The sequence below is a fragment of the Microcaecilia unicolor genome, chromosome 8, assembly GCF_901765095.1.
Source record: "Microcaecilia unicolor chromosome 8, aMicUni1.1, whole genome shotgun sequence".
Taxonomy (NCBI): Eukaryota; Metazoa; Chordata; class Amphibia; order Gymnophiona; family Siphonopidae; genus Microcaecilia; species Microcaecilia unicolor.
In genome coordinates, this window is record NC_044038.1 from 181,658,701 (window position 1) to 181,730,789 (window position 72,089).

General features: G+C 42.5%; 2 protein-coding genes and 1 long non-coding RNA gene across 4 annotated transcripts in view; all 3 read left to right on the forward strand.

The window, feature by feature from the left end:
- Positions 1 to 4,752: 4,752 nt before the first annotated feature.
- Positions 4,753 to 32,041, forward strand: SLC26A2 (solute carrier family 26 member 2). Of its 2 annotated transcripts, none has more exons than XM_030212658.1 (3): positions 4,753 to 4,920; positions 19,730 to 20,449; positions 30,233 to 32,041. In XM_030212658.1, the coding sequence occupies exons 2-3, from the start codon at positions 19,754 to 19,756 to the stop codon at positions 31,763 to 31,765; spliced, it is 2,229 nt and encodes a 742-aa protein (XP_030068518.1). In that variant the 5' UTR covers positions 4,753 to 4,920; positions 19,730 to 19,753; the 3' UTR covers positions 31,766 to 32,041. The 2 variants fall into 2 exon arrangements, with proteins under 2 accessions (XP_030068518.1, XP_030068516.1); XM_030212656.1 differs by lacking the exon at positions 4,753 to 4,920 and adding an exon at positions 14,637 to 14,700.
- A 12,010-nt stretch (positions 32,042 to 44,051) lies between these two features.
- On the forward strand, positions 44,052 to 51,985 carry LOC115476026 (sulfate transporter-like). The gene is made up of 3 exons (XM_030212135.1): positions 44,052 to 44,102; positions 46,132 to 46,760; positions 49,084 to 51,985. The coding sequence occupies exons 2-3, from the start codon at positions 46,137 to 46,139 to the stop codon at positions 50,698 to 50,700; spliced, it is 2,241 nt and encodes a 746-aa protein (XP_030067995.1). The 5' UTR covers positions 44,052 to 44,102; positions 46,132 to 46,136; the 3' UTR covers positions 50,701 to 51,985.
- A 3,347-nt stretch (positions 51,986 to 55,332) lies between these two features.
- The window catches only part of LOC115476927, a 17,393-nt gene continuing 636 nt past the window's right edge, over positions 55,333 to 72,089 (forward strand). The window contains exons 1-2 of the long non-coding RNA XR_003943236.1: positions 55,333 to 55,407; positions 71,541 to 71,544. This is a non-coding gene — a long non-coding RNA (uncharacterized LOC115476927). The remainder of the gene's footprint in view (positions 55,408 to 71,540; positions 71,545 to 72,089) is intronic.

The window sequence follows — 72,089 nt, forward strand, 5'->3', positions numbered from 1 at the left end:
CGTGGGTTAGAGCTGAGGGAATTAGTCAGTTGGGTGTAATAGTCCTGTTTAGCGAGGAATAGGGAGGATTTGAAGGAGGATAGCATGAATTTGAAGTGAATGAAGTCAGTATGGGCTCGAGATTTCCTCCAGAGGCGTTCAGCCGAGCGGGCGCAGGAGCGAAGGTAACGGGTGCAAGGGGTCAGCCAGGGCTGGGGATTGGTACGCCTTGTGGGACGGGAGATGGACGGTGCAAGGGTGTCTAGGGCAGAGTGGCATTGTAAGTGGAGACAGCTATGTCGACAGATTTGGAGGACCTGATGGAAGGGAGGAGATCAGAGATACTAAAGGATAAGGTGTGGGGGGGGGGGGGGGGGGGTCAACAGCCTGGAGATTTCTGGACGTAGTAGTTAGTGTTGGGCGAGATTGAGGGGGAGGGTGCTGAAGTGTGAATGTGATTAGGTGATGGTCAGAGATAGGAAGAGCTGAAACGTAGAAATTGGAGGGTGAGCAAGTAGAAGAGAGGACGAGATCAAGACAGTGGCCAGATTTGTGAGTAGGGGTGGTGGGGCTCAGTTGGAGGTTGGAGGAGGAGGTAAGAGTGAAGAACTGAGAAACATACGAGTCGGATGGGTTATCAGTGTGAATGTTGAAGTCACCAAGAATGAGGGATGGGGATGAGGGCTCAAGAAAAACGGAGAGCCAGGCATCGAAGTCGGTAAGGAAGGAAGGGAGGGATTTATCAGGGGGGTGGTAGATGACTGCAACTCTGAGTGGCAGTGGGTGGAATAGACGGATGGAGTGAACTTCAAAGGATGAGAAGCATTGAGACTGAGGTAGGTGGAGAGGTTGAAAAGCGTTAGGTTTGTATGTTTATATACAAAGAATGGAAAAATTGGTTCATGCAGTAAGACATAGAACTGAAGCCAGATAAAAGTAAGTTAATTTCTGATAAATATACATTGCCATGGAAGGAATCCTCATAGTTTTATATTTTGTGATGACTCATTAATACGAATTTTGCAAAGTCATGGCCATTCTTGTTCCATGGCGTTCTGTAGAAGGAGGCGGAATGGTGCTCTGTGCAGGCAAGGGGCTAAGGGGAAGTTGTCCTACAAGGCGGGTACAAGATATTAGGCACTTTGGGTGAATTTTAGCCATGTACCTCCTCAGTTAACTTTTAGACCTCTAGCTGACCCTCCCAAGAGTTTGATAATTGAACTTAACAATCATGATCACCCCGACATCACCCCTCCCGGAACAATCCTCTTCATATATATATGTTCAGTTATTGGGGGAAGTTATCTATGTTGACTACTGTTAAGACATGTTATTTTACTGTTAACCTCAATTATTAGTAACTAGGCCTCATTGCATAAAATGGGATCCGTATTAAAACGACATGAGTCTTAACAATAGCCCACGTTAATAACTTCCCTCCTATGTGCTTTTACAAGATTGTATTGGGAGGGGTGATGTTGGCATGGTCATGATTGTTGAGGGCAATTAGCCTCAGTAAATGGACTGTGTCAAAATTGTCCACTCTCCCTGTGGGTGAAAGTATGCACTGAAGGATCTTTCCATTTGTGTTCCAAGTTTTCAAATTTATTTTTGACTTGATATACTACTACACCTATTTAGCATTTCTATAGTGCTATAAGGCGTACGCAGCGCTGCACAAACATAGAAGAAAGACAGTCCCTGCTCAAAGAGCTTAGATATACTATCATCGACAGTGCCAACTGAGCAGTTTACAATCAGCCTTAGAAAGGGAGAAGAATTACATCATTTGAAAACGTGGTCATTAAAATATATTCACAGAAAGTCCTCTGCGGTCCAGGAAGCTTCGATGCACTGAAGGTTCTTTCAGTTGTGATACACAGATGATTCTTTGAGTTATTGTGGCTGTCAGGAGGCCCTATTGCTTAGCTTTGACAGAGGCTGCACCTCCCCCCCCCCCTCGAAAGCTGCTGCCCTAAGGTCAGAAGAGTTTACCTAATAACTGACCTTGTTCTCCTGGACGGAGAGTCAGGTTTGAAGAGAAGCAGCAGTGATAACCTGTGTGGTAACACCAGATGCACAACAGCCTTGAAACCAGCCCTGTACTCAGTTCAGAACATTGCATTTTGGGAGTTGGGGGGGGGGTCCCTCCAGGTTACAAAGGGACTGGTGTGGATCCCTTGGCCTAGGTGTTGTTTGTTTTACATCAGGGAGTTGGCTGGAGTAGTCTTGGCAGTAGTACTGAGGCATTTCAAAATGTCCTCTGTTAGCCAGCAGTACAGGAGGTCTGGCCAAGTGAGGTTGGGCACGAAGGTTTCTGTGCAAAATTCTGCAGTTGCTTGTCTCAAGCTGTATAAACACCGTTGTAAAGTGCACAGAGCACACAGGTAAGATGATCCTGTTCTCCTTGCTCTGATCCTGCAGAGGCCTCAGGCCTTCCCAGGCTCACTCTATCCTGTCCGTCTGACTGGTGTCCCTATTCTGCCTCTGCAGCTCCCTTGTGCTGCATTCCATTAGCAGTTTTACTTTTACTCTTATTCAATTTTTTATTGTAAAGATTATTATATACTGCTGTTTACACAGTTTCAAGCAGTTTCCAATAAAACATTGAATTCTCTCTGCCACACAGACTTTCTCTGGAGTTTTTTTTTTTTTTAAAAAACAAGAAGCTTTTTTTTTTCCCAACAGTGCTTTATAATCTGTTAATTAAGACGTACATTTCTTCACACAGACATTTATCAGGTTTATTTTCCAAAAATTATTAAAAGGGAAAATTTCAAGACAGACAAAATCATTGTCAGACATGTTAACTTTCTGGTTTCTCCAGATTTCAATATCATTAAGTGCTACAACGTCCTTCCAGGAAAACACATTTAAGAAAATATACTAATTATTTTCTTTGCCATTTTCCTCTAGAGACTCTCTGTGCATCCCTCATTCAAGCACAACATGGGTCCTGATGCTCAGAACTCTGGCGCTAAAGCAAACAGCACAAAAAAAAAAAACAACTTAGCAGCTCAGTGCTAATAACATGGAAATCATATGTACATAAGTACATAAGTAGTGCCATACTGGGAAAGACCAAAGGTCCATCTAGCCCAGCATCCTGTCACCGATCCAGGGCACCTGGCACGCTCCCCAAACGTAAAAACATTCCAGACAAGTTATACCTAAAAATGAGGAATTTTTCCAGTCCATTTAATAGCGGTCTATGGACTTGTCCTTTAGGAATCTATCTAACCCCTTTTTAAACTCCGTCAAGCTAACCGCCCGTACCACGTTCTCCGGCAATGAATTCCAGAGTCTAATTACACGTTGGGTGAAGAAAAATTTTCTCCGATTCGTTTTAAATTTACCACACTGTAGCTTCAACTCATGCCCTCTAGTCCTAGTATTTTGGATAGCGTGAACAGTCGCTTCACATCCACCCGATCCATTCCACTCATTATTTATACACTTCTATCATATCTCCCTCAGCCGTCTCTTCTCCAAGCTGAAAAGCCCTAGCCTTCTCAGCCTCTCTTCATAGGAAAGTCGTCCCATCCCCACTATCATTTTCGTCGCCCTTCGCTGTACCTTTTCCAATTCTACTATATCTTTTTTGAGATACGGAGACCAGTACTGAACACAATACTCACATGCTGTGAGACTGAAAGTAAGGGGAAGGAATGTGCCTGGCGCATGCGCACAAGAGTTTTACAGTAAACACAGCTCTTGTGCACATGCCCAGGCAAATCTGGAATTAAAACACACACCAGCGTGTTCTTCTGCACCTTTCAACATACGCTTTTCAATTTTTTCCACTTGAAAGGCTTATAATTAAGTGCAGAAAACAGGTGCCAATATGTGTTTTCACTTTGGCGTTTGATCAGACTCGTACACATTTGGATGAGTTCCTGGAGGACAAGTCCATAATCTGTTATTGAGAATAGGCATCTCTGCACTAATTGGATAGCGTGGTCGCATTACCATGCACTACCTGATTAATGCAGGAGTAGTACGGGAGCCCTTACTGTATAATGGCCATGTGGCCATTAAAAACAAAAAAAAGCTGTGGCCATTTTACTGCCACGCTAGAAGTGGCCACAGCACATCAGAAACCCATGCGCTGACAGTAGTGCCAGCCAGTTTAGCAAAATAAACCCTTAGATTGTTCCTGTTTTATTTTATTATTTTTGCACCAGTGCAATGGTTTTGGACTGATAATATATTATTTATTTATTTATTACATTTGTACCCCGCTCTTTCCCACACACAGCAGGTCCAGTGCGGCTTACATAGTAAAAGAAAGCATCTTACATGGTAAAGAATACAGTAAAAATAGGAAACGTAGGAACAGTATTATAAATTGTGATGATTATAACTACTACTTATCATTTCTGCAGCGCTACTGTAGACAAATAGGTAAGACAGTCCCTGCTCGACCAAACTTACAATCTACTCAAGACAGTCAAACAGGACTAATGAGGGATTCAGGAGTTTCATATATTATGGGGCTGAGTATTAAATCGGTGAATGAGTTAAAAGCAGCCTCAAAAGGGTGGGGGTTAAGGGGAGTTTGCCACATCAGCAGCATCCTGATCTCACTGCTCTGGCTAGGGATGTCTCAGCAGCCTGTTGGGTTCCCCTCCCAGTCCCTCCCCCTCCCAAGTTGCTTGTATTTGCCCTGCAGAATGTCACAGGGAGACCAGGAAGCAAGGAGAAACAGAGCATTGGCAGAAATACCAAGCAAGTCCCACGCATTAAATGTGAGACTGAGACATCAGACGCTGTCACGCTGCAGCTCCTCCTCTTCTGCATCCGGGAGGTGAAGAGAGAAAGAAATGAAAAGCAAAGCAGGACCCTGAATCTTGATCCCACCAGAGCCCGGAGGGAAGCAGCTGAGGACCCGAGAGCTCGACTCACCAAAAAGCCACAAGGAAACCCTGAAAGCTGCCGAGGGTGAGTGTGCTTCAGGCTTAAGGAAGGGGGCCCAACTCCCTCCCCTGCAAACAGGAAAGTTGTGAAACCTCAGCTCCTGCCAGATGTGGACGGCATTGGGAATACTCCACAGACTGTGCCCGCTTGCAGTGTTTCATGCTAGTTACGCCATGCCGTTTATGTGTGTGTTTGAGCAGAAGACCTCCAGTATTAGTATAGATAAGTTTCTCTGCTATTTGTTCCTTACCCATTTTCCCCTTAATTCTAAAAACTTGCGTGCACAAGTTGACGCTTAGCCGCAAAGTTGCATGTGCAACCCAACTGCACAGTGATGCACTTCGGTTGCGGAAAGCCAAAGGAGACGTACGAGATTGGAGGAAAGAGACTGATGAGCACAGCTTGGGAGCGAGACCTTGGAGTACAGGGTCACCAAAAGACAGAGCCAGGCCTGGGGCAGGGCTACTACTGCCGCCCCCTCAACTCAGTCTACCACCACCCTCCTCGCCCCCTTACCTTCCTGTGTCTGTTCCTCCCTCGGTCTGTCACTCTCCTTCTTTTGTTTTACAGGATCCAGGTTATCGCATTAACACAATTGCCCTGGTCCTGACACACAGGAGCAGAAGACAGACAGACTGAGGGAGCAGAAACTTCTGGCTGCGTCCGAAAGCCTTGCCTGTGCCAGGCTCCACTTGGAGGCCGGGCCCAGGGAATCTTCCCCTCCCCATCCCTCCCCTCTTGACAGCCCTGTTGGAGTGATTGTGTCTGAGGGTCTCAAGGCAGTGAAACAATGTGACAAGGCGGTGGCCGTAGCCAGATGGATGCTGGGTTGCATAGCGAGAGGCATAACCAGCAGAAGAAAGGAAGTGTTGGTGCTGCTAAAAAATCATTGGCGAGGCCCTACTTGGAGTATTGCGTTCAGTTTTGGAGGTCATATCTTGCTAAAGACATAAAAAGGCTTGAAATGGTTCAGAGGAAAACAACAAAAATGATATGGGGTTTGCACCAAAAGACATATGAGAAGAGATCGGAGGACCGGACTATGTATACCCTAGAGGAAAAGAGGGATAGGGGTGATATGATACAGATGTTTAAATACTTCATAGGCATTAATATACAAACAAACCTTTGCCAGAGAAGAGTAAGCAAAATAAGTAGAAGACATGAGTTGAAGTTTACTGGGGGATCGACTTAGAAGTAATGTTAGAAAGTACTTTTTCACAGCGAAGGTGATGCAGGCCTGGAACGACCTGCTGGAGGTGGTAGAGACGAAAACGGTGACGGAATTCAAGGATTCCTAAGAGAATGAAATCAAAGCAACTTAGCTTTGCTTTTAAGCAGAAAATCCAGTAGTTGGGAAGTAAGGCCAGTCCCCACAGGCGTCTAAGGTCTGTGTCCAGATTATGGATAGATAGGTCTGGTTGGGCTGGAGTGGGTTTCAACGGCAACTTCAGTAGTTGAAAATTAAGCCAATGCCAGGCAGACCTCTATGGTCTATGCCCTGAAAATGGCAAGGATAGCTCAAGACTAAGTATGTTGGGCACAGATGGACCATGCAGATCTTTGTCTTCCGTCATCTACTATGTTACTATGTTAGTTGCAGAATAGTGCCAGGCAGGTGTGTAACTTATTGTGTTAACCAGTATTTGGCTATAATTGATGTTAATTGGTGCTAATTAACACTAATTTGCAAGTTGCATGCCTTGATTCAGACCACAGGGGGCTGCTGGGGGCAGTGCAGAAGACATCTCCCCCCTCCCCCCAAACACACATTTGTGCACAAGACCAAAGACAGGTGTGGCAAAAGTGAACTGAACAGAAAACAGCCTACAATTTAAATAAAAGCAGAGAAACTTTTAAATTTCATTTTGTATTGCTCTTGAGTTCATCATGTCTCTTCCTTGCTGTGGATATTCTCCTGCATCTTCTACTTGTGGTGGAAATAGCACGTCCAGCAATCTTTGCACTATGAATCTCTCTCCATGTGCCCAGCCCTCTCTGCCTTGTCACTCCCAGGAGCAGAGGGCATTTAAAAGTAAATAAGCTCTCCCTTCATGCTTGCTGGCAAGGTGACCTTGCCACCCAGTAAAACAATGGATGAATGGAAAGATTCAGCATGTCCTTGTTCTATCAGGATAGTCCTGCATTGCTCTTAAGCAGGGAGTGGTTGAAGCTCAGAAAGCACTTTCATTGCCAGTAGTGAAAAACAGAAGGGGAGAACGAGAAGGAGAGTGTGGCAGTGAGAGTTTAGAGTCATTGTGGAAGGTTCAGGAAGGTGCCTGGGCAGAGCTGGTCAGCGATGGTGTTCTCCTGGTACCACTTTGACTACAGCATTGAAAGAGTTGAAGGCAATTGTGAATAAGGGGAAGTTTCAGCAATGTTTTCTCCCATGTATCTGCCTGGTGGCAGAACCAATCATATTTGCTGCGTGCACTACGGTCAGAATGCGTCATTATTACATTTACAAGGAATATTTTCAAACTATTTATTTATTTATTAGGATTTCTTAGCCACCTTTATCAAGAATCACCCTTGACAGTGTACAGCTTGATATAAAAACGTACAACTTGGTTAAAAGTATAACAATGGTAAAATGACCAAATCTAAGCATAAATAAAATCAATGAGGTAAACTTGGAAAAGGTAAGTTGAATCCTAGTAATAGAACTAACATGAAACAATACTAGAAATATAAAAACATTTAACAGCACTGTAGGACAATCATATAACAGAAATATGTTAAATGTCAGCACAATACAAATGAAACACCTGAATAGGCACATTTTAAAACCTTCAAATAACATAGATATAATACAATGTCAGCATAGCACCAGTAAAACACCTTAATACGCACACATTAGAACATCCAAATAAGCCCCTACAGTTTTTTGCAGTTTTCTCAGCATCCGCTTTGAGTTTCATTGAGAAACTTTACATACTTTAATAGTAATACATAAGTATAATGACTAAATAACAACATTTAATTATCTTAAGCTATATTGATTTATTTATATTTTAGCATCACTACCTAGTGATTTTTGCGTGTTAAAAATGTTTACGCTAAAATACAGTAAAATAATGTCATTCAAACGATACAACTAACAAATGTGTTAGGATTTTGCAGTTGCTGTGAATGCTCAAAGTGTCCACGCCCAGCTTTAACACAGGCCTTCAGTCACTTTGGGAAATTCTTAAGAGCCTTAAAGATCAGTCCTTGTGGCAGGCTATTCCAGATCATTTGCAGCCCTTCAGTACTGTGATTGTTTGTGGCTTTGGGTGGACCTTGTGATAGGCCTCCAACATTACTCCCCAGACAGGTATCCAAGGGTTTTAGGTCTGGCAAATTTCTTTATAAAAGTCTATGACATTGACATCATTAACAGTAGGTAGGGGAGATATGATAGAAGGCTATAAAATAATGAGTGGAGTGGAACGAGTAGATGTGAAGCGCTTGTTTACTCTTTCCAAAAATACTAGGACTAGGGGGCACACAATGAAGATACAACATTGTAAATTTAAAACAAATCAGAGAAAATATTTATTCACTCAACGTGTAATTAAACTCTGGAATTCGTTGCCAGAGAATGTAGTAAAAGCAGTTAGCTTAGCAGTGTTTAAAAAAGGTTTGGATGGCTTCCTAAAGGAAAAGTCTATAGACGATTATTAAAATGGACTCGGGGAAAATCCACTGCTTATTTATAGGATAAGCAGCATAAAATGAGTTGTACTTTTTTGAGATCTTGCCAGGTACTTGTGACATGGATTGGCCACTGTTGGAAACAGGATGCTGGGCTTGATTGACCTTCAGTCTGTCCCAGTATGGCAATACTTTTGTACATTGCAAACATTTTTGAATGCACGAAAATCGCTGGATGGTCACACTAAAAAGTCTGTAACTTTGTATATATAGATATTCTTATTCCAGTCAGCACATAAATATAGACAGTAACAACACAAAGCGGTTGCTGAGAAAACAGCAAAGATCTCTTTGAGGTTACTTTTTTTTGCCTCACCCTGTAGATATGATGCTAACTCCATTTATACAATATAAAGAAACATCTTAATAAGGTTACTGAGACAGCAAGTGCAGCTGAGATGTATAGACAGATTAAGATGGGTAGTACAAAGTGATTGGGATAAATAGATGGGATGTGGATGGTGTTCTTTTTCCTTTGATTTGGTTTTATTATTTTTAGTTGATTGTTCACCGCTTAGATCCATTGTTTGGTGTATGCAGTCTAAAAAGTTTTAATAAACTTGATCATGATCTAAAAACAAATTGTATGTACAGTTGAATAAGATATGAGGAACTGGTCTTGCAACAATAAACATTTATTGTCATCATATTTACTGTTCTGTTTTTTATATGGCAACATCGTAAATCCTTTTGCCATTTCTTGTACTAAGTCACTGAATTGGCCTTTCGGCCTCTGCTGTGCAGCTTTGGGTTATGCTGGTATTTATAGAAACACTTCTTATGAGTTCTTTTTGGATCTGTTGATAGTTTCCTCTATCCATATAACATGATTAATATGTCATTAATATTTTGGTATTTACAGTAAAGCAGGTATTCCACTGGCAGACAGAACCTGCAACGTGAGCTAAAGGAGAAACAAACAGTCACCCTGTTCATACTATGTTGTATATTTTATCAGAGTAAACAAACATGTCTCCTGAAATTCAGGATGTTGCGTGCATTTAGTTATTAGGGATGGGCAACTAGAAATTTATTTACTTTACACATTTATAGACCGCTTAAATTAAAGCGGTTTCCAAAAACAAAAAAAACCCCAACAACGTACAAAGCAAAATACATACAGCACCAACAATAAAATCAATAAAAAACATGGAAATCATCTAGTACCATTGATGTTGCATATCCATGACTTGCATAAGAACTGCGCCACTGTAAAAGCCATTTTTACATAAAAGCTTCCACAAACAGAAAAGTCTTTAATAACTGCTTAACCTGCAAAATTTCAGAACACAATCTCAGTTTGCCTTTTAAAGCTTTCCATAGCTGCACCCCAGCCACAGAAAAAGAGGCAGATCCACTCACAATATCTTGTGTTAGACATAGCATCAGATGACAGACACATTGTCGTCTTAGACCTCAAACTCCTAACAAGAAGATATCTTTCAAGTATTTTGGTTCAGATATATAAATAGCCTGAGGCACGTAACAAAGAACTTTTAACTGAATTCTACTCTGTACTGACAACCAGTGCAACTGTCTCAAAACTGGAGTAATAAGTGTTACCCAAGTTAGCAACCTAGCAGCAGCATTTTGGATTAACTGCACTGCCCTAACCCTGGTCTTTGCCATTCCAAGATAAAGAGCATTGCAGTAGTCCAATCGTGATCGCAGCATACTTTGGATGACCCCGCAAAAATCACAGGGCAGAAGCATTGGTTTAAGTCTGAAGAGCAATCAAAACTGAGAAAAACAATTTGGAATGACATTTGTTACCTGATCTTTCATTGACAGCCCAGAGTCTAATAAAACACTAATAACTTCATAACATGCTGTACAGGTAATTTAACCCCCTGAAGGTTCAAAAAGTAGGCCAACAGTCCTGCATTATTTTCCCAACAATCATCACCTCAGACTTTCCAACATTCAGCAACAAACCATGCTGACGCATCCACACATTAATCTCGTCCATGTACAACTGTTGTTTGCGTATCATTTGTGGGAATTGTAGTTTTATGTGGCTTTTTGTGGCCATTTGTCATTACAAGAGCAATGTCGTTAAGAGTATATAAGAAACTATTACTATTAAATATGTATATAGCGCTACAAAGCCTTTTACAGATACGCAATATAGCATGAAGACTGAGTTCTGCCATGATGCCTCTCCCTCCTCCCACCAGAACACTCCCTGCCCCAGTCAAGCAGATATGAGCTTGCCCAAAATATAGCCATTCTTGAATTTCACGACCTTTCAGTGTAGAAATTCCTTTGCTTGCCTCTTGTACAGTATTTATATCTTCTGAAATATTTGACTGTATCTGTCATATCTACCCTCTATCAACTAACCTTTCTGAACTGATGTTTTCTTGTGTATTTAATGTCAAAGAAATTCTTGGAAATAGTTTCTTTCTGTGTTTTTAGTATTTTCTCTTTGCCTGTGAAAGAGTTGATTGCCAATGAACGTTGACATATGTAACCACATTCAGCAGTGCGTACCGTATTCCTGGTAAATTAGAAGCTGCTCTGCAGTGAATGAACAAGGTGCTTATTGTGGCAGTCCTTAGTGGGATAACCTACGAGTGTGGTTATTCCAGTTAAAACCAGTGCTGCCAAAGGCTAGACATTAAATCAATATGCAGAGCATATTAGTCAGAAGTAAAAGGCAGGCAAACAGAATGCTTAGTTTTCCAGTATATTCTCCATATTAATTGTGTAGTGAATTTTATCAGCGTATAATTCTAGTATTAGAGATAATATTGAAGAGTAGGTAATAAATCTGTACTGAAAGTTTGTTTAAACGTGAAGGAAAGATTAAAGTCTGAGGGGCAGTTAACGCATGAATTAGCACTACATTATCACTGTTCTGTCCTCTGACAGCCTTGCACTAGTTTTTAATGTGACCCTAAAATGTGTTTAATACCTTTACTGTCATTCTGACTTCTAAGGATCTTCATTGCTGCAGTTCTCACTGCAAAGATACGTGAGCAATGCATTGTGTGTAATGTAGTTCACAGGCAATGCAGCCACACTTGCCTTTCTGTGTAAGAACTGTTACTATTGGTTTGTGCTACTGCCTAGACCTCCTCTCTTTCTCAGCCAAGCTTGGCTCCTTTGTCTACCTGCTATCATTTCCTGGTCATTCTTACTATCTCTGTCCTGAGAGGTCAGCCAGGTATGACTTTTCTCTCCAATTGAGGGCTGACCTCTGGGACCACCCCTTGCTACCCGATGGCAGGCTCTGTCCCCATTGGTCTTTACTTGCTCCTCCCTGGGCTTGTGTGAGCCTTCTTGACCTCCCTGTCCCTCTCACCATGAGGCATTCTCCATCTTGCTTCAGACAGCACTTGTCCTGCTTAAACTCCTTGGAACGAACTTGGTTTTTTACCTTGAATATATCTTCCTAATGAGACTTCGCACTCTCCAGTCACTAAGCTCTGAGCCATCTCTATCTGTTCAACTATTTCTCACCTCTGCAATAAAGCTGCCTCTCTTCAGATTTCTACCTCCAACCCCTGAAACAGAATTACGGAGTCTCTGTGCCCTGGGGCAATACTTCTGAACATCTGACTGTGAGTAAATTACCTGTATTTATTCAATAAAAGAAACTTCAGAAAATAATAGAGACTCCAGGTGTGTACTGGTATGCCAAGGTTATACTTCAAGATATTGAGGCTTTAAAGTTAAACAAGTCTTGAGAGGCTTGACAATCACCGCATGAGTGCTGGTGGCATGACAGCATTTGCTACTTTGTACATAAAGGGGCCCTTTTACCAAGTGCCTATGTGCACCCAGGGCACGTCAATTTTGAGTTACCACCCGGCTACTGCGTGGCCCTTGCAGTAATTTCATTTTTGACATGCATCCACTATGTGCGCTGGAAAATATTTTTATTTTCTGGCGCGTGGGTGGTAATAGTCATTTTAAGCGCATAGACTATTACCGCCCGGTTACCTTACCACTAGGTCAATGGCTGGCGGTAAGGTCTCAGGTCCAAAATGGGCGCGTGGCAATTTTCATTTTGCCGCACGTCCATTTTTGGCAAAAATAAAAAAAGGCATTTTTTACAGGTGTGCTGAAAAATGATACTGCGTGCGCCCAAAACACGTGTCTACACTACCGCTGGCCATTTTCAGCACACCTTAGTAAAAGGATCCCTAAGTGTATGCTGTGTTTATGGGAGGAAAGTAGGTAGGCTGTGGGTGGGGAGTGGGCATGGACTGCGGGGCACTTACTGCCGTCTCTTGTGCAGGTAGCACCAGTTCTCTTACTGACTGCTCGAGAGGAGGTGTTGAAAGCATCTGAACTAAGGCGCAGATGCAGAAAACCTAACGAGCCAGCAACGTGATTTTTATACCAGTTCTAGCTGTTTAGCGAGCAAGGAGTAAAAGGAGACATGCACAAAGGGTTTCTCCGAGCTCTTTTCCTATCACGGTAGCAGCTAAAGAAAACGGAAGCAAAGCTATTATAATGAACTAATTACTATACAAATGTGAATGGAAGGCGATGCATGGCCATTTCCCGACCCGATGCACAGAAGAGTTCCCTAGCATTACCATGGAAAAGTTAACGGGAGGTCTGGAGCTGTCGGTACTGCATATGACAGCCGAAACAATAAAGGGAAGGGGTGGAGAGACCCGTCAGAGCTCCTGCAACAAAACTGTACCCTTCCAGGCAGTGAGAGAGATGTAAACATTAATGTTTCTCTTAGATTATTATTTGTACATTGTAGTCCACTTTTAAAAAAAAAAAAATCGATAAGTGCCTACCTTCCTTTTTTTCCCATTTTTGAAATCAGTTGTTCTTTTTGGCTTCCAGGGTGGCTATAATTTTCTTCTTGAGCTGCTGCTGCCCTTCCTGCCCCCTGGCAAGGAAGCAGGAGTGGCAGAGGAGAGAAGAGAACCTGGAGCACGAGTGAGAACCTGGGGGTGGGGGGGGGCTCCAGTCTTGAGAAGCAAGTTTTCTTCGTTTGAGTTTCGGGATTCACTGCTCCCTCCTCCCCCACCCGGCAGGAGACTGCAGCTCCTGGCATCAGTGGACCGTGGCAGTTTTTGAAAATTAAAAAAAAAAAAAAAAGGTACGCTACCTTTCATACACGAGGCTGGTCTGCAAGTATTACAGCTGTCTGTAGCATGTAGAGAGCAGCCACGCTTAGCGATTGGCTGTTCTACACATGCTCAGCTCACCGAATGGTTTCTTCCATATCGCATGCAAATGAGCTGGGTTGCAAAAGCAATGAGCAGCACATTTGCATACGATTCTCTTTGGGAATCCCTCTGTAGTTCAAGATCAGTAATTTTTACTCATTGAGAAATACAGACGGATTCTTTACGGGGATCTTTGTGCATCTGGGTCTCAGTGTAAGCAGTCTTAAACACACAGTGAAGGGTATTTCAGTGTAGTATTTACCAGTCAGTACTGTTCTGGAGCCTGGGTGTACTGTGGTGCCAGCTTATGGAATTACCTTTCAAGTGACTTGCCCAGGATCACAAGGAACAGCAGTGGAATTTGAACCTGGATCCTGTGGTTCCCTGCCTGCTTCTCTGATCATTAGGCCACTCCTGCATGCCACTGGTTCCTGTATACAGACATGACTACTTTAGTACTTATATGTACTCTGATTATTTACAACTAAAAAATTATTTCCACCACCTCCCCCCACCGGTGGTTGTGCACGTGTGCGTACTTATATAAACATGTAGATGAGAATGGTTAAAGACCAGCTGGCCCAACCAGTCTGCCCACACTGCTAAGGATCTGCTCCAGCTGCAGAAGCCTGACTGCTTGTAGGTTGTTGATATCACTTCTTATCCTAGTTAGTGTTTTCTGTCTTTATCTACATCTGTACCCACAGCTTAGGGGCAGGGTGAGGATAACCTCTTGCCATGTGGACTGAACCGGTTGCTTTACTGAACTAGAGAAGCCTTTGTGAAGTCTTCTGTTTCCTGCATACTATTTATTCTTTCAGCAAGGGCTTGCTGCCCGGGACAGTTCTGGCCTCGCCCCTCTGGTAACGTCACCAGTAGGGGCAGGGTGAAGAGCTGGGCAGACTCTGAGAAAAGTGTTTTGCTCTGTGTATCTACTGGCTGCACTGCTGAGCTGCATCAGAGGAAGGTATCCTGCCCTGTGCACTTACTGGTTGCGTTACTGAACTGGAACAGTGTTTGTGAAGCTTTATGTTTCTTGCATGATGTTTATTTCTTCAGCAAAGTCTAGCTGCCTGGGACAGTGCTGGCCTAGTGGCCTCACCCCTCTGATAACATCACCAGTAGGGGCAGGGTGAAGAGCTGGATAGAAAAATGTCTTGCTCCGAGTATCTATAAGTGGCATTGCTGAACTGAGCAGAGAAGTGTCCTGTCCTGTGCATTTATTGGTTGGGGTGCAGACAGTGAGAGTTTCTGGTCTGTTTCTTTGTAGGTTTCTGGGTCTTGTTTGGGGAATTGTATGTTTTTTAAAGAAAGGTTGGAAGTTAAGGTTGTATTTGGACATGTGTGTGTGGTTTGAAAGTATGTATGGGTATTCGGTTGTTTTTTTTTGTTTTGGCTGTACTGAAGGTTATGTGCTTCTTTAACATTGGTTGGTTTCTGGGAAGGAGAGGTTGAAATTCTGCTTCCAACAGTGGCCAATCCAGGACACAAGTACCTGGCAGAAACCCAAATAGTAGCAACATTCCATGCTACCAATCCCAGGGCAAGCAGTGGCTTCCCCATGTCCGTCTCAATAGCAGACTTTGGACATTTCCTCCAGGAACTTGTCCAGACCTCTTTTAAACCCTGATATGCTAACCGCCGTTGCTACATCCTCCAGCAAAGAGTTTCAGAGCTTAACTATTCGTTGAGTGAAAAAATATTTCCTCCTATTTGTTTTAAAAGTATTTAAAAGTATTTCCATGTAACTTCCTCGAGTGCCCCCTAGTCTTTGAATCAATTTTTTTTTCACTCATTCCAAAAGTACACCTTTTACTAGTTCTACACCACTCAGGAGTGAATTATTGCAATCTGTTGTATCGCAGGCTTCTTTACTATGTTATTCCAGGTCAGATGATTGAAAACATTGCTGCCCAGTTGGCAACAGGTGTTGGGTGGTATGCTGGCATATCTTCAGAGTTGAAGGCCCTACTTTGGCTGCCAGTGCAGTTTTGAATATAACTTTAAGGTTTATTCCTTGATTCGTATTTGAGTGATGTTACAGTGGTACATTCTAGGGCATAAGTTATCCCTGGTTTGTGGCTAGTCGGATCACCAGTCCGTTGCTAGATCTGGGTTGTGGAATTTGTTATCCAATAGCGATGGCTCACAGTCATTCAGCACGACCTATTCAGTCGTTTATACCAAGCTGGTCTAATAATTGTCCGCAAGTTCAATCCACAGCGGGGATTCGGAGAAATAGTTCCTCCTGATGAAGGAATATCCGAAATGCGGTCTCACATTGAGGAATGGCATTGAATAAATCCTGTCTCTTTAGCACGGATTGTTGGTTTTGTGGCGCCCCAGCACCCATCAAAGTGACCCGTGACTCATATGAGTTGGATGGTAAAAGGATAAATAATATCTGAGTCAACAAACACCGAGTACAAGCGTCTTTGCAAGTTGGGACATCATCACGTAGTGGGTCAAGGCCCGCCGTGGATTGAACTTGCGGACAATTATTAGACCACCTTGGTATAATTAACGACTGAATAGGTCGTGCTGAATGACTGTGAGCCATCGCTATTGAATTGGTGTAATAAGGGTTGAACTATGGGTACCTGGGAGCCCTGCAAAATATGTGTGTGATGTAAAAATGTATGTGGATGTTTATGCGTTGTTATATTAAAAAGTTTGTATATTCATAATTGGAGTGCATTTGGAACATAGTTTATAGTATTGTGCTCTGATTTAAAACAACATTCCCTTGGTGGTTGGGAGGTGGGGATAGTGCTGGTCAGACTTATACGGTCTGTGCCAGAGCCGGTGGTGGGAGGCGGGGCTGGTGGTTGGGGGGTGGGGATAGTGCTGGGCAGACTTATACGGTCTGGCCCCCTTTTTTAGATCTGAGCGAAAAAGTCTACGCACACATCTTTATGGAATAGTGACTTTAACGATGCACCAGTTGGTTGTTTGTACCTAATTACCAGTGCAAATGGGCTGAAACCCAATTTTGAGTGCTATATATAGAATTAGGGTGTTCATATATGTTTTACTTTTATGACTGTATTAAATCGTACCCCGTCTTGAACAGGTTTACTACTAGATGGGCTAAATGTTTACAAATATGGTTTTTTAACAACTGTCAATACTACACTGACAGGACAGACTGCAGTTTGCAATACTAAAACATTCAAAGATCAGAAAGGAATACCAGAGTTTAGACAAGACAGAATCCAAAATACAAACTAAAAGCACAGAGGCACCTAGAGGAGCAGGCAATGCAAGGATTGGGGTACAAGTATAAATGTGAGGCACCTTTAATACAAACTGTATGCTTTATGATTTAACAGTTCAGAAACTGATAGGCAGCTAGTGATGTCTGACCTACCAATTTATGGCCAACAAGTATGGCTGCTTTTAAAAGGCAAAGTGAAGAAAGGACATTAGTACTCTTTTTACCCATTTACAGTTAAGTACAGTCTGAAGAATCGGTGAGAGAGCAGCATATGACATCACTAGGCTCAGAATATTTCCTGGTTCACTCCTCATTGTTCTAAACACTAAGGAGCATATTTATCGACTTGGGCTCTGAAAGACATGTTGTTTTACTTCTAACTTGTGCTATTTTAGCCCAGGTCCTATTTTATGTAATGACACCTAGTTACTAATATTGGGGTTAACGATAAAATAATACATCTTAATGGTAGCCCACATAGATAACTCCCCCCCCCCTTGATTAAAGAAAAAAAGAAATGTCTCTAGCAATTGAAATCACGGCTATGTGTAATAAAAGTGCGCCCAGTATTGTGACATCACTGAGGAGGTTGGCTCTCATTGGTGCAATGAGGCATTATGACATCACAATATCAGCTCTGCTTATCGGAGACCGAAACTTTTCACACTAAGGGGGAAAGTTATCAACTTGGGCTACTGTTAAGAAGTGTTAACTGGTGCTATTTTACACAGATACCATTTTATATGCAATGAGACCTAGTTACTAATAACTGGAGTTAGCAGTAAAACAACGTCTTAACAGTAGCCCAAGTTGATAACTTCCCCCCCCCCCCCCCCCCCCAAGCTGCTCTTCTCTTCTATGTTGGCTGCAGTTTGATATAACCACTCATTCTTTAGGGGGGATAAAAATATTATATGCAATTTTCAGCAAATTCTTAAGTCTCAGGAAGTCTCTGGTTTTGCCATGTATCTGCTTTATCATATACTTGTATTATAAATTGCTTAGACATTCAATTGATTCACGATATCTAATATAATAAAACGCACCGTGAACGTTCTGAAGACAACGTTCTGAAGTCACTCAAACACTCCCTGGCTGTAGGGTTCGTGGATTCATAGTGTGAAGCCACCCAGCCGTCTCTGCCCTGCCCTCACGTCAAACGTCATGACGTCGAGGGCAAACGTCATGACGTCGAGGGCGGAAAAAAAACAAACAAAGCGCAGCGTCAGGGAAGGAGGCGGCGCTCCCGACGTCTCTAGCCTTCCCTTCGCTGTGTTCCGCCTTCTTCTGACGTCAAGGATGACATCAGAAGAAGGCGGAACACAGCAAAGGGAAGGCTAGACGTCGGGAGTGCCGCCTCCTTCCCTGACGCTGCGTTGCCAGAACCGCCACCGAGGTAAATTTAAAAAGAAAAAAAAAAAAGGGATGTTGGGGGGAGAGAAGAGGGTGGGCAGTAAAGTTGAACAATGGGAGCGGGAGGGCAGGGGAGAAACGACAGCATGGATGCGAAGGGGGGGGGGGGCATGGATGCGAAGGGGGGAGAGAAGAGGGCGGCCCAGGCTGGGACATGGAAGAGAGAGGAGCATGGATGTGAGGGGGGTCATGGAAGGGAGAGAGGGGAATTGCTGGAAAAGGATGAATGGAGGGGGCAGGGGACAGAGGAGCATGGATGGCCATGGATTGGGATGGCAGGGCTCAGGGAGAGAGGGTAATTGCTGGAAAGGGATGAATGGAGGGGGCAGGGGACAGAGGAGCATGGATGGGCATGGATTGGGAGGGCAAGGCTCAGGGAGAGAGGGGAATTGCTGGAAAGGGATGAATGGAGGGGGCAGGGGACAGAGGAGCATGGATGGGCATGGATTGGGAGGGAGGGCTCAGGGAGAGAGGGGAATTGCTGGATAGGGATGAACGGAGGGGACAGATGGGCATGGATGGATATGGATTGCAGGACAGGGCTCAGGGAGAGAGGGGAATTGCTGGATAGGGATGAATGGAGGGGGCAGGTGACAGAGGAGCATGGATGGGCATGGATTGGGAGGGCAGGGCTCAGGGAGAGAGGGGAATTGCTGGAAAAGGATGAATGGAGGGGCAGGGGACAGATGGGCATGGATTGGGAGGGCAGGGCTCACACTCTCTCTCTCATATACAATGTCTTTCTGACTCTCATTCTCACATACTCTGTCTCACACTGTATCACATTCACTCTCTATGTGCCACACAGTCACTCACACACTCGCTTGGTCTCATACACTCACTCTCACAGAGAATCTGTGTCTCACACACACTCTCTCTCTCGCACACATACACATACTGTCTCTCACACTGTGTCTCACATACACACTTGCACACACTCTCATTCTCACACACACACTCTCTCCAAACACACTCACACCCAGACTCACTCTCTCTCTCACACACACACACTCACACTTTCACTCTGTCTCTCACACAGTCACTCTCACATACACTCTCCCAAACATACACACTCTGAGGAAAACCTTGCTAGTGCCCGTTTCATTTGTGTCAGAAACGGGCCTTTTTTACTAGTATCAAATAAAACAGTATCATTGAATGATTTAATTTATTGTGATTTATTAATTGCTTCTACACAAAGTTGGAGATGATTTACACACCTTTAAAGTACAGATTTAAAACAAACCTTTCCCCCTACTCTTCTCCTGCCCCTTGTTTACCAACCTGCCATCCCTCCCCCTTGAAACACATAGTTGCAGAGTAAGATACAAGGGAATATGTCATGAATGTATTTCTGTTTTCACAGTGATCCCCAGAAGCTGTGATCAGGATGACAGTGGAACCCCCTGAAGAGACCAAGATGACAGTGGAAACCCCTGAAGAGATCAGTTTTCTCAGTGAAAGCAGAAGAGCATACATAGAGAACGGTGAGGGGTTTGCAAGACTCCGTGATGGCAAGATCTTTCTAGAAAAACAGGAGAAGGCACACATCAGTGTGAAGCAGGTCTTGGTAAAGAGATTAAAAACTCATTTCAGCTGCACACCAGCCAGAGTCAAAGACTGGCTTTTCAGGTTCTTTCCAGTTTTACAATGGCTCCCAAAGTACAAACTGAAGGAATACATTCTAGGCGATGTCATGTCAGGTCTCATTGTGGCCATCCTGCTGGTACCTCAGTCAATTGCTTATTCTCTATTGGCTGGGCAGGAACCCATCTATGGCTTGTATACGTCATTTTTTGCCTGTCTTATTTATTTTCTAATGGGAACATCCCGACATATCTCTGTGGGTATTTTTGGGGTGCTGTGCCTGATGGTGGGAGAGGTGGTGGAGGAACAACTTGAAGCAGCTGGCTATAATTCACTTGACGAAAGTCGAGATGACCAGTACTTCAACGTAAGCTCATATGAACATAACAGCACTTTGACTCCTGTTACTGTCCACCAGTCAGCAGAGTTGGTGTGTGGGAGGAGCTGCTACGCCATCACTGTTGGAACCACCGTTACGTTCATGGCTGGAGTTTATCAGGTAGGAAAGTCGAAATAGGTACTTTGATAATGGGTGATGTACTGAGGAGATGAATTCTATAATGGAGCTCGGGAACTCATTGCCGGAGGATGTGGTAACAGTGGTTAATGTACCTGGGTTTAAATAAGGTTTGGACAAGTTCCTGGAGGTAAAGTCCATAGTCTGTTATTGAGATGGACATGGGGAAGCCACTGCTTGCCCTGGGATAGGTAGCATGGAATGGTGCTACTGACTGGGTTTCTGCCAGGTACTTGTGACCTGGATTAGCCACTGTTGGAAGCAGAATACTGGGCTAGATGGACCATTGGTCTGACCCAGTATGGCTATTCTTATGTTCTTAATGGTGTGTCCATTAATGGACATCTGGTAGAAGCCTATTTTATTAAATGTTGGATTCTCCTTTCCTCTTTAGGACATTTATTTATTTATTGCATTTGTATCCCACATTATCCCACCTATTTGCAGGCTCAATGTGGCTTACATAGTTTTGTTAACATAGTCATTGCGGGTCAATGTGGCTTACATATTTTGTTAGCAAAGTCATTGCAGGGTGACAGATACATTTAATATTGTGTCGAGGTTAGGTAAGGGTAGGAGGACATGAACATAACAGTAAAAATATGTGCCTACAATTTAGATGTGATTCAGCATTTATGCCAGTGATACACACCCAAGTTACGAGTTATGCGTATAAATGTGAGTCCCATCCACACTCTGTCCAGACTGTGCCTACCAATCAAATACACTCTACATAAGATATGCACATAGGTGGAATTGTTGCATTTACTTGCATATATGACATTAATGATTTACACATGCAATTGGTGTGCATATGTTAGTGCATACTTTACCGAATTACCCTGTAGGTAACCTCTGATGTTATCTTTGAAAAGTGGGATTACTGAATGCTAAATGTGGAAACAGAACAGATCAGAAGATAAGAGAACTGCTAAGATTTGAGTACATAAAGAAGAGGGCGGATGATAAGAAAAGTTAATTGGAGAGGCCTGCGTGACTGGAGAGAGATCACGCAGAAATGACAACAGACTGGTACTGCAGTAATGAGGGATGATCAGAATGATATTGATTACTTATGTAAGAGATTAATTCAGAGTGGCACAGTGGGTTACTACCGGGAAAAGAAAGGAAGAAACTGTGTTGAAGCAAAAGGTGTCCTAGTGAAAGTATTGGCTTTGTAAGTGCCTAAAAGTAACTTCTTCTCAGAGCAGCACCTAAAACATTAAGCTTGCACACTCATTGATACTTATCCCATCTTCTGTAAAACATGAAGGTCTGCAATGTAGAGAAGCATATTCTAGAGTTTAACTACTGCAGGGGATCTGCGAGCCATAAACAAATAACTAAAACCAGTTCCTCTATGTGGATTGCTCTTAGTAAAAGTCCACTACAGACTGACTACAATATCTTCTGTTGCCCACAGCTGAAAATTGCGAGTCCAGCTAGTTCAGTTGTAGAAAATATTTAGACACTTTAACAATCCAAAAGTAGCTTGAGACCTATGCAGAGGGATCTCTGGTTATGATGACATCCCTTAAAGTGACTTCTGTGCTGCTGTGACCAGTTTTTCAAGTTCTGATAATTTCCAGGAGAATGCAGAGCCCCTGGAATGAACAAATATGTTACAGCTGGAAGGTCAGAGGGTTTGAATGTACAAATCAATTTATTGTAAGCCTCTGCCATCTGTTACTCAATGAAAATGCAGAAAGAGCCTTCACTAGAATATCATAAGGAGGATTGGGTGCTGTGAGCTTTTACCTAGTGCAGGAAGCACTTTTGATTGAGTGATCATCAGTCCGCACTGCCGTTGCGCTGTAAGGACGAGGCAGATTCTTTTATCATCTTGCACACAGCAGCGTGAATAAAGCGTTGGGTGAAATGTATTTCTTCGGGTTGCTGCTTAGTGAATTACTGTGCATGTCACTGCCTCTCTCTAAACACCCATTGCCTAATTTTCTGTCTGTCTTTCTCATTTCCTCCCCACTTCTCCTAACTTATAAATACATAAGTACATAAGTATTGCCATACTGGGACATACCAAAGGTCCAACAAGCCCAGCATCCTGTTTCCAATAGTGGCCAATCCAGGTCACAAGTACCTGGCAAGTTCCCAAAAAAGTACAAAACATTTTATGCTGCTTATCCCAGAAATAAGCAGTAGATTTTCCCCATTTTAATAATGCTGTATGGACTTTTCCTTTAGGAAGCTGTCCAAACCTTTTTAAAACCCCGCTAAGCTAACCACCTTTACCACATTCTCTGGCAACGAATTCCAGAGTTTAATTACACGTTGAGTGAAGAAAAGTTCTCCGATTCGTTTTAAATTTACTACTTTGTAGCTTCGTGGAATGCCCCCTAGTCCTAGTATTTTTGGAAAGAGTAAACAGATGCTTCACGTGTACCCTTTCCACTCCACTCATTATTTTATAGATCTCTATCATATCTCCCCTCCTTGTCGATATTTTGCCTCTCTAACTGTGCTCTAGAAATGCCAGCTACGCCTGTTAGTAAATCACTTCTGGGAACTGAGTCTTTCTTTCTTTACTTAGTGCATGGGAAGGTTCAACATTTTGGCTGCAGAATGAATTGTAATCAGGTTTTATTTTACATTCTGCTTTCAAGTAGAGGGTGTGCTCTTGCTTAATTTAACCCTTTAGTGTCCAATGTTCCCATTGATCTGTTCCCATATGGCTTATTACGGGAACATTGGACACTAAAGGGTTTAGGAGAGAAGGCACAATTCTGCAATCCTGCAGTTTTAGCCAGATTACTGCTTAGTTAAATTGCTTTACTGTTCTATATATAAACCATGTAATCAAGGGTGTTTCTTGCTCACTGTTTAAGGCATCAGACTGCCAGTGGTGTGGAAGATTTATGTTCTTGCATCTTGGCACGATGGATGGCTCTCCTGCTTGTCTCCTTAACCATGAATAATACCTACCATTAGTGTATTTACTGGTACAGTGGTTCAGAGGATCAGTATCTTTTGCTAAAGTTGTGTTTGCAATGTTTTCCAAATAAAAATCAATAAGAGCCAGAAATGATGGGGGTTTTTTATGGGGTGGCACTTCTGAGCTCCAGGATTATCATCCCTCTGTGGAAAATGGAAAACATAATTTGTGGAAACATCACAGTTTTAAGCATAAGTCTGAAACAAGATCCTAAGATGTTCCACACTGGATCAGAACAAAGGTCCATCAAGTCCAGCATCATATCTCCAGCAGTGGCTTATAAGAACATAAAAATAACCATACTGGGTCAGACCAATGGTCCATCTAGCCTAGCATCCTGCTTCCAACAGTGGCCAATCCAGATCACAAGTACCTGGCAGAATGTCACAGGTTAGCAAGATTCCGGAATCCCAAAGAGTAACAAAATTCCAGAATCCTAATTAGTAGCAACATTCCATGCTACCGATCCCAGGGCAAGCAATGGCTTCCCCATGTCTATCTCAATAACTGTGGACTTTTCCTCCACGAACTTGTTGAAATCTTTTTTTAAACCCAGATACACTAACCACTGTTACCACAACCCCCAGCAACGAGTTCTAGAGCTTAACTATTCTTTGAGTGAAAAAATATTTCCTCCTATTATTTTCAATAGAAATTAAACAAAATAAAACATGGAAAAGAAAATAAGATGATACCTTTTTTATTGGACATAACTTAATACATTTCTTGATTAGCTTTCGAAGGTTGCCCTTCTTCGTCAGATCGGAAATAAGCAAATGTGCTAGCTGACAGTGTATATAAGTGAAAACATTCAAGCATTACTATGACAGTCTGACAGGGTGGGAGGATGGGGGTGGGTAGGAGGTATGCATGGGGACATCAAAGCATATCATTGATATTCTAACAGGATGGGTGTGGATAGGTGAGGGGTGGGGTGATCAACAGAGACATACAGCTCTATGGTTTATAATGGGCTAGGAACCCCAGATTCTTGTTAAGTCCTTTCTGTTGGGTGTTAAAATATTCAATCATTCTGACTTCAAAGGTCTTACGTTCTTGTATGGTTTTAAAGTTACCTTTCAGTATTCTCACTGTGAAATCACTGGTACAGTGTCCTGGTTCTGTGAAGTGCTGTCCCACCGGGGTGGGGCCCCTACTGGCTGTATTGTTCATGTGATGTCTATGTAAATTGAATCTTGTCTTAAGCATCTGGCCTGTTTCTCCAATATAGCATCCTTCGTTACATTTTTTGCACTGAATGATATATACCACATTGGAAGATGAGCAAGTGAAAGATCCCTTTATGTTGAATATCTTTCCTTTGTGGATAACTGTGGGGTCCTGTGAAATATTTTGGCATAGTTTGCAACTGGATAAATTACAGGGAAGTGTGTCCTTCTGTTCCTTTTCAGTCTGTGATGGAAGTTTACTTCTGATTAGCTTGTGTTTTAAGTTGGGTGGCTGTCGGAAGGCCAGTACTGGTGGGGATGGGAATATCTCTTTCAGTAATTCATCCTCCTGGAGTATAGGTTGTAGATCTCTTATGATTTTCCTCAGTTTTTCCAGCTCTGGATTGTATGTCACTACAAGGGGGATTCTGCCTGTGGATTTTTTCTCCTTGTACTGTAGCAGATTCTCCCTGGGTGTTTTGAGGGAGGAGGCAATATTCTTGGAGATTATTTTGGGGTTGTAGCCTTTCTGTTTGATGCAGTCAGGCTTTTAAGGTGTCTGTCTCTGTCCCCTGGGTCAGAGCAGATACGGTGGTATCTTGTGGCTTGGCTGTAAATGATAGATCTTTTTGTATGTGAAGGATGGAAGCTGGAGTTGTGGAGGTAGCTGCATCTGTCTGTGGGTTTCTTGTATACAGATGTTTGTATATAGCCATCACTGATTGAGACCGTGGTGTCCAAAAAATTGACTTTTTCTGGGGTGTAGTCAATTTTGAATCTGATTGTAGGATGGTATGTATTGAAGGCAGAAAAAAATTGTTTCAGAGTTTCTTCACCCTCCGTCCAAATCATAAAAATGTCATCGATGTACCGGTAGTATTTTAGAGGTTTGGTCTGGTGTGTATTCAGAAATGTCTCTTCCAGCTCAGCCATAAAAAGGTTGGCATATTGAGGTGCTGTCCTGGTGCCCATCGCAGTGCCCATTATTTGTAGATAGATATCATTGTTAAAGTGAAAGTAGTTGTGAGTTAAAATGAATTTGATTAATTTTGTAATGGTTTCTGGTGAGTATTGATGGTCCAGTGTGGATTTTTTTAGGAGTCTTCCACATGCAGCTATGCCATCCGCATGTGGAATGTTGCTGTATAGTGATTCTACATCCATCATGACCAGAAGGGTGTTAGGTGGTAGTTGCTTGATATTTTTCAATTTATTCAGAAAGTCTGTGGTGTCTTGTATGAAGCTGTTAGTTTTGTGTACGAGAGGTTTCAGAATTCCCTCTATGAATCCAGATATTTCTTCCGTGAGTGTGCCAATGCCTGATATGATTGGTCTGCCAGGGTTTCCCGGTTTGTGGATCTTGGGTAGCATGTAGAATGTGCCCACAGCAGGCTGGTTTGGTATGAGTTTCTTCAGGTGAGGTTGCGCTTGTGTAGGAAATGTTTTGATAAGGTCTTTCAGCTGTTTTGTGTAATCCTGTGTGGGGTCCTCAGTTAGTTTCCTGTAGTATTTATTGTCTGAGAGTTGTCTGTGCCCCTCTTCAATGTATTTTTGTATGTCCATAATTACCACTGCACCTCCTTTGTCTGCGGGTTTGATTTGCTTATTTCCAATCTGACGAAGAAGGGCAACCTTCGAAAGCTAATCAAGAAATGTATTAAGTTACGTCCAATAAAAAAGGTATCATCTTATTTTCTTTTCCATGTTTTATTTTGTTTAATTTCTATTGATAACCTTAAGAGTGGACTAACATGGCTAACACACTCCTCTACTCCTATTGTTTTAAAACTGTTTCCTTATAATTTCATTGAGTGTCTCTTGGTCTTTGTACTTATTCAAAGAGTGAAAAATCGATTCACTTCTACCCCTTCTACACCACTCAGGATTTTATAGACCTCAGTCATATCCCTCCTTAGCCATCTGTTTTCCAAGTTGAAGAGCCCTAACCTCTTTAGCCTTTCCTGAGATGGGAAGAGTTCCACCCGCTTTATCATTTTGGTCACTCTTCTTTGAACCTTTTCTAATGCTGCTATGTCTTTTTTGAGATACGACGACCAGAATTGAACACAATACTCAAGGTGAGGTTGCACCATAGAGCGATACAGAGGTATTATAATATTCTGGGTCTTATTTTGCATCCTTTTCCTAATAATTTTAGCATCCTGTTTGCTTTTTTGGCCGCACACTGGGCAGAAGATTTTAGCATATTGTCTACAATGACACCTAGATCTTTTTCTTGAGTGCTGCCAACTAAGATGGACCCCAGCATCATGTAACTATGATTCGGATTATTCTTTCCAATGTGCATCACTTTGTATTTGTCCAATTTAGATTTCATCTGACATTTGGATACTCAGTCTTCCAGTTTCCTAAGGTCTTCCTGCAATTTTTCACAATCCGCATGTGTTTTGACAACTTTGAACAGTTTTGTGTTATCTGCAAAATTTAATAACCTCACTCAACTAATCGATTTCCACATCATTTATAAATATATTAAAAGCACTAGACCTAGTATAGATCCCTGCGGCACTCCACTATTCACCCTCCTCCATTGAGAAAAATGGCCAATTAACCTAACTCTGTTTTCTGTTCAATAACCAATTCCTAATCCACAGAAGTACTATTGTCTCCTATCCCATGACGAGTCTCTCCTGAGGAACTTTGTGAAAAGCTTTCTGAAAACTAAGATACACTACATCAACTGGCTCACTTTTATCTACATGTTTATTCATGCCTTCAAAGACATGAAGCAAATTGGTGAGATAAGACTTCCTTTGGCCGAACCCATGCTGACTCACAGTCCCATTAAGCCATGTTTGTCTATGTGCTCCATAATTGTATTCTTTATAATAGTTTCCACCGTTTTGCCTGGCAATGAAGTCAGGCTTACCGGTCTGTAATTTCCCGGATCACCCTTGGAACGCTTTTTAAAAATTGGCATTACATTGGTCACCCTCCAATCTTTAGGTATTACTGATGACTTTAACGACAGGTTACAGATCACTAACAGCAGATCAGCAGTTTCATGTTTGAGTTCTTTCAGTACCCTGGAGTGTATACTATCCGGTCCAGGTGATTTATCACTCTTTAACTTGTCAGTTTGGCTCAGCACATATTCCAGGTTCACTGAGATTTCTTTCAGTTCCTCCGCATCATCATCTTTGATAACCATTTCTGGTACAGTTAGATCTCTTACATTTTCTGCTGTAAATTCAGAAGCAAAGAATTCATTCAATCTCTCCGCAAGGGCATTGTCCATCCTGAGTGCCCCTTTTGTTACTTCATGATGTAAAGGTCCCACAGATTCCATCACAGGCTTTCTGCATCTGATGTACCTGAAAAAAAGTCATAGGTACCTTGTATGATCCCAAAGAGTAGGTCTAGTTATTTTACTCATTTCTTGAGTTAACCTGGCTATCAGTGGTTTATAGGTTTTTTCCTCCAGGAACTTGTCTAAACCCTTTTTAAACCAGCTATTCTAACTGCTTTTGCCACATCCTCTGGTTACAAATTCCTGAGTAAATTTATACTGGTTGATACTCAGATAGTGGCAGTGAGCGTTTTCCGCTGACTAAATTAGATCCAGATGTTCTGGTCCGTACCTGCATCGGCAACGGCACTGATTTTTGCCAGGGTCCGCATAACTTCCAGGGCTGCTACAACATTGCCCGGACACTGCAAAGGTGGTCAGATGAGATATTCAGTGGCATTGCTCAGTTACGTATTGCTGAATATTCCCTCCCAGTCTGCTTAGTGTGGTTTAACTGGGCAGGAGCCTCTAACTTAGAGAGATTTGCTCCTAAATTGGCCTCTTTGAAAATGTACCAGGTCTGAATTTATACTCAAAATTTCGCTAAACTTCTAAATTTAGGATCATACAAAGAGGGTGGCAAAAGGAGCAGAATTAGGGAATAAGTTAGGAGTTTAGCAGTGATTTTCACCACTAGGTTCATAAATCAAGTGAATGGTAGGTCTAAATTTATAAGCAGAACTTTTAAGCTTCTAAATTGGGATCGGTTTTCAGCTGGAAACTTAGACTTACAAAGTTACTTATGTTACTATGTAAGTCTGTGTGCTTTGAAAATGAGCACCTTAGACTCTTAAATTTGATTGAAAATAGGGCACAAACTTTAGACGCCCCATCACAGGAGTCTAAATTTAGGAAAGCAGCTGTTTCGAAATATCAGGCTCATATATTCTGTGATTTATGGAGTTCTGGTACTGTTTGAAAAGGCCAATAGCCACTTCCTATTACCTGCTCAGCCCCACTCAGGATTCCATTGAAAAGCACCTGGGAGAGAAAAAGGTTTGAAAAGAAGCTGCCCCTGATATGAACCATTCAGTCCAATTCTGCATCCTGTTCATTGTATCTGAGCCATTTAAGTTCATCAACCCTATCTCTAGATTAGATTTACTGTTACTCCTTGAAGGCTGCCAATGGTCAGGTTTACAGCATATCCCTAATAAATATCCATGAGAGAGATTGGCATACCCACTGCCTTCATTGTATGCAGATTTCTCCCATACATATTCATCAAGGATATCCTGAAAATCTGGCCTGTTGGTGGCCTTTGAGGACAGGAACTAAATACCATTGTCCAAGTGCAGGAGTGGCCAACCTTTATACAGAGGGCTGCATGAACGTCAGAACAGTCCAGGTTGGGCTGGAACATTACATCATGTCTGAACCGGAAATGCACAGAGCTTCATAGAGCACTTGTGATAAATAAATAAATAAGTAAAAATATAGCTAAAAGCAATGGGAACAAACTGCTAGGGTGGCTGTTCTGAAGATATTTGCAAAATACAGTATTTAAAATCGCTAAAACTCTGTGTGATACTGCGAGCGAGGGTTGAGGGTGGGCCTTCAACAGGTTGTAAACTAAGGCAAGTACTTTATTCACTTAATCCTGAGGTCTGTTACTTCACAGGGTCAGGAAAAGTCTCTTTAATTCTATGAAAAGTCTCAAGCTGGGCCTGTGGCTGACAGGGCCTAAACCACAGTCTGTGGCAGGTGACTGTCATGCCCCATACACAGTCTGTAAGCTTCTCTCTAGGTTTCCAGGGGCCAGACCTCATAACAAGGATTCAAATCAAAAGGTTGGCTTACCTCAGACAGGTCACAATAGCTAAATGTCATAAATGCATATGCTGAGGCTTCAGTTCTTCCTTCCCTGGACCCTGCCTTTTATATTTCCTGTCCTTTCAGTTCCACTCCTCCTGTCTCACTTCCTCTCAGGGTGGGATTAGTGAGGTTTTAAGGTGGTTCAGACTACCTAAGGGACTGTTCTTAAGGATGAGGGGCAGCGTTCTAAAATCCCCCTCACACTCTGGTTAAGGACATTTTCTGTGCATACCTCCCATGATCTTGTGGGCAGCATAAAATTCAATGGTGGGGTGACAGGTTGCCCACCCCTAATTAGATCACTCTTCCCAGTGGCCTAGTTGGGTGCTGGCAGCTGGTTTAAAAGAACAATATGCCTTACAGAGAATATTTACTCTTGGATAACTGTTTTCCATGTCACAAATGAGCATGTTAGAATGAGTAGTGCTAGGAACTCATACCTGATTTTGCTAATTAGAACTTAGTATCTGCACTGATTTCAATGTAGTAAAAATGTGTTTTCTTTTATGCAATTCTTTTAGGTTGCAATGGGTGCCCTTCAGGTGGGATTCGTTTCAGTATACCTCTCGGATTCCTTGCTCAGTGGATTTGCCACCGGTGCATCCTTCACTATCCTTACCTCTCAAGTCAAGTATCTTCTAGGTATAAATATTCCACGTAGCAGTGGGATTGGTTCTCTCATACGTACCTGGATACACATTTTCCAAAACATCCACAAGACTAATATTTGTGATCTTGTCACCAGCATATTGTGCCTTCTCATTCTTGTTCCAACCAAAGAGATAAATGAGTGCTACAAATCCAAACTCAAGGCTCCAGTCCCCATCGAACTGTTTGTGGTCATTGTGGCTACCATAACGTCTCATTTTGGGCATCTGCATGAAAAGTATGGCTCTAGTGTGGCTGGAAATATCCCTACTGGATTCTTGATGCCCAAAACACCAGACTGGAGTCTGATCCCTAATATTGCTGTGAGTGCCTTTTCCATCGCCTTAATTGGTTTTGCCATTACTGTGTCACTGTCTGAAATGTTTGCCAAAAAGCATGGTTACACCGTCAGAGCCAACCAGGAGATGTATGCTATTGGCTTCTGCAACATTATTCCTGCCTTCTTCCACTGCTTTACGACCAGTGCAGCTCTGGCCAAGACCCTTGTCAAAGAGTCCACAGGCTGTAGAACCCAGATTTCAGGGGTGGTGACTGCCTTGGTTCTTCTGCTGGTTCTACTGGTGGTGGCACCGCTGTTCTATTCCCTTCAGAAATGTGTCCTGGGAGTTATAACAATTGTGAACCTTCGAGGGGCCCTCAGAAAGTTTGTGGATCTGCCCAAAATGTGGAAACTGAGCAAAGTGGACACGGCAATCTGGTTAGTGACCATGGCCTCGTCGGCATTAATAAGTACCGAGTTAGGCTTGCTGATCGGAGTTTGCTTCTCTATGCTGTGCATTATTTTACGCACTCAGAGGCCAGCAGCTGTGCTGCTCGGCAGGGTGGATGACACTGAAATCTATGAATCGATCTCAGCCTACAAAAACCTGAAGACTGTACCGGGTGTTAAAATTTTCCGCTTTGAGGCCCCTTTGTACTACGTGAACAAACAGTACTTTAAGTCAGCCTTGTACAAGAAAACCGGGCTGAACCCTATCTCAGTGCTAGCAGCCGAGAAGAAGGCTGCAAAAAGAAAATCACAAGAGCAGAGAAAGGAAGGGGTAGTGAGTTTCAGTAACACGCAGGGAGAGACTGAAGCCTCAGTGCAGTTTTCCCCAGAGCCCTTGCCTTTTCACACCCTGGTGATTGACTGTGCTGCAGTTCAGTTCTTGGACACAGTGGGGATCAACACCATCAAAGAGGTGCTGAGGGAGTACAAAGATATTGGGATTCAGGTCCTGCTGGCTCAGTGCAACTCGTCTGTCAGGGCTTCCCTACACAGGGGTGGGGGCTTCAAGACCGAGGAGGATGATCTGCTCTTCTACAGCCTGCATCAGGCCATCTGCTTTGCACACAAGGAGCATCCACATAAGACAGGCTGTTTAGCTGCTACCAGCTCTTGCTGAGCAGAAAAGCCTGGGCAAAAATCAGCCTCGGAAACGTGAAATCATAATTGGACTTGGCTCAGGAAAAAAAAGCATTAATTATATTTTTATAGTGTATGAACATATATGATGTATGCGTGGGCGTCTGTTTATACAGATTGTATGTATGTGTGTGTGTGTGTATACATTACATATATATATATTCACACGCATGGTTAATCGCATACAGAATGAGTGATACATGACACATATGTAACTTTATAAGTCTAAGTGCTTTGAAAATATGCCTCATAGGCATTTTAGGGGGTCTTTTACAAAGGCACGCTAGCGTTTTTAGAGCGAGCTAATTTTTGATGCACACTAAACGCTAGAGACGCCCATAAAAATACACGGGCCTCTGTAACATTTAGCGTGTGCTGATTTTTACCCCTTAATGATTGTGTGTTATGTGACACCTGAGTTCTGCCCTGCTGGTCAGGGTAATTGAGGGCCACTAGTGGTTCTTGTGAAGCTCCAGATCATCTCATACTTTACCTACAAAAAAATGAAGGTTTCAAATGATAAAAGTCTTTGGGAGGAAGTTATCCACACGAGCTACTTTCAGATGTGTTATTTTACCACTAACTCGTGCTATTGTAGCACAGGTCCTGTGTTATGCAATGAGACCTGGTTAGTAATAAGTGGGGTTAACTGTAAATAAACATGCCTTAGCGTAGACCATGTTGATAACTTCCCTCCTTTATCTTGAAAACATCTGCCTTAGTTGAAGTAGCACAAACGGGTCAGAGGTTTGAAAGGACTGAGTGTGCATCATTCGTGTGTTTTCTCAGGACTTTTTCGGCATATGGTGCAGGATCTCAGTGACATATCTATGCAATACAAATTTGCCATTCTTTGATATTTAATTCTGTAATGCACTTGGCATGGGCCAGAGCTATTTCTTGGATAGCTTTACAGTATATGTCATCAGCGTATGTCCAGGAAATTAGCAGCCTCTGCCTGTCAGTCCTTGAGAATCTAGGGAAAGCTGTATTAGCATGGTAAAAGTCAAATTAGCTGAAAGAAAACCAACACGATATAGTTGGTAGAGTCGTTCCTTTCACCAGGCTAATTAATGCCAGAGACGCAGCGTTTCAGGACCTATTGCTCTAACTCTTCTGAACTCAGTCACAGAGCGCCAGAACATTGCAGAGAATTAACTCCTCAAAGATCAAAACTAATAATATGCAAATTTGTTATTAGCATTGATCATCCTGGGAAAGTGCAGGAGGACTGCGCCTGAGCGCATCTCCCACACTTGATTGACAGGTTTGGGCTGTCAAACTCCCTTATATGGGAGGGAAACCCTGCCCAGCACATCCCAGGATGCACTGGACAGGGCAGGGCGACACCAATTTAAAGGCGGCACTGGAAAGAGGAGGGAGTGCTACTCCCTCCTCCAATGCCAAGGTACGAGGGGCTGAGCGGGTTTGCCACTAGACTACCTGGGAGGGTGGGAGGGGGATTGTGTCGGCAGCCCACATGGGCCACCAGGTATATTTTTTTAGGTGTGAAGGGGTTAGAGGGACTGGAGATTCACCAAACCTCCAGCCCCCCTGTGCTCTCATGTGGGGGGGGGGGGGAGTCGGGGGGGGGGGGCTAGAAGCTTTGGGAGGTGGTTCCGGAGGTCCCATGGATCTCCAGGACACGGTGGCAGGCCAGGCTGCTTGACTCTCTTGGGGTGGGGGGAGGGCAGGAACAGAGCCTTAACCTAAAGCCAGCTCTGAACTGGCATAGGTTTAAGGTGCTGTTCCACCCCTATGATCAGAGTGCAGTTCTCTTATCATAGAGGTGGAGCTCACCTAAATCTAATTTAAATGAGCTCTCTCTGTGCTATTGCATTGCTCAGGCACTGTTTGCCCGATGGTCATAGGGGCACAGGGAAATGCAGGTGCTATTCCAGTGCTAGTGGTCTGTGGTGCCTGCATTTATCTTTGATCTTCGGGCTGTGAATGACACCTACCAGGCAACTTATCAGCTCCTTCTGTTTTTGTTAACTCCTTTAATATTATGTGAATGAAATGTAGTGGATCTGTATTTTACCTACCTCTTTTTGCAGTGCACTACCTGGGGAAAAAATAAATCACAAAATCTTGAAGCTTTAAATTAAGCATTATAAAATTGTTATCTGCCTTCAACAGTTTTGTAATTCCAGATGTTAGGGCAGTTTTGGAAGCTGTTCAATTATTACAAAGTTGGATGGTAAGACAATGGTGGGAAGCTGAGGGCCTGGGGGCAGAGTTAAAACTGGGACCTTGTGTATTCACCTAGCCAGATGATAGAGAAGCAGATTAGAAGGTGACAAAAGCTGACTCAGAAGGACTGATACCTCCAAGTGGTGAGGTGTATACAGCTGGCAGCTGGGATATATCCAGAGTAATGTAGACCAGAAATCTGGGCCGAGTAGACGGGTCAGTCAGTGTTTGCGTGCTGTCATCTACCCAATTATTGTGTTGCTGTATTAGAAGAGCTACAAATCTCATTTTCAGCTGACACTGGCCAATGATTGTCCCTAATCCCAGGATGTGTAGCCTTTGCATTGGGTCTGACACCTGTCAAAACTCTTGTGTTATTTCTTTAAAAAAAAAAAAAAAAAAAAGGGATCCTACTGGATTTCTATCCTCAGAATCTTTCTGTCAACTGGATTGGCATCTTAAGTATTTCAAATACTGACTAATAAATGTCAGTTCATGGGTCGTCTGTGTTGCCATTGTCTATGGATTTGCTATTTTTCAGCTTCCCTACCTATGCATTAATTCTGTTGAACTCAGGGCAACTGGGTGAAAGAGTGTTTTCGTAGTTTCTTCAACTTTTGATACTGAATAGGGTTTTTAAATCACTCTGGCCTGCCATATGCTCCTGATTATTGTAGTTCTCCCCCTTTCCCTCTGCTTGCTGTTTGTCTTTCCTCTTTCTTTTTTCTTTCTGTCTTTTTTTTAGTCTGTAAGCCGCTTAGTTGGCATTGATGGTAGGTGGGAGAGCAAGTACTTAATAAACTCGAAACTTGTGAATGCTGCTAATTAGGAAGTGGTGATCGGTGAGCCCCCTGTGATGTTGGCTTTTCCTTCCTGGGAGCGTTCGCTGGCAGTACTGATTCTCATGTGGACTTGTACTATTAGCAGTTATTGTAGTGCAGGACCAGTGTGATGGGAAGATCAGAAACCAGTTCTACACAGGATGCTCATCTCAGACCTCTCAGAAACCTCCACATTCTCCTTTCTCACAAAGTGAGACTAATACAGCACTTTTTTTTAAATCACAGGTACAAAGTTAGATTTGGGGACAAGGAAATACCTGGTGTACCTGAGCTAATACTCGAAAAAGATGGGTAGTACCAGCAGATCATGGATTTGGATTTAGTTCACAACTCCATCTCAACTTCGTCTCACCGCCTCCCGACAATCCGCCTTCCGCTATATTGGCCCCAAGCTTCGGAATGATTTGCCATTACAGATCAGGAATCAGTCCACTGTATCCGGTTTTAAGAGCTTGTTCATCTTTTCTCTGTGTTTTTCTGACTCTGTTTAGTTTTTTTCTGTTTTTTTCTATGTTTGTCCTTGTTTTAATGATTGTTCTCTTGTTATGATTTTATTGTAAACCATTTAGTTGCCTATGTGTAGGCCTTTTTAGCGATATATCAAATGTTTGGAAATAAATAAATAAATGCCTTTTGGTTGGTGGGGCCAAATAAACACATTCCCTGTCCATCCCCCCAGCCTCTCTATTTCCTGAAACTCTGTTAGGGTAAATGTTGGTGGGGCCTTGGCCCTAGTGGTTTACCCCATTTCAGTGTCTATGCTCCTCCTCACCCCTGCAAGTCTCTGTGGAAATGATGATGGTAGTGTATCTCTCATCTCCCGCTGGTCCCCACCCCCAAGAGTTAAGGGGCCTTCTTGTCACCTCATCTGCTGATGGTTCATTATTTATCACCAGGGAAGACCCGGGAGTCGGTGCCACGCTTTCTATTCTGTTCCACGGACTAGCGTATTCTATTTTAGATAGTGGCAGGCTGGAGACAGGGGTGCAGTGAGGGGAGGGAGGCATGTTCTCTTCTGGTTTGTGTTCTTTCTCTCTCTTTATTTCCTCCCTCCCCAGTGTCAGACCAGATCATCGCTCCTGGCAGTTGTCTTGTCTCACCTAAATCCAGTCCTTGTACAGCTTCACTTCTGGAGCTGCTGATCCCATGTCCTGGGCCCTGCCTGTGGAAGTTCTTTAGTAAGGCTCAGTAATGCTGTGAGTTCTTGATGGGATTGGGGGTGGGGGTATCCAATGTTAATGAATACTTTCCTCTGATAAGCTCTACAAACAATGGTTTACATTACAGCACTGGTTCCCAAACCTGATCCTGGAAGCACCCCAGCCAGCCAGGTTTTCAGGATATCCACTTTCGGCAAAAATTTTAAAAAGGCATTTTTTTACAAGTGCACTGAAAAATGATTCTGCATGCGCCCAAAACACGCGTCTACACTACCGCAGGCAGTTTTTCAGCGCACCTTAGACCCCTTAAATAGTAACAGCTGAGCATGTTCCATGCACACAGAAGGTTCTGCTTCCAGGCCCCTCTCCTGTGTGTCTGTAGAAGCTCTCTAGAAACATTTAATGGTTGTGGGTATTATTGACTCTGGAAGTGGGAAGGGCATTCTTAACATGTACACGTGCACAGATGACGTTACATTTCAGGTGATGAAAATGCTTTGTTCATTGTGGGCAGAAGCAGCCTGTTTGTGTAAGAAAGTGCGATAGGGAGCTGAGTTATCTTTTGTCTCTACAGGTGGAATTATCAGAATATAATGCAGTGCAGGATACATATGTGACCTGCTGAGCGAAAAGGTACCAAAAGTGGGGTATCTGACGTTTTTTGGATCACAAAATAGAGGGATATCAACTGCATAATCCTGCCAAATTTCAGCCTCAGGTGTGGACTAATCCCATCTTTATAACATGAGAAATGTTTATCAATAAAAAATAGGAATTAACCCCATACCCCACTTTAGGTACCTGCAGTTTTTAGGTTGTAGAACATGAAAAACATTAAAGCTGTGAAAAAAAATAGTCCCTTTCTAGTTTCTACTGACCCTGTAGTGCACAAAACTTTCAAAAATGAAAGCTGTCCCCCAAATTTTTATAGCCTTTATCTCTGTTATTTGTAAACCCACTTTTGGTACCTTTTCACTCAGCAGGTCACCATATATTGGGACTGTTTATCTCCCTGGCTTTCTGATTTGAAAGTTAATCAACTATCATTTTATTTATTTTTCTAAGATTGTAAGCTCTTGGGAGCAGGAATGTCCACTTCAGTCTCTCAGTTACAATTTAATGTGCTGTGGCTGCCCGTTCTATATTTCCTTCCTTAAATGAGAACTTACAACAAGGTAAAATGAATCAGAGAATGTGAAGCTATGTGAAACCATTCCTGCCAGGTGGAAAGGCAGCCATGGTGCCAAAGTGAACTTGAATCTCCAAGTTCATAATCACCTGGGATGTTATTTAATTACTGTTTAAATGAATAGGATTCATTGCACGCAAGAGTTTCTGTTACTGAAGTCAGAGGTTTCACTACAATGAAGTGTCATAGGCGAGACCTTTTTACTGGGTGAACCCACACATTTGTGACAAGCTTTTGACAGCTCCGTACCGCTGTTCAGTCACTTCTACAGGCAAATCCCAGATTCTGTTGCACTGGTGCTGTGGATGTTTGTTTCCACTGTCCGATGGGCTAACATGACAATCACAGGGTTTTTGATACTCAGGTCATTTAAGGTGCTTTTTGACACGTGCCTTGAAATCAATGATTGTAATGTCACACTACATATAATTTTGACTTTTTCCAGAGGATCTGCAGATTGCGATCATTAGGTTGTGATTTCCTGCTGTTTACAGAGGTCTTTTGAATCTTGCTCTGCTCCCTGCATACCTATTCCTGTACCTTTCTTCAATAAAGCCTTTCCTGAACAAAAAGTCTAAAAGTTGTGTTGTATTTCTTCCATACATTAACATCCTTCAAAAGGTGCACAAAACATTATTGTGATTGTAACACTTTTTTACCACTTTGAAGTGAACTCTAGTTCAGCTTTCAGCTGTTAGGGACTCTGCTAAACTTTAGATAAATACCTCTGACTCTTTCCTCTCAAATGTTTTGCCTTCCTCCTCTCAAGAAAGACCAGAAAGAGCTGAACTCAGGATCACTGTCATCTTCTGACTTGGGTATGCAACAATTAGGTGGATAGGGTAAGAGTGGTATTTCTATAATTTATTTATTTGGATTTTGCTCACACCTTTTTCAGTAGTAGCTCAAGGTGAGTTACATTCAGGTACAGTGGATATTTCTCTGTCCCAGCAGGACTCACAATCTAATTTTGTACCTGAGGCAATGGAGGGTTAAGTGACTTGCCCAGGTTCACAAAGAGCAGCAGTGGGATTTGAACTGGCCACCTCTGGATTGCAAGACTGGTGCTCTAACCTCTAGGCCACTCCTCCACTCTGTGAAGGAAAGTCACAAGAAGGTATAGACTACTAAGCCCTGACAATATGACATGCCCTTGGGTTGGGCTTTGAAAGGACCTGGTCATGGTCAGAGCTGGGGGGCATGGAACTCCTGAGTCACAGTTTGTTGGTTAAACATTGCTACTGCACACAGTGTGAGAAGGTTGACAGTCTTGGACTCTACCATTGGTTGCTGCTAGTGGCAGGTGTAGCAGAGAGAAGAGTCCATTTCCACATGATTGATTGAACGGAGTAGGTACAGCCGTACTGTGTATAGGGTGAGGCAAACAAAAAAGTAAACCCCTACATTTTTTTTGCTGTTTTCTCAGCAACCACTAGGCATTTCAACATAAAATTTTACAACTTTATTTGTTGTTACTATCTACATTTATGTGGAAAGTGGAATGATATTATCTTTAAGCACGGCAAAGTTACACAGTTTTTAGCGTGACCACCTAGTGATTTTCACAGATTCAAAAATGCTTGCACTGTAAGACTACCAGACATTCAAGATTCCAGGTTGTATTAGCATTGGTGCTCAGGCTCTACACACCAATTCTGCCTTGTCATAGATTCTGTGACCGATTGCAGGGGGCCTGGGTATTGTAGGGTGGGTCCCTCAGTGATCATCCCACCCCTGAAGGGTGGCCTGGCATTTGAGTACCGGCACCTTTTTCGCTAGAAAAAACACACTGTGTAAAACTACCATCATTTGAAAAATAAAAACAAGCATGTTACCAGCTTAGTATTAATGACATCCAGTGATGTTGGAGGCCTCTCACAAGCTCCACCAAAAACTGCGAACAATCGCCAAACTCAGGGAAGCGCTGCAGATGATCCAGGACAGCCTGCCACAGGGACCAATCAACAAGGTTGTTAAGAACTTCCCAAAGTGACTGAAGGCCTGTGTTAAAGCTGAGGGTAGACACTTTGAGCATTCACAATGACTGTGAAATTCTGACACATTGTTAATTGTATAATTTGAATGATGCTATTTTGCTGTGTTTTAGCTCAAATGTTTTTAACACGCAAAACTCACTAGGTAGTTATGCAAAAATGTCAGTAAGATCAATATAAGATAATTAAATGTTGTTTAATAGTAACATGTAGGTATGGTGACTAAATAAATACATAAAATTTCTCGCTGAAATTCAAAGCAGTTGCTGAGAAAATGACAAAAAACTCTAGGTTACTTTTTTTTCCCCAGGTGCTAAGCAGAGACTCATCGCCGCATGCAAGGTGACATTAAGAATAGAACTGTTAAATAGTACTTACCAATTCTATATTATGATTTTGGAAACAGTCTTTTTTTGCTGTAATCGTGTTAACCTAACTTTTTATGTTCCTGCAATGACATGTCCATGAAGCAACATTAAACCAGGTTACACTTTTCTAGGATTCTGAGTGCATGTGTTTTCCTATAATGGACCTGGTGTGATAATGCAATGGGGGTGTGGGGGGGGGGGGGGAGATAAAGGACTAGAGATCTATGCATGGGTGATGTTAAGCATATACCACCAGGCTTCCTCATTTGCACAGGGGATAAATGGGGGGGGGGGGGGAGGAGGGAATTTTCATATACCACCTTTCTGTAGTTACATTCAAAGCAGTTTACATATTATATACAGGTACTTGCTTTGTACCTGGCTAATGGAGGGTTAAGTGACTTACCCAGAGTCTAAAGTTTATCATTTGATATATCACTTTTTGATGATGCACGAATTGAGGTGGTTTACATATAACTATTCAGGTACTTGCACTGTCCTTGATGGGCTTACAATCTAAGTATATTGGTACCTGAAGCAATGGAGGACTTGACTTGCCCAGGGTCACACAGAGCTGCAGAGGGAATTGAACCTGGTTCCCCAGGATCTTAACCCTCTGCTGACCGTTAGGCAGCAGTGGGTATTGAACTTGGTTCCCCAGGTCCACAACTCACTGCACTAATCATTAGGCCACTCCTCCACTCAAGGAGCTCCAGTAAGAATTGAACCCGGTTCCCCGGCCACTGCACTAACCGTTAGGCCACTCCTCCACTCTGCTAGTCTGCAGCAAATAAAAAAATTACCATGTGAGCACCTATTGCCATCTATTTAGGAGGCAGTAAAAGCTCCCACATTAACTGTGCACTAACCAGTTAGTATGTGGTAATATAGATGTGTTAACTGTTTAGCTCAGGAACACCAACTCTCCACCCCGACATGCCCTCTCCAAAATATTCCCAAAATATAATGCGCAGTTAGCACTCGCACATGCTAAAGCTTAACGTGAGATGCTTTAGCGCATCCCACATTAGCACCTAGAGTAGCTTAGTAAAAGGATCCCTTCACGTTAACTGTTTAACTGTCTCAGGGTCTGATGTAATAATGCACAGGAGGTTTAGCGCAGGTCTGTCTACAATTTTCTGTGCTGTGTTATGCACAGAGGAGTTTGGGGCATACAAGCATTTTTGAAACCCGCGTGTGTTAGAAACTGTACAGTGAGTGGATTATTACATTGGTTTCTCAGAGGTAGAGCTGTGCATTGTCGTGCCCAAGATTTGAGTCTGGGTCTGTCTCTAGAGCTGACCAGAGCTAGAGATGCTGTAAATCAGTTTTTGAAGCTGTTCCCTTAGCCAACCACAATGAATATAGATAGCAACATAACATAGTAACATAGTAAGTGACGGCAGATAAAGACCTGAATGGTCCATCCAGTCTGCCCAACTGTCCTACTCATCATCAATTCACCAGTTTCTGTGCACGTAGCAGTCTTATATGAGAAAGATTTGCATTGTATGCGAATGATCTATTTCATGCATATTCATTGTGGGGTTTCTGAAAACCTGGCTGTCTTGGTGTACCCTGAGTTCTGGGTTGATTGTTTCTGTTCTAGAAGAAGATGGCAGCTTGTAGCTTCTAGCTGAGGATTGTCACCATGAAGGCAGGGTGGAGCTGGCAAGAGATCAGAAAAATAGAGGAACATCTCTGGATAACAACAAATAAAGCTAATACTGATGCAATCAAAAGGAAGTTGGTTCTGATGAAGATGGATTCTACAAGGGTTTGGGAGTAGAGCCATTGAGTCTGTGTGGCTCTTCTCCATCCAGCATGATCCTTCCTGTGATCACTTCCCATTCTTCCTGCCAGTATTTCTTCCCTGTTTGATTCAGTACAGCTTCAAGGAGCCCAATGGCCCTGTACAGTTTACAGCTCAGGTTGGCCCCTTCTTCAGTTGGGAGCGTGAGGTCATGAGACTGGCAGAGGAGGAAGCAGACACAAGGAAGAAGTGTCCCTTTCTCTCTACTACCATGGTCTTACTGCCAGTCATCAAGGGCTGCCAACAGATCAAGATTTCAGGATACCCCAAATGAATATGCATGAGGGAATTTTGCATACAACGGAGGTACTAGGCATGCAAATCTATCTCATGCATATTCATTAAGAGTATCCTGAAAATCTGACCTGTTGACAGTCTTTGAGGACTGGTAGTGAAGACCAAGGCTCTTGCTTCTCAGTCCCCTCCCCTCTTCCCTGGACAGCCCTGGTTCTGATTGTACCCCAATCTTAGATGTATGAGGACACAGCTGAGCTTAAAGAACAAAACTTTTTAGAAGATGAAAATGAACAATGTAATACATACAGAAAGCACCCAAGGGTCCAGTTTCATCCTGTTATTACCTGTACGGGTAGGACTCTGTTGACTATGCACCAAATCAAAGGTTCCAAAGTGCAGAGCTGCTATCCCAGGAATGTACTAAGGACAGAGACAAAACAAACAGTTCAAGATTTGCCTTTTTTTAGTTTCACCTTTGCCCCAGTTAAAAAAGTAAATCTGTCACCAAATTGCTTTAAGCTTTGATCTTGCTACCTGTAGAAAATAAAAAGCAGCCTTCAAAATGAAGTAGCTTCTATTAAGGGTAATCATTTGGTTCAACATTGATCTCGGATCCTCTAGATAAATATTGATTGAAGCAGTGATCATGGAGACTCAAGATGCAGTGTTTCAATTTACCTCTGGCTCTTCTGTGGTTGATGCACATTTGGTTTTTATTTTTGTGAATATTCAATAAAACACACAACAAAATAAAAAGCATTTCACTTACTACACGGTCATACAACTGCATTTTTTTATTTTGCAAACCCTATTGTAATGAGTTACTGAATATTAGAAGGTATTGGATGCCTTTAAAAAAACATTCTATTTGTCGAGTCACTGATTGTCACTTGGATATGCAGAGGCAAAACAATTTGGAGATAGGATGTGGCAAGAAAAGCAGAACCCTGTCTGCAGTGGAACTTGCCCCGCTTGCCCTGGTACAAGCAAGGGTGACAGAAATATTTGCAAACCTCAAGGACATTTCCTGAGGCGGAAGGTGAAATATCTATTATCCATTACTGAACTAAATACATCATTCCAAAATATTGCAGACGTTTGTTGATATGTCCAGAATGGAAAGTTGAAATATAAACTTTTCTGCTAGGAAACATTAGGCTAAGCTCATAATGACTTCAACCTAATTCAGATAAGGCGTGGGTGTCTAAGGGATCAGAGCCCCAAGCAGTCTTCCCCTAGCTTGATGTAATCAACAGCTGATGCCCATGTCATACACTTCAATTTTTAGGTGCATTTTCTCCAGTTTGTTTGAAATTCTAGTAGCTTCATTGCGTGCCCCTAGTCCTAGTATTTTTTGAAAGAGTAAACAAGCGATTCACATCCACCCATTCTCTTCCACTCATTATTTTATAGACCTCTATCATATCTCCCCTCAGCTGTCTTTTCTCCAAGCTGAAGAGCCCTAGCCGCTTTAGCCTTTCCTTATAGGGAAATCATCCCATCCCCTTTATCATTTTCATCGCCCTTCTCTGCACCTTTTCTAATTCCACTATATCTTTTTTGAGATGTGGTGACCAGAACTGCACACAGTTTTGGAGGTGCGATCGCACCATGGAGCGATACAAAGGCGTTATAACATCCTCATTTTTGTTTTCCAGTCATTTCCTAATAATTCCTAATATTCTATTTGCTTTCTTAGCCACCTCAGCACACTGTAGTTTGATGTCAAAAGCCATCAAGCTACAGACAGCTTTTTATAGCATTAAATCATCTCAAATTCACTTTATTTATTGATTTCTGCTTGCATCACTGGCAAAAATGTTTAAGTGCTTCAATTTCCTTTTGGAAAGGGCAAGTTCATGTCTACTTTTGAGTTTTTGAGCCCACTGGACTGATAAACCTATGAATGTATGAAAATGATTATTAACCCTTTCAGATGTGTTTGAATTGTCTAATTCCCAAGTGCCAGTACCGTTTGGATATTATGAACCTTTCATGTGCCAAGATACTGTTGCATGTGTTGAAAGGCTGCCAGAATACAACTGTGCCCTGTGCATTTTGTACAAATGGTTATAGCTTGGCATAAGCATTCTACAAATTTTATCAACATTTTTATAGTAAAATAAAACCTATCTATAAACAAGAAATAAACACCGCAGGGCATGAGAAGGCAGCAAGAACCAATCACATGAAGATCCTTATTACCAAGAGTGAGTGTGGTCAGTAGCTGAGGATACGCGAGTCCCATTGTTTATCAAACACTTGAAAATATTGATCATCTACTTCCAGGGAGCTAATTGCTATTTATTTTTCTAAATTGTCCTCAAACTGTAAAACAGGTTTCTGGAAAATATGCCCAAAACAAGGAGTTTGTTTCATTCCAAAACAGTGTCTGATTGGCTACTGTGAATGGCCGAAGAATTCGGAGAAGGTATAAGAGGTGAAACGTATGTGGATTATATCAGAGTATCTGGGAGTCTGAAGCTGTGGAGGAAAGGAAGAGCAGGTATCCCCTGATGTGGTAGGTTTTCCTTCTCTGATTCTAACATTTTGTCTCTCATCATTGAATGTAGAGGCAAGTCTCTTTTAATTAAAGGGAGCTCGGGAATGAGGGAGCATAGGATGAATGTGAAAAGGTACAGACACAGGAGGAATCTAAGGAAATATTTTGTTATGGACAGGGTGGTTGACATGTGGAAAAGCCTTTCAGTGGATGTGGTGGAGACGAAGACTGTATCTAAATTTAAGAATACATGGGAGAAGAAGGGATAGTAGATGGGCAATGGTCTTTATTTGCTGCCATTGTCTATCTACCTATGTAAAGTGGATTGACTGGGAGAAGGTGGCAGAGCCTAGGCCCTGGTTAGCAAGAACATGAAACTGTTATTAACTGTACACATCTATCCTTTAATATGGTCTAATTCATGTACACTGGAAGCCATCACAATCTTGGTTTTACCTAGTGTGTATCCAAGAGCATTGCCCTAAATCTGAATTGATGAAACTTAGAGCAAAATAGGTACTGTATTTAAAAAAAAATTGTTTCCAGGTCTACTTAGCCTAGTTTCTTCTTCACAGAAACCTTGAGGGAGGTCCCTGCAGTCTAGACTGGAATTTGCTTCTCAGCGCTTGTGAATTTTTGTAGTGAGTCTCCATTCTCTGAGAAAAATGTATGCAGGTTTTGTGTTGATGAGAAGTGCGATATAAATCCAGATCTTTAGTGTTCATTTTGTTGATCTTAATTAATGATAAAATAGAGTAGAGGGGCACAGTAGACATGACCTTGGTGCAAAATAATTCCTGAAATAAAGTTGTATGTTTGTCATGTCAGTCCTCTTGACTGCGTGGACATAAAGTATAAATGACCATCTATCTATAACCTGATACCTTTTTATGGGACTAATGAAACACAGTTCATGATTATCTTTGGGAACTAATATTTCCTTCCTCAGACTCAAGCAGAATGTTCTGTTCAGACCTGAGGAAGGGAATCTTAGCTTCTGTATAAAGTAACCTTTATTTTTGTGCATTCCTCACATAAGAACATGCACCGGTGTTTTTGATGGTCTAGTGGCTTCATTTTCAAATTTTTGCCTTAATGGTGTTGTGATGAGAGCAGCAACCCAGGAAATACACTTGGAAGGAATCAGACACTACACACTGGTGAAGTGTAGAAAGTTGTCTACACAAGATGTTAGCAAAAACCATGATGCACACAGGGGAGGGGAAGAGCTTCCACTTATTGTGTCAATTAATTTTGTCTAATGTGTTATTTTTAGACACATTCTTGAAAAAGTGCTACGTTCTATAAAAAGCGCCAAAACTTGTGCACATAAATTTGGAAATGTACCAAGCTGCAGCAGAAGGGGGCCTGCACTGGCATTGGCGCATGTTTTTCATGTGCGCAAGGCCCTTTTTTACTGCAGTGGGTAAAAGGGAAGTCTCTCTTTCCTGCAGAAAATGGCCGTGTGGCAAGTAAAGCACTTGCTGCAAGGTGATTTGGTGCAGTGCTCATGCGGTGGTAACCAGGGCACTGCATGATAACCGCCAGGCACACTCCAGCACTACAAAAATAAATATATTTTGGTACCACCGGATATGACGGCGTGCTATGGGTGTGAAGTACTGCCAGGCTACTGCGGTAGCTCGGCGGTACTTCCTGTTTAGCAAGCGGTAAGCCCATGTTGGGCTTACCGCTGCTTAGTAAAAGGGGCCCATAATTTATTTGAATAACAAGTCAATGAGCACCGATAATTTTAACAAGCAATTATTGGTGCTAATTTTATGTGCAGGTTCAGAAAGGGGGTACTGCCATGGGCAGATCAGGGGCGGTCCTTTAATTTACGTGTGCTGTTATGCAATAAAGGTGCGGGGATTTACACCAAGGTTTCAATGGTGTAAATGGTTGCCCCTAAACGTAGTCATGATTCCCAGCGCTAAATGCTGATCTATAAACTCACCTAACTTTAAGCACCGTTTAGAGAATAGTGCTGATTTTTTAGGCAACATTTCTTGAGTTCAGTCCTAAATTCAGTGCTTTCCCCCCTCAGACTGAATGGAGCCCAGCACGAATGGCCAGACTGAACAGAGGGTGACGGTGCCTTCCAGCTCCGAGGTGGTCCAAAGGCAGAGATGTAATTACATGCACGTCCAACTGGAGGAGCAAGTGCAACCACAGCTTAGCACCAAGGAGTTGATCCTGCAGAAGAGCAAGGAGGTCTGCAAATGTACTCCCAAAACACTGATGAACTTTCTGTTCAAGCTCTTTCCAGTGCTGAAATGGCTTCCACGCTATCGAATCAAGGAACAACTTCCAGGAGACGTGATATCTGGAATTATAGTAGGGATTGTCACTATTCCACAGTCCATCGCCTATGCGCTCTTAGCTAACCAGGCTCCAATTTATGGGATCTACACCAACTTCTTCTGCTGCATCATTTACTTTTTCTTTGCCACTTCACACCATAATTGTGTGGGATCCTTTGGTGTGCTGTGCCTGATGATTGGAGAGAGCGTGAACAAGCAGCTGAAAATCGCTGGTTATGTTAACAATGATGGTACAACTGCCATCTCACTAGAAAATTCAACATTGGCAGCCAATGGCACAATCATTTGTGACAAAAACTGCTATGCTATCATGGTGGCCACATCATTAACGTTCCTTGTTGGGTTATACCAGGTACTGTGTATTCATGAACATAATCTACTCTTCCTTTTTCTTCACAGCCTTGCTCTCTCCTGTTCCTCTGTATTCCTGCTTCATCCCAACCTTCTGGACACCGCCTTTTTGCAGAGACCTGAAGACTTACCTTTTCAACATCATTTTTGTGACCTGATTACAGTTTGTTCCTGTGGTGGAGGATTTACTTTTAGGGTTGAGTGATTTAGTTTTATTTTGTGTACTTGATCTAATAGGAATGTTGTAAGAACACCGTAGCGAAAGTGATTGTATTGTACGATTGCTCTTTACTGTTTTTATTAAGGAGTTCCTTTTTTATTTTCAGAAGATTTTACTAAATGTAAATCGCCTTGATTTGGGTGCAAGGCAGCCGGTATATGAAATCAATATACGATAAACCCTTTTCTTCAACCCCCATCTTAGTCTGGCTCCACCTCATGGAGTGCTTCTCAAGTCTGAAAGTCATCCATCTCTGTTCTCCCACAATGGAACTTTATCTCCATTTTCTCAGGCCTTTTATTAGGTTACATTTGCACATCACCTTCCTTATACAGAATCCAGTCTGAAGCATTTAACAAGGCATAAGGATAATACAACAAGTACTACTATATCACAAAAATATATCAAAGCACAATTCAAAAATCCAAATGAATAAAATTCATGAAAATAGAAATCTCCAATTCATTTCTAAGCAAAATATGAATGGTGGAAATCACTTTAAAGGGCTATGCAGGGAGTTTATTCCATGTTTATGAAATAAGCATGGTCTCCAATTTGTATTTTTTTTTAAACACAAGGTATGACCATTTTTATCCAGAATAATTGGTAAATAACTTTATAAGCATTAATACTTAGGCACTTTATCAGATGTTACTAATACATATTGCAGAGAGCTTGAGAGAAGGTGACAAAAATAATAAAGGGAAAGAGAAACACCTGCCATATGAAGAAAGGCTAAACATGTTAGAGACAAGAAGGGATGTGATAGAAGTTTACAAAACACGAGTGGGGTAGAACAGTTCAATAAGGAGTGGCTATTTAACCTTTCAAACGCCATTAAAATAAGAGGTCTCTACATGAAAGTAGTGAGCAGCAGATTAAAAATAAAGTTTTTCATGCTGCACATAATGAAACTGTGGAATCTGTTACTTTAGAATATGGTGAAGAAAATTAATGTGGTGGGCTTTTAAAAAGGTTTGGACAAGTTCCTGGAGGAAAAGTCCATAAAAACTTATGAGACACATAGATTTGGGAAAGCTGCCACTTATCCTTGGATATGAGCTATAAGAAATGGCTTTACTTTTTGGGATCTGCCAGGTACTTGTAGCCTGAACTGGCCACTGGCAGAGATAGGCTGCTGGGAGTGATGGATTTTGCAGTGACTCCGCATGGCTTTTCTTAAGTTCTATGGCCCTTATATTCACATAACTTCCCACTTTCCTCCACTCTGATCCTTTCTGGAGTGCTGTAGACTCTCTTATGACTTGCATCTATCAGTGACTCCTAGCACGCACTCTCCCATGGCCATATTTGGGCTGTTATGATCAGACTAGCAATGCTGGCCACCAAGGAGAGTGAGTCTGAAGAAAAAAAGACTCGATGTCCATTCGTTGGTTGACCAGGCATTGAAGGTGTAATTAAACTGAATACCGAACTGGGAATATATTGAACAGTGATCATAAAATTAACCCAAGGCTCATTTTGATTCTGAACAATATCATTGCATCTGAAATTTGATTATTTGGAATGCTTTTTTCTTTTACTTTGGGTGGAGCTCACTCAACTGTAACTTACTGCAAAGGGAGGGAGTGGTTTGTGTAGAAAAGCCTCCTTGTGACTGGACAGCGATAGGTTGTCCACATGTCTCATCTATAGGTTCCACTTAATTAATATAATTTGAATTTGAATAACTCTAAGAAGGTTGCAAAATATCAAAACTATTTAAAAAATGATCAAAGTATGGCTATTCACCCTTGGGTCACATCAGCACCTTCTTCATCCTGTATTTCCCCTTCCCCATTTATCCCTTCCCAGTTTCCGCTACTTTCCTATTCTTTCTTTCTACCTTTCTGTTCTGTTACTAGTTTTGTCCAGGAAGACTGTATTCCTTTTCCAGTTTCTCTCTTTTATTTGTAACATTGTGAACCACCAAGATACATTTATATGATATTTCCAATATAACAAGCACTAATAATGAATAAATTATGTGATCTAATTTAGGTTAAACATAATTTGTTTGCAAAGGTTTTTAGTATGCGTAGTAGGCTTGTCTTGATTTATAGATAATGTGATGCAAAATGTTTGTTTGTTTCTTTGCTTTCAGATCCTTCTGGGTGTTTTCCAGCTGGGCTTCATTGCAGTGTACCTGTCAGAACCACTCTTGAGCGGCTTTGTAACAGGTTCTTCCCTAACAATCCTCACGTCCCAGGTGAAGTATCTCTTCGGACTGAGCATTCCTCGCCATGAAGGAGCAGGATCTTTAATTCTTACCTGGATTGACGTTTTCAGGTACATTGAGAAGACCAACATCTGTGATCTCGTAACCAGCCTTGTGGCTTTGGCTGTCATCATCCCTGTGAAAGAAATCAATGACAAGTTTAAGAGTAAGATGAAGATCCCATTCCCAGTGGAGCTGTTGGTCATTATAGTGGCCACGCTGGTTTCTCATTATTTTGACTTTTATAAGAAATACAACTCTTCCATTTGTGGCACCATTCCCACTGGCTTTCAGGTCCCCAAGGTACCAAATTGGAGCCTCTTTCCAAGCTTAGCCTCTGATGCTGTTCCAATAGCTATCATAGGCTTTGCAATGACAGTCTCCCTTGCTGAAATCTTTGCCAAAAAGCATGGGTACTCTGTCAGGGCCAACCAGGAAATGATTGCTATAGGTTTGTGTAACCTCATCCCATCTTTCTTTTACTCCTTTGCATCCTGTGCTGCCTTAGCCAAAACCCTACTTAAAGAATCCACTGGTGCTCATACACAGCTCACTGGTCTGGTTACTTCTTTGGTCTTACTGCTCGTCCTCCTTGCCATTGCACCTCTCTTCTACTCTTTGCAGAACTGCATCCTTGCTGTCATCACTATCACCAATCTTAGGGGGGCCTTGCGGAAGTTTGCAGATACTCCAAATATGTGGCGTATCAGCAAAATTGATACAGTAGTCTGGTGGGTGAGCATGCTGGCCTCCTCTCTGATAACAACAGAGATTGGGCTGCTGGTGGCAGTCTGTTTCTCCATGCTCTGTGTCATCTTTCGTACCCAGAGGCCTAGAGCCACTCTCCTGGCCAAAGTCAGTGACACAGAAATTTATGAGGACCAATTCACCTACAAAGAGCTCAGAAATATACCCAATGTCAAAATCTTCCGCTTTGACTCCTCCCTGTATTATGCCAACAAGGGGTATTTCAAAAGCATGCTGTACAAGAAATCGGGGGTGAACCCAGCTCAGGTGGCCATGATGCAGCAAAAGGCAAAAAAGTTGCAGGAGGCAGCAGCAGCAGCCTCCCCAGAAAGTCGATTCTTCCCCAGGTTCAACTTGATCAAAACATCCAGTAGACCACAAAATCCACTGAAGCTTTCCATTCCGCAACTTGACATGCATTCCTTGATCATAGACTGTGGGGCGATGCAGTTCATAGACACGGTGGGGCTAGGAGTGCTGAAAGAGACCCGCCATGACTATGAAGAGATTGGGATCCATGTCTTGCTGGCCAACTGTAGCCCTTCAGTGCGGCACTTGCTCAAAGATGGAGGTTACTGTAGCAAGGGCAACAGTGATCTGGAGCAGCTGGTGTTTCACAGCGTCCATGATGCTGTGCAGTTCGCAGAGGGAAAGTACCTACAGCAAAAGAAGGAGATTGAAATGATCAATGTGGCCTTTTCCTTTAATCCCAATCAAGCCATTGCAGATGACTTAGGAACACGCACCCGTCTGTAGGACCTGGGAGCACCATGTAAATGGAACGTAGCCCCAGTGGGAAACACTCATACAGTACTTATCAAGTTTTGTAAATAATTCATTTTATAGCACAGTTTTCCAGACACTAGGTAGCTTGGAGGCTAATCCAGTATTCTTTCATTTCTTGGAAACTGGTTCTAAAGATCATTGATTGGGTCACAAATAGATTTGACAATTCTGTTTCCTTATTGGACCTTTAATAAAATGTGGCTTATTGGAGCATACTTGGAAACCTCTACTGATGAGGAATGTCGGGTTGGATAGTCAAAATGATTTAAATGGCCAGGAGAAATTTCCTGTCTGGGTCTAACTGGATGGTGCCTTTGAAAGTGCCTGGTTAACGCTCAAGCCAAAACCAGCTATTTTGGGGGCTTTCAGGGTTGAAGTCGGATCTTAGTCAGTTAAGTGTCAAGTTTCAGTACTTAAATGCTAAGACAATCACATAACAGTCAGTCCTATCTTTATATGGTTCTTCATAGCTGGTTAAGTACCCAATATCGCACTTAACCAGCTATGTTTTCACCGGCTCCGCATACCCCGAAATTCAGTGCAGGAGCCCAGACATGGCTTGACACTGAATTTCCAGGTATAATGACAGAAGTAGTCAGGAAAACACTGATGGCCAACTGAATATCAGGCCCCTCATTTTTATAAAGCAAAGTTCGTGACACTAATGACTAAGTCAGGGCTTTCCAAACCTGTCCAGGGGACCCCACAGCCAGTCAGCTTTCATGATATCCGCTGTGTCAACAACCTGACTGCCAGGTGGCTGTTCTTGGCTGGTGTTATATATCCCATTGCCTCCAGAACCTGAAGAAATTTCCCACCATGCCACACTCAGCGTCCAGTGTAACTTCAACTTCTGTAAGTCAAGAGCTAAGGAACAGGCAGCATCACCTGCAAGAGTTACATATGGTGAGATTCTTCTGAGAGCCCAAAGCTTTTCCTCAGTCCTCTGACCTGCTTGGAGAAGTGCTATCAGTTAAGGTGTGAAATTTGGACATTTAAAATTAAGTTATTGTAGTATAAAGTGTTGCCCAGTTGGGAAATTCAGAAATTTAACCTGAGGGACTTTGTTCCTCCTTGATACAATACAATGCAATATAGACTATCTATACCAGCTTTTGGGAAAACTGACAAAGTGGGGAACATTATGTACAGCTTATGGGAGTTTCCCCTTCATAAGAAGACAATCAGTATCCTTTCTTGCTTCTCATTTTCTTAGAATCTGGTGGCATCCAGAGGGTATTGTGAGGTACTTAAATAATAAGGGGCTAAGGCCCGCGGATGCACCACTGCCATTACTTCTTATGTGCAATAAACTATGTAACCAATTCAGAGGCATATTTACTAAAATGCATGAGAATTAATTAATGCACATTTAAAAAACAAAATAATGAGTATGAAATACGGTTAATGCACTAATTTCCATATTAACATACAACAGAGAGGATCAAAGTACACATTTTTTAAAAAAGGCACAAAGGGCTTTTCAAGAATGGGACATGTGTTTTATTAGTGACCTGACACCGGCCATGTTTCAGGGTAAGGAATGCCTGCCTCAGGGGTCAATTCTATAACATGAACAAACACAAAAATAACACATTACAAAAAATATAAAACAATATGAATATGTAATATACATGCATAGTAACATAGTAAGTGACGGCAGATAAAGACCTGTACGGTCCATCCAGTCTGCCCAACAAGATAAACTCATTTACATGGTATGTGATACTTTATATGTATACCCGAGTTTGATTTGTCCTTGCCTTTCTCAAGGAACAGACCGTAGAAGTCTGCCCAGCACTGTTCCTGTACTAAAAGTTCTGAAGCTAATGCTGAAACCCCTTAAAATTTACACTCAAGCCCATCCCTATCTATTCAGTCACGATCAGGGTTTAGACTGTAGAAGTCTGCCCAGCACCGGTTGCAGAATGATACAGTTGCAGAATGTATGACTGTATTTTGACTAACCCCCCCCCCCCCCCCCCATAAATAATTGTTAAAAATCAAAGATTGAGAGGTCCTTTTACTAAGGTGCACTGAAAAATGGCCTGCGGTACTGTAGACGCGTGTTTTGGGGATGTGTAGAATTATTTTTTATCACACCTTTTTAAAATTTTTGCCGAAAATTGACATGCGGCAAAATGAAAATTATAATGCGTCCATTTTAGACCTTACCGCAAACCATTGACCTAGTGGTAAGGTCTCACACAGTAACTGGGTGGTAATGGTCTACGCGCATCAAATGCCACTTGATGTGCGTAGATGCCGCGTGTCATAAAACAAAAAATATTTTTCAGACACGCGTAGCGAACATATGCCAAAATTGAAATTACTGCAAGGGCCACACGGTAACGGGGCGGAACTCCAATTTGGCGCGCATTGGGCGCGTGTAGATGCCCACGCGGCTTAGTAAAATGGTCCCTAAAAGTGTGTGAAAAAGTGCTTCATATTCACCAGTGAGCAAATGGTGTGCTCAGAGCTTACCAAGGTACTATAATGAAAAATAGTGATGAAATGTGAAAATGATGTGAAAAAAAGATAAATGTTTACCTAATCAAAAACAGTGATGTAGGGATGCAGCTGGTTAGGTATCAAAGTGCTAAGACAATGTTAAAAAAGGTAAATAATAATTATGTGTCCATATGTGGATAGTGAGTAAGGAAAAGTGCAGGAGAGAAAAGCAAAAAAAATAAAAAAATGTTTTTCTTACCCACCAACCAACACTGCATGTAAAGGTGGTGTACTGAGGGGCCCTTTTACAAAGCTACTTTTCTTTCCTGCTGTTGGCTGTAGGCCCTTCCTAAATTTCTGCCCTAGGCATTTATATGTAATACCACAGCACAGTGGCAGGTCCGCTGAACTCAGGGGCTCTTTTACAAAGGAAAGTGTGGATTGGCCGCTGTCGTGGACCGGATGCTGGGCTCAATGGACCCTTGGTCTTTTCCCAGTGTGGCATTACTTATGAACTTTTCTTTCCTGCTGTTGGGCTCTTCTAGGCCCTTCCTAAATTTCTGCCCTAGGCTCTAGCATGACCACACCAAAACACAGCAGTGAAATAAAAAATAACAATACACAGAATAAATCAAATTCAAAGAGCTGGGAGGCAAAATAACAGCACAGAATGTATTTTAATTAACAACAATTAATCCAAAAGTGAAAAGGAAACATTCAAATATAAATGTAATCAGCCCAGGTATTGTTTACATTGGTCAATGTCCTTGATGTTCAGGAAGAGTAGAGTAGGCAGAAAAAGGAGGAGGACCTCTTTCCACCAAAATTAACATTGAAAAATTTGGGGAGGGGGCTATGGAGAAGACAGAGGGCTCTGTGAAATTTCCATTTTCACCAACAACATTTACAGCCCTCAAATTTGCATGTTTGCCTGCTGTCACAAACTGAGCAGAGAAGAATGAAAAAAGCAAATGGGAGCCAAAATCTTTATTTGCTATCGATGTCTGTGTTTCTCTGTTACTTCTTTGAGCAAACAATCTCATTTTCAATATGACGTCTAAATCCAACTTTGGACATTTTGCGAAAAACATAGCAAACATTGGGCGTCTTTTACTAAGGCATGCTCACGTTCTTGGTGCGAGCTAAAATTGTGGACACACTAAAGGTTAGAGACGCCCATAGGAATGCATTAGCATCTCTAACGTTTAACGCGTCCACAATTTTAGCGCGCGTCAGAAATATGAGTGCGTCTTAGTAAAAGACCCTTTTAACCATTTTCAAACCAGAAAAGAAATCCAACTTTTTGTTTCAAAAGTGGCTATTTGCTAGACATTTTTGTGTTCAGTGTGTCTATCTTTTAGGACCATTTGGAAAAACCTGTCCAAGGGAAAAATGCACAAAAACAAGCCATTGGGATGTATGGGGGAGGGGCAGCATTCTTAATGGACTGGCTACACAGACATCTTAGCAGAGCAGTGGGGCACCCTAGGGGGTGCTGCAGTGAATGTCACCTAAAAGGTCCTACGTATACATCTCACTGTTACCCCCTTATGGTGAGCCCACCAAAACCCTACTGTACCCAACTGTACACCTCTACAATAGCCCTTATGCCTGCAGGTGTCACCTATATATGGGTAGAGTAGGTTTTTGGTGGGGTTTGGAGGGCTCACACTTTCCACCATAAGTGTAACAGATAGAGTGGGATATGGGGTTGGGTCTCCTTCTGTACAGTCCACTGTACCGACCTACTTGCTGTTCTAATAGGACTGGCCATAACATCTAAAGCTGTCATAGAGGCTGGTATGTACAGTTTCTTTCACGGCTTGGTGAGGTGAGGTGAGGTGAGGTGAGGTGAGGTGAGGTGAGGGGGGGGGGGGGGTCAGTGACCACTGGGGGAGTAAGGGAGGTTTATGCCTTAAACCCTCCAGTGGTCATTTACTACTACTACTACTAATAGCATTTATATAGCGCTACCAGACGCACGCAGTGCTGAACACCTAACATAGAGAGACAGTCCCTGCTGAAAGAGCTTTAGGGCATCTTTTGGTCTCTTAGTTGTGACTGAAACATGACTAGCCAAAAAATCTTAATTTTGGCCCTATACATTTTCATTTTGTTCCATTATTGAAGAAAAGTGTCTGTCTTTTAGTGCTCCCTACACATCCCCTTGAAATTTGGACAAACTGTGGAGCAAAACGTCTAAAATCAGGGTGTCAAAAATTGCATGTAGAACATCCACCAGGAAGGATTGCCTGGCTGTAGATTATAGACATTGAGGCTGTCAGTGGTGTCTTTTCAATACATTAAACACATGTATAACATGACGCTTCATTAAAATCAACTGAAGAGTTTCTTGCTCTCTCTCCCTGGTGTACAAAAGAGGTTGTCACTTTGAAAGTACCGCAGGTCCATATGATCAGACAGAAGCAGAAAGGGCCATTGCTTTGCAAGCTGCCCCGTGAAGGAGAGTCGCACCGTGTGGTGATTAATACGACTCTTCATCAGTTCCACAAAGGGACTGGTGTTCAAAGCATCACCAGCCTGTCATTTCAAGGTCTTCCTTCTGCAAAATCTTTTGACAGAATAGCGACATAAAAGGACATAGTCAAAATGATCCAAGTATCAGCGAGTTTATTACTCTAAGATTTCTGATAACCAAATATATAAAACAGCTATGAAATTTCTCAAAGGTTTGCAATTGTAGGTCTGAAAAATACCCAGCATGCACCTCTGTTGACTGTAAATCAGAATATTTACATCAGAATGTCAAACTGAGAATTAGATCACTTACACCAGAATATTTTATTTATTTATTATATTTATATCCCGCCTTCATAGTGTTAAATACATAACATATTATACTGAAACTCAGGCCATAGACACCAGGATATCAAACTGAGAATCTCACCATAATTTCACAGACCCATATCATACACACCAGCATTTTAAACTGAGAACCATATACATTCCAGGATATTACTCTGAGAATCAACCAGATTCTACACTCAAGGATATCACAGAATCAGACTGTACATGCAAGGGTGTCACACTGAGGATAAGAATAATGCATAGAGAATGGGATTAGAGGCACTAGGAAAGTAAACTTGGTTGCTTGATTCTTCCAGAATGGGGTCTGGGCAGAAAACTTAAAGTGGGTCCCTATAACACCATTTCTTCCTAGGCAGTAGGGATCTAGGCAGAATTTCCTTCAGAAAGCGTGGGGGGGGGGGAGGGGGTGGCAATGTGTCAAAATTGAGGAGCAGAGTGTATTGGGAAGTGGGTTACATATGAGGTATGGGGGTGCTTAAGACAGTAAGAAGTGTGGGACATGTGTACTGGGTATCCAAGAGAAAAGAAAGATGGATGTTGAGGAGGCCTGGTAGAGGAACGTTTCTGAGATGGTGACTTCACTAGGAGTAGGGCAGAAGCAGTCTCTGAGGAGGATCTGAAGGGACGGTGTCGGGTTGCAGTGGAGGATTCCGAGGTGAGTCTACAGGGAAGTCTGGGAGAGGAACAGATGTGGCCATGTGTAGGTGTCTGGTGTAGGTCTGCTGAGATGGGTGTTAGTCCTTGAGTGTGATTCGTTAAGCTTTTCTTTCCTGGATCTTGCTGCCCCTCTTTAGACCTTGGGCTAGTCTTGAATCTGTGAATTAGGAAATCAAGCAGCTTGCCTTGACCATTAGGTAGAGTCTGATGTAACAAACAGAGACTTCCAAATGACCAGTTTCAATGAAAGGTCTTTCTGAATGTGCATAATGTTACACCCTCTTTACCATATGTGGTTCCAGTACTCTGTGAAGTTAGCATGTGAAAACAACATATGGGCCAGAGTATTCATCTCAATCATGCAAAATCAACAGTATTTTGAGCAGCTCTTGAAATTTTGGCAAGTATACATGGGGTCCAGGAAGCAAACAGAGATATGCAAATAGTCTTCTCTCAAAACTGAGCCCACTTATGTTCACTTAATACATCATTTAATCTCTGGTGAATAAAGCAAGTACCAGCCAAGAGAAGTGGGAAGAATGTTTCTGCTGACCTAGAGCAAGTACCTAGCAATTAGCCTCTTCTCTTTCACCTCAGCTGTAAACAAACCTTCATTGAAAAGGATCATCACAAAAGGAGGCAGATTATGTTTACAATGAAAGGAGGCAACTCAACAGAAAATACAAAAACAATTTTTTTTCCTTCTCCACAGTTGTGACATTATTGAAATTCTGGGATCACACTCTGTCATTAGTACTTTCCAGTCAGCTCTCTGAGATCCCCTGGGGTGGAGGTAGATGATGGGCCAGAGTTGTGTTGAAAAGATTTGGGAATTTTGCCAGAAATCTGTAGATTTTCTTTTCTGGCAACTCAGTTCCACGAGCTGGACTCTCCAAGCTGCAAATACTGAATTCCAGCACAATTATTTCTGATCTGAAGAAGAAGGGTTACCTTTGAAAGCTACCTCACTTTGAGTATTGTGTTCAATTCTGGTCACCGTATCTCATAAAAGATATAACGGAATTAGAAAATGTTCAAAGAAGAGCAACCAAAATGATAAAAGGGTATGGACCTGCTCCCATATGAGGAAAGACTAAAGAGGTTAAAGCTCTTCAGCTTGGAAAAGAGATGGCTGATGGGGGATATAATTGAGGTCTATAAAATCCTGAGTGGTGTAGAACGGGTAGAAGTGAATCGATTTTTCACTCTTTCAAAAAGTACAAAGACCAGGGGACACTCAATGAAATTACATGGAAATACTTTTAAAACAGGAGGAAATATTTTTTCATTCAAAGAATAGTTATGCTCTGAAAATCATTGCTAGAGGATTTGGTAACAGCTATTAGCATATCTGGGATTAAAAAAGGTTTGGACAAGTTCCTGGAGGAAAAGTCCATAGTCTATTATTGAGATAGACATGGGGAAGCCACTGGCTGCCTTGGGATCGGTAGCATGGAATGTTGTTACTCTTTAGGATTCTGCATGGAATCTTGTCCCTCTTTAGAATTTCAGAATCTTGCTGTTCTTTGGGGTTCTACATGGAATGTTGCCACGATTTGGGTTTCTGCCAGGTACTTGTGACCTGGATTGGCCACTGTTGGAAGCAGGATACTGAGCTAGATGGACCATTGGTCTGACCCCGTAGGGCTATTCTTATGTCCTTATGAAAAATGTTTTAAGTTAGTTGAATAAAAAAAGATAAGATATCATCTTATTTTCTTTTTTATGTTTTGATTTATTTCTATTTATTACCAGCAAAATGCAGAATGCAGGGACTGAATATGCAAATACCACACTAGCCAGTAGTTTCCCTGCAATGACCCAGAGGAGCTCAGCAGAAGTTTTCCAAGTACAGCTGCCCATAGTGGTTGTGTGTGTGTTTATTAAAGGGCTACATTACTTTATTTACTTATTTAGATTTTGCTCTCACCTTTTTCAGTAGTAGCTGTTACTCTATCTTGTCTGTCTGTATGCTCCATTGCCACTTATACTCTATCAAGATGTTTTATTGTGTATTGTGTTGACGTTGTAAGTAGCATGCTATGACACAATATGTGCTGTTATTTGAATATTTTAACTCCTGTAATTGTTTATTGCCTATGTCTGTCTTATTCTTCCTGTACATTGTCTTTGGTGAATTTCTTCAAAAAGGTGGTATATATCTGAAATGAATAAATAAATAAATAATAACTTCTCAACACAATTTCTAGACTTTATGATCCAAACTTACCACCCACGTTTTTTTTACAAAGTTGCTCAGTAATGCAGACACAACCCATCTTTGAACGGGTTGTGTTGGCATTACCATGCCAGCAGCTGCTAGTGCAGCTTTCTAAAATGGGGGGGGGGGGGGGGGGGGTTAGCTTTTCCTGTTAACAGAGGTAAGTCTCAGAACTTGCAGTACTGTATCTGGGATGGCCAATAGTGATGGGTATCTAATTAGAATATCAATAGAAGAAGGTTCCTAAAACAGAGCCTTAAAGGAAAAGTGATGTGGCTAGTGGTTTAGAGGTTTTTGGAGCCAGAAAGAGAAAGAGATGATTTCTCCCCCCTACCCCAGCCCCACATGGGAAGAATCGGCAATGACATATACAAAAACATATACAAAAACATGGACTGATGAGACAAAGTCAGCACGGATTTAGTGAAGGGAAGTCTTGCCTCACCAATCTAATGCATTTTTTTGAGGGGGTAAGCAAACATGTGGACAATGGGGAGCCGGTTGATATTGTATATCTGGATTTTCAGAAGGCGTTTGACAAAGTGCCGCACGAAAGACTCCTGAAGAAATTGCAGAGTCATGGAATCGGAGGTAGGGTATTATTATGGATTAAGAAATGGTTGAAAGATAGGAAACAGAGAGTAGGATTGCGTGGCCAGTATTCTCAGTGGAGGAGGGTAGTTAGTGGGGTCCCGCAGGGGTCTGTGCTGGGTCCATTGCTTTTTAATGTATTTATAAATGACCTAGAGATGGGAATAACTAGTGAGGTAATTAAATTCGCCGATGACACAAAATTATTCAGGGTCGTCAAGTCGCAGGAGGAATGTGAACGATTACAGGAGGACCTTGCGAGACTGGGAGAATGGGCGTGCAAGTGGCAGATGAAGTTCAATGTTGACAAGTGCAAAGTGATGCATGTGGGTAAGAGGAACCCGAATTATAGCTACGTCTTGCAAGGTTCCGCGTTAGGAGTTACGGATCAAGAAAGGGATCTGGGTGTCGTCGTCGATGATACGCTGAAACCTTCTGCTCAGTGTGCTGCTGCGGCTAGGAAAGCGAATAGAATGTTGGGTGTTATTAGGAAGGGTATGGAGTCCAGGTGTGCGGATGTTATAATGCCATTGTATCGCTCCATGGTGCGACCGCACCTGGAGTATTGTGTTCAGTACTGGTCTCCGTATCTCAAAAAAGATATAGTAGAATTGGAAAAGGTACAGCGAAGGGCGACGAAAATGATAGTGGGGATGGGACTACTTTCCTATGAAGAGAGGCTGAGAAGGCTAGGGCTTTTCAGCTTGGAGAAGAGACGGCTGAGGGGAGATATGATAGAAGTGTATAAAATAATGAGTGGAATGGATCGGGTGGATGTGAAGCGACTGTTCACGCTATCCAAAAATACTAGGACTAGAGGGCATGAGTTGAAGCTACAGTGTGGTAAATTTAAAACGAATCGGAGAAAATTTTTCTTCACCCAACGTGTAATTAGACTCTGGAATTCGTTGCCGGAGAACGTGGTACGGGCGGTTAGCTTGACGGAGTTTAAAAAGGGGTTAGATAGATTCCTAAAGGACAAGTCCATAGACCGCTATTAAATGGACTTGGAAAAATTCCGCATTTTTAGGTATAACTTGTCTGGAATGTTTTTACGTTTGGGGAGCGTGCCAGGTGCCCTTGACCTGGATTGGCCACTGTCGGTGACAGGATGCTGGGCTAGATGGACCTTTGGTCTTTCCCAGTATGGCACTACTTATGTACTTATGTAAACTGAAATGTCATGATGTTTTGTATTTATTTTTTACAGCACATTCCCAATGAATTTGAAATCAATAATCCTTACGGATCGGATGAAATTCACTGGTTTAGATTCAAGTTTAGATTCAAAAGTGCCATTCAAGCATTGAACAGTAGGTGGCACTGTTGCTTCAGGTTCTCCTGAACACCTAATGGGAACTGAGTAGGCAAGTACTTTAGTCAAATAGCAACAATGTATCCAGCTCATATTGGTATCAATCCCAAGTGATTACTCTGTGAATTGCGTGGAGAGAGAGAAATGCAGTTGAAGACCAAGAAAATGTGACAGAAAGATACAGAAATATTTCCCATTCTCTAGATCAAAAATAATTTCCAAACACACCTGGATAAGTTGCCTATATATCTTATAAAGTCCAGAGGGAAGCTGTCTTTGGCATAATGCTAGTTCTACGCAAGCTTCCTGTAAGACACCGAGGAACATATTGCACATACCTTGGCTTTGGAGTTAGGTTAATTCCTTTCATGGCATGGGCAAAACTAACAGCGTCTAGTTTGTCTTGGTTTAAGACTCACGAAACACCTAAACCTGTGCTAGAACCAGCAGCCATTTTGGTCTGTAGACAAAACATCTGGTTATGATATAGGAGCTTTGATGTGCAAAACTAAACCCATTTGGAGAAACTGCCACAGACTCACAGATCAGCTTTAAAGCTTTTTTACCACATGGAGGGGCATAATCGAACGGGCGCCCAAGTTTTGCTGAGGGACGTCCCCGCAAAGGGGCAGGGAAACCCGTGTTATCGGCGGCCATCTTTCGTTTTGATAATACGGTCGGGGATGCCCAAATCTCAACATTTAGGTCGACCTTAGAGATGGTCATCCACGATTTTCGACAATAATGGAAACCGAGAACGCCCATCTCACAAACGACCAAATCCAAGCCCTTTGGTCGTGGGAGGAGCCAGCATTCGTAGTGCACTTGTCCCCCTGAGATGCCAGGACACCAACTGGGCAACCTAGGGGGCACTGCAGTGGACTTCAGAAAAAGCTCCCAGGTGCATAGCTCCCTTACCTTGTGTGCTGAGCCCCCCAAAACCCATTCCCCACAACTGTACACCACTACCATAGCCCTTAGGGATGAAGGGGAGCACCTAGATGTGGGTACAGTGGGTTTGTGGTGGGTTTTGGAGGGCTCACATTTACCACCACAAGTTTAACAAGTAGGGGGGTGGGCCTGGGTCCGCCTGCCTGAAGTGCACTACTGTACCCACTAAAACTGCTCCAGGTACCTGCATACTGCTGTCATGGAGCTGGGTATGATATTTGAGGCTGGCACAGAGGCTGGCAAAAAATATTTTTAAAGGTTTTTTTTAGGGTGGGAGGGGGTTAGTGACCACTAGGGGAGTAAAGGGAGGTCAGCCCTGATTTCCTTCAGTGGTCATCTGGTCATTTAGGGCACACTTTTGTGGCTTGGTCGTAAAAAAAAAAAGGAACAAGTAAAGTCGGCCAAGTGTTCATCAGGGACGCCCTTCTTTTTTCCATTATCGGCCGAGGACTCCCATGTGTTAAGCATGCCCCAGTCCCACCTTCGCTGTGCATCCAACACACCCCCATCAACTTTGGTCATCTCCGCGATGGAAAGCAGTTGAGGACGCCCAAAATTGGCTTTCGATTATGCCAATTTGGGCGACCCTGGGAGGACGCCCACCTCCCGATTTGTATCAAAAGATGGGCGCCCTTCTCTTTCGAAAATAAGCCTGAAAGTCTCCCTGACTCATTCTGAGTCAGACCAAGGTCCATCAAGCCCAGCATCATGTCTCCAACAGAGGCTAGTTCTGATCCAAGTACTCAGCACGTCCCAACAGAGTAGATCAATTTCTTGTACACAAGGCAAAGCATTGTTTGTTCTTTGAAGTGAGGTATATCAGTACATAAGTATTGCTGTACTGCAACAGACCAAAGGTCCATCAGTCCCAGCATCCTGTTTCCAACAGTGGCCAATCCAGGTCACAAGTACCTGGCAAGATCCTGAAAAAGTTCAATACATTTTATGCTGCTTATCCCAGAAATACCCTGTTTCCCCGAAAATAAGACAGTGTCTTATATTAATTTTTGCTCCCAAAGATGCGCTAGGTCTTGTCTTATTTTTTCATGAAGAAGAATTCACATTTATTGTTGAACAAAAATATTAACATTGTCTGTTTTTGCTCAGGGGTGTGGCATTGCAACTTAGGCTCTCCTCCTTTTTTTTTTCTTTTCTTTTAACGTCTTTCAACACCACCTCCAACCAGTCCTGCTTGTTTCGAAGCTCCGCCCACACCCCTCCCACGGAGTTGCAGATTCTGTTTGCAATCTGAACTATTTGGGGAAGTCATTCCAAAGATTGGATGCTTAACCACAAGAGACTGTGTGGCCTGACTGAGGTAGGATGGTCAAAAGCTTTCCACTAACTCAGGGATCTCAAAGAGTGGGTGAGGATAATCCATGAAGCTGGTTTTCCACATGCCTTGCCTCCAACCTTGGGACCTTTACATAAGAACATAAGAGTAGCCGTGGAGGGGCATAATCGAACGGAAACGCCTATCACCATGGGCGTTTATCTCCGAGAACGGGTCCGTGAAGGGGCGGGCCGAACCGTATTTTTGAAAAATGGACGTTTTTGAGCTGGGCGTTTGTTTTTTTTAGTGATAATGGAAACTAAAAACACCCAGCTCAAAAACATCCTAATCCGAGCCATTTGGTCATGGGAGGGGCCAGGATTGGTAGTACACTGGCCCCCCTGATATGTCAGGACACCAACTGGGCACCCAAGATCATAAATGCACTAATTAATGCAAAAGAAAAAAAAGAAGATATAAAAGCAAATGGGTACTGTCTGATAAGACCAATGCTTCTTCCTTGGGCTGGCAGCAGTGATAAGTTTCAGGTCTGGATCTCTGCCCTCCTCCCTTGATCATTCATAAGTACTGCAAGCTCAGACCAGCAGCTACCATGTTTTTCCTTGGGCATAAGGTTAACAGCAGGGCTTGGATGTAAAGCGAAAAAAAAGAAGGAAAAAAGAAAGCATTGGCACCCAACTGAGTGTGTGCTGGAATGTTATTCTGTGTATAAATATTGACTTCACGAACATTTCTGTGCATAATGTATTTGAAATGCCAATAGTTATGTACAGAATAACATTCTAGCGCGTATGCAGACATATGTTTCTGCTCTGATCTGTGCACAGAACCATCACCTCCCCTGTTCTGTCTTAAAAAATTGCAGGTAGTGTTATACTTGCAGCAAAAGGAAGAAACAGGCATTCAACCCTCACAAATAGTACTGCAGAAGAACCAACTAATCCTTCTACGCCTCCTCAGAGCTGGTGTTCAACTTGGAGAAGGGTAGACAGAGGGGTTACCCAGGGGTCTGTGCTGGGACCGCTGCTTTTAAACATATTTATAAATGATCTAGAGATGGGAATAACTAGTAAGGTAATTAAATTTGCTGATGAAACCAAGTTATTCAAAGTTGTTAAATCACAAGAGGATTGTGAAAAATTTCAAGAGGACCTTACGAGACTGGCAGACTGGGCATCCAAATGATGTTTAATGTCAGCAAATGCAAAGTGATGTATGTGAGAAAGAGGAACCCAAACTATAGCTACCTAATGCAAGGTTCCGCATTAGGAGTCACCGACCAGGAAAGGGATCTAAGTGTCATCGTTGATGGTACATTGAAACCCTCTGCTCAGTGTGCAGCGGCAGATAAGAAAGCAAATAGAATTTTAGGTATTATTAGGAAAGGAATGGAAAACAAAAATGAGGACATTATAATGCCTTTGTATAACTCCATGGTGCAACCACAGCTCGAATACTGTCTGCAATTCTGGTCATGAGGAAAGGCTGAAATGGCTTGGGCTATTTAGCTTGGAGAAAACACGGCTGAAGTGAGATGTTATAGAGGTCTATAAAATACTGAGTGGAGTGGAATGGGTAGACATGAATCGCTTGTTTACTCTTTCCAAAAATACTAGGACTAAGGGGCACGCAATGAAGCTACAAAGTAACAAATTTAAAATTAATGGGAGAAACCTTTTGTTCACTCAACGTGTAATTAAACTCTGGAATTTGTTGTCAGAGAATGTAGTAAAAACAGTTAGTTTAGCGGGGCTTAAAAACGTTTATCTAACTTCCTAAAAGAAAAGTCCATAAGCCATTATTAAGATGGACTTCAGGAAAATCCACTGCTTATTTCTAGAATAAGCAGCATAAAATGTATTGAACTTTATTGGGATCATGCAAGGTATTTGTGACCTGGATTGGCCACTGTTAGAAACAGGATGCTGGGCTTGATGGACCTTTGGTTTGTCCCAGTATGGCAACACATGTACTTATGACCAACCCTGCCGAACACTTGGAGGGATTCAATCATATGTTGGGTCACTTCATCATATCACGACTCTCATCTTTTTGCCGCAATTCTTATGTTGGTCCCGTAAAGCCACGTGATCAGGCCTACTGCCCACCCTGCCCACCCTAGCAGATTGTGTGCAGGGTTTCTGTTTATCAGGAGAGAAAGGAAAAACAGCAGTGGGGTTGTCAGAAAATACCAGCTTCAGTATTTCAGATTTCACACAATTTTCTCGTACACATAGGAAGCAATTAATAAAGAGGTTTTCTTTTTTCCATTTTCTTTCTGTAGAAAAAAAACACCTTTAATAAATTAGGTTCTTCATCTGAACTTTTTGCCTGATGTTGAGGCAGGAGTAGGATGCAGAGCAGAAGCATTTCTAGACAAAAAGCATGCAGAGAACTCCACCAGTTCATGGACTTCTGGTCTTGCTTCTGTGTGTAGACGATGCTGTGTGAATACTTTTGCTCCATGGTGTCTGTTCAGTCTATGTGTATGTACAGCATGTACGCACAGAACATTAGTGGGCAAGTCATATATAGTCATTATTTAACATACTTCATTTTTCATGCTTAAAACAAGGTACAGAGAACCAAATTTCAATTCAATTCAAATTTGGTCTTATGCACTCCTAAAATCCCCTTTTCAGGGTTCAATGTGGTTTACATCGATAGTTTACATAGAATGGAATTTAAATAAAAAGCTATGACAACATTATCGATTGATTCGACAGAGACACAAAGCAATATGTTTTGCACAAAATGCTAACAAAAGATCAAAAATATTAAAGAATTCTAAGCAACAGTAGTATAAACCAAATATAAAGTGCCCTGTTCGCCCCAAAATAGTCTTCCTAACTGTAAGCAACAAATAAATGGTGCATTGTATATAAAATGAAAAATAACAGCAAGATTACACTTAATCCTGACTGAAAAGCCAAATCTAAGTTAGCTATGGAAAGATGAGAGTTCTGTTTGCAATCTGAACTATTTGGGGAAGTCATTACAAAGATTGGATGCTTAACCACAAGAGACTGTGTGGCCTGACTGAGGTAGGATGGTCAAAAGCTTTCCACTAACTCAGGGATCTCAAAGAGTGGGTGAGGATAATCCATGAAGCTGGTTTTCCACATGCCTTGCCTCCAACCTTGGGACCTTTACATAAGAACATAAGAGTAGCCGTGGAGGGGCATAATCGAACGGAAACGCCTATCACCATGGGCGTTTATCTCCGAGAACGGGTCCGTGAAGGGGCGGGCCGAACCGTATTTTTGAAAAATGGACGTTTTTGAGCTGGGCGTTTGTTTTTTTTTAGTGATAATGGAAACTAAAAACACCCAGCTCAAAAACATCCTAATCCGAGCCATTTGGTCATGGGAGGGGCCAGGCTTGGTAGTACACTGGCCCCCCTGATATGTCAGGACACCAACTGGGCACCCAAGATCAGTGCGGTGGACTTCAGAAAAAACTCCCACATGCATAGCTCCCTTACCACGGGTGCTGAGCTCCCAACCCCCCTCCCCCAAAACCCACTACCCACAAATGTACAACACTACCATAGCTCTTAGGGGTGAAGGGGGCACCTACATGTGGGTACAGTGGGTTTTGGAGGCCTCCCATTTACCAGCACAAGTGTTACAGGTGGGGGGGGATGGGCCTGGGGTCACCTGGCTGAAGTGCACTGCGGTACCCACTAAAAGTGCTCCAGGGACCTGCATACACGCAGGCCTCTAGGACTGGTTGCTGCTATATAACATTGGCACACCAGTTGACACCTGAAGACTAATCTCTCCGAAAATGTCCTTTATTGGAATAACCGCGTTTACTCACAGTTAACTGCAGATCAGAGGTTGTGCCCCATTGGCAACGAGTCTCCCTGATACTGAGATGAGCAGTAGGTCAGAGCTGGCAGAATGCTGTACAATGCTCTCTTTCAGCCACATTCAAGGGAAGAACTAAGTTGTCTAACGTGGCTAACACAGGAAAGGAAACTAAAACTGGCTTACAAAAATGGCCACTACAACAGGAAACACAACAGGGCACACTCTGACCCAGTAGGCAGGGGGAAAAGCACCATGGGAGAAGAGCCTACCAACTACCAACATCGTGAGACTGTAACACAAGCTAATGAAATCACGGAGCCCAATACCCTTCACCCACCACAATGCAATGCTGATGTGACCCTGTACTGCACCCGAGAGCCACATCTGACCCAGGGAAAGGCTGTGACAGGATCGAACACATTCTGCTGTCATGGAGGTGGGTACGGCATTTGAGGCTGGCATACAGGCTGGAAAAAAAGTTTTTAAAGTGGTCATCTGGGCAGTTGGAGCACTTTTTTGGGACTTGTTCATGAAAAAAAAGGGTCCCAAAAAAGTGACCCAAAATCGCGGTAAAAACGCCTTTTTTTTCGATTATCAGCTAAAGACGCCCATCTCTCCTCGGCTGATAACCACACCCCAGTTCCGCCTCCACCACGCCTCCGACACGCCCCTGTCAACTTTATTCGTTTCTGCGATGGAGTGCAGTTGGAAACGCCAAAAATCGGCTTTCGATTATACCGTTTTGGGCGCCTTTGCGAGACAAACGTCTATCTCCCGATTTAGGTCGCACTATAGGCGTTTTTCTCTTTCGAAAATAAGCTGGATATTGGGTCAGATAATGGTCCATCTAAACCCAGTATCCTGTTTCCAACAGTGGCCAAGCCAGGTCACAAGTACCTGGCAGAAACCCAAATAGTATCAAGGGCCAATCCGTGGTTTCTCCCATATCTATCTCAATAGCAGACTATGAACTTTTCTTCCAGGAACTTGTCCAAACCTTTTTAAAACTTTGAACATCCAGCATAAATGTAAAAACGTCAGTTGCCAGTGTAACTGTTTTAGGAAAAGGAATGTATGAGATCCTTTATGCCACACCGAGTCAAGACCTTGCTGCCACATTCTGAATCCACTTCAAATGTCTGTGGTATATTTACTTCCATAATGCAGTGCAAAGTGTTGAGTTGGTGCAGGTCTATAAATTATCTGAGTGTTTATACAGTGAATGTGTGAGAGGGTATGAATGCAAGGTATATATTTGAATAGTCAGTCATGTGTGTCCAGTGTACCTTAATATTGGTTTCTATTTGTATATATTTTAATTATATTGAATCAGCTATGCTGTTATGAGTAAAGTTCAATTGTTATTTATTTCACAATATTTGCTATAACCACCTTATGGATTTATATCAAGTCAGGTACAAGGTGAAGCCATATAATAGTAAGGACAGGAATAGCCTAATGGTGAGAGTACGTACCTGATAACTTCAGAAGCCAGGGTTCAAATCCCACAGCTACTCTTTGTAATCCTGGTCATCACTTGACACCCTCCCCCACCCCATTACCTCAGGACTGGTGATACAAGCCTAGATTGTGAGCCCTTGATATACAGAAATACACATGTACCTGAATGTAACTCTCCTGAAGCTACTACTGAAAATATGGAGGCTAAATTCAAATAAAATTGAATGTATAGAAGGATGTTTAGCCCTATTAAACTTTAAGTGACCGTGGGGATGTAAATATGTTACATTGCATAGTGAACATGTCTACAGTATATAAACTCAAGTTTTGCCAACAATGAGTATGAGATACATGAATACAATTGTAACATGGTCATCTTAACAGCAGAAGCGAGCGACCACCAGGGCCCTAGCGACGACACTACGTGGCAGCTTCATCAGGAAGGCGGTGCACTCCGGAGGTGCAAGACCGGAGTGGTGGAGGTGCCCAGAGACGGACCCGTGCCACAGAGCGCTCTGCCTTGCATCCACCTGGCGAGATTTCACACTCTCCAGCCTCCCAGCCCTGAGCTGCCTCCGCCTGAGTGACCATTGCCATTGTCTCTCCCAGACTCTACCTCCAACCAGTAGCACAGCGCCCAGAATTATGGAGTCTCTACACCCTAGGTCAACACTCCTGGACATCTGACTGTGAGTAAACTATCTATCTCTACTCACCAAAGGAAATCTCATATAAGTACAAGACCCAGATGTGTTCTGGTGTGCCAATACCTCCTCCCTTGATACCGACTCTCCACAGTGGAAGCAACTAGCTGATAAAATCATTTTAAACAGACTCTGCACAGCAGAAGCAACCAGCTGATAGAGCCATTTTAAATAGGAAACCCACCCTAGGACTATTCCCCTCCTCCCTACTGAACACGGCCCACTAGCAGCCCAAACCGAACTGATACCAAAATGAATACAGTCAAATTACTCCTAGCATTTTACTCCTTATCACTGATTCATCTAACACTATCCATCCCACTCGCAGAAAACAATATCATATCTATCTTACAGAATCATCAAAGACTGATCCGACACTCCACACCTCACCAAACTGACAATTACCAAAATAAAGGAAGAATACCTACATGCGGACAACATCAACAAAACGGAAAGAAAGGTCATAACAAACACACACTAACTAAGAAACAACAACTAACAAAAATCCATACAACACCAAACATAGAAGCCCCATACCAAAAAATTCAAGTGGGCTACATTAACGCCAGATCTGTAGTAAACAAAACAACAACAGTAACAGATTGGATCACGTCAGACAACCTCGATCTAATTTTCATCAATGAAACCTGGATCCACGATCAAAAGGATCCCATAATCCTTGACCTATGCCCTCCAGGATACAAAATCACTCACTGGACCAGAAAGGAAAATAGAGGCGGAGGTATAGCACTAATCTACTGCTCCCACTTCACCAATGAAACCACCACCGAGTCCATAACAACCCAACTTGAAATTGCCTCAATCAGAATCCACAACAAATCCCTGCTCAATCATCTGAACTGCATCTTGTTTTACAGACCACCCGGTAATTGGAACGAAAGTCAGTCTATTTTCACAGACTTCATCTCAAACACTTGTGTAACCAACTCCAACATACTAATACTAGGTGACATAAACCTTCACCTAGAAGACCCAAACTCCACCACTGCATGAGAATGTAAGGAATTCCTCCACAAATGCGATCTCAAATGGCCACACATGCAAGCTACCCACGTCAAAGGGCACACACTGGACCTCTTCTCACACAAATTGTCCACAGACCACAACCTAATAATAACAGATATCAAATGGACAGAAACACCTTGGACCAATCACTACAAACTAAACCTATCCCTAAACTGGCGGAAGAAGGGATCATACCGTAAACAAGAACATACAACCTATAGCACAAAAGGCCAAATAGACCCAAAAGCATTCTGGCAACAGATATATGACAACGAATGGACAGCATGAATGGACTCCATACACTACCTCTCTGACTGGGACGAAAGATGCAGAAGCGTACTAGACGAAATAGCACCCTTAAGAACAAGAATATCAAGAAGACAAAACTCGATACCATGGTTCAATGACGAAGTGAAAAAACTCAAAACACAATCCAGGAAACTCGAACGAGCATGGAAAAAAATGAAAGATGAACACACACTCAATGCATGGAAACAAATACAAAGAAAATACAAATATGCAATAAGACAGGCCAAAAGGTCTTATTACAAAACTAAAATAAGACCGGACTACAAAGACCTGAAGAAACTATTCCAACTCGTAAATAAGCTACTCAACACCACCCCAGTCACCACAACCAACACAGACATCCCATTCGCAGACGAACTTGCTAGATACTTCAATGAAAAAATAATAAAGCTACGCAATACACATCCTCAGCACAACACCGACATCGAAAACTTCATCAATGGCCTGGACCCAACTTTTGGCGAATACCCAGCAGACCGAACCTGATCAAACTTTGCTCTCCTCACCGCTGAATCAGTTACCCAAGCGACTCATAGGTTCTCCAATACCCACTGCAAATTGGACACCTGCCCCAGCCATCTACTTAAATCCGCCCCCGACCGCTTCATAGCAGACCTCACATCCCACCTAAACTACATACTCCAACATCCTACTCATCCCAATTCCAAAAGACACCAAGAAAAAAAACAAATGAACTCACCAACTACCGCCCAGTTGCATCTATCCCACTAGCAGTCAAACTGAAGGAGAGCATGGTGGCTAAACAGCTTACTGACTACATGGACAAGTTCCCAATACTACATGAATCACAATCAGGATTTCACCCCCTCCATAGTACCAACACTGTGCTAGTCACTCTCCTGGCCAAATTCAAGCTGGAAATAGCTACAGGTAAAAGCATACTTATTCTCCAATTTGACATATCGAGCGCATTTGACATGGTAAACCACAACATACTACTAAGACTCCTAGACTATTTCGGGATTGGTGGAAATATACTTAGCTGGATCAAGGGTTTTCTAACCACCAGAACATACCAAGTGAAATCAAATTCAAACACATCACCACCGTGGAAAGCAGACTGCGGAGTACCTCAAGGATCACCACTATCACCAATACTTTTCAACATAATGATGATCCCACTGGCCAAGTCCTTATCCAATCTGACAGAAATCACCAATGAAAGCTTGGTTTGAACACCATGCACTCATGGGCAAATTCATTTCAACTGAAACTGAACACTGAAAACACACACTGCCTCATCCTCTCATCTCAACACAATACGTACAAACCCACAACCATAAACACCCCAGACCACACCCTCCCTATCTCAGATAGCCTGAAAATACTCGGCATTACAATCGACCGCAACCTCACACTTGAGAGCCAAGTGAACTCCACAACAAAGAAAATGTTCCACTCAATGTGGAAACTTAAACGCGTAAAACCTTTCTTCCTGAGGGAAATATTTCATAACCTAATACAATCAATGGTACTAAGCATAGGCGCCCGGTATAAGAGGCTTGGGGAGGCTACAGCCACAAGTTACAAACAGCAGCAGGATGGCTCTTGGATCCGCAGTTTCTCCTTCTCCGACCATCGCCGTCTTTGTTCTTTTCCGTTCTTGCTGCTTGCGCCCCGCCACGGTTTCTCCTCTTTCCCTCCCCTGCACCAACGTGCCACTCTCACACTCACTTCAGCTTTCAGGGATGCGCTGCATGATTGAGTCCTGCTG

Coding starts and splice junctions, on each gene's coding strand:
- SLC26A2 (XM_030212658.1), top strand. CDS start 19,754: ATGACAGTGGAACCCCCTGAAGAGACCAAGATGACAGTGGAAACCCCT. Junction 20,450..30,232: donor TCATGGCTGGAGTTTATCAG/GTAGGAAAGTCG, acceptor CAATTCTTTTAG/GTTGCAATGGGTGCCCTTCA.
- LOC115476026 (XM_030212135.1), top strand. CDS start 46,137: ATGGAGCCCAGCACGAATGGCCAGACTGAACAGAGGGTGACGGTGCCT. Junction 46,761..49,083: donor TCCTTGTTGGGTTATACCAG/GTACTGTGTATT, acceptor CTTTGCTTTCAG/ATCCTTCTGGGTGTTTTCCA.